The sequence below is a fragment of the Bidens hawaiensis genome, unplaced genomic scaffold (genome assembly GCF_021521415.1).
Source record: "Bidens hawaiensis isolate Kalapana, Puna unplaced genomic scaffold, B.hawaiensis_p1.1 tig00001960_1, whole genome shotgun sequence".
NCBI classification, from domain to species: Eukaryota; Viridiplantae; Streptophyta; class Magnoliopsida; order Asterales; family Asteraceae; genus Bidens; species Bidens hawaiensis.
Window position 1 is genome coordinate 938,755 of NW_027491108.1, and position 59,408 is coordinate 998,162.

The 59,408-nt window shown below is 37.4% G+C and overlaps 4 protein-coding genes and 1 pseudogene across 5 annotated transcripts; 3 read left to right on the forward strand and 2 right to left on the reverse strand.

Moving 5' to 3' along the window:
* Window positions 1-2,879: 2,879 nt before the first annotated feature.
* Window positions 2,880-6,654, reverse strand: LOC143601816 (uncharacterized). The gene is made up of 10 exons (XM_077079123.1): window positions 6,557-6,654; window positions 5,917-6,078; window positions 5,701-5,817; window positions 5,525-5,609; window positions 5,324-5,432; window positions 5,109-5,176; window positions 4,590-4,715; window positions 3,358-4,049; window positions 3,074-3,271; window positions 2,880-3,001 (listed from the first exon to the last, which is right to left on the reverse strand). Exons 1-10 carry the CDS (start codon window positions 6,652-6,654, stop codon window positions 2,896-2,898), a joined length of 1,761 nt encoding a protein of 586 aa, XP_076935238.1. The 3' UTR covers window positions 2,880-2,895.
* Window positions 6,655-7,464: 810 nt separating this feature from the next.
* On the forward strand, window positions 7,465-38,757 carry LOC143601826 (myosin-6-like; annotated as a pseudogene). The gene is made up of 37 exons (XR_013147726.1): window positions 7,465-7,614; window positions 13,003-13,260; window positions 13,338-13,483; window positions 13,567-13,723; window positions 13,800-13,858; window positions 13,946-14,105; window positions 14,172-14,321; window positions 14,390-14,526; window positions 14,722-14,868; window positions 15,051-15,152; window positions 15,321-15,378; window positions 15,475-15,576; window positions 15,710-15,747; window positions 15,824-15,950; window positions 16,024-16,194; window positions 16,273-16,404; window positions 16,512-16,621; window positions 22,393-22,453; window positions 22,553-22,730; window positions 22,832-23,037; window positions 23,545-23,664; window positions 24,027-24,125; window positions 24,289-24,492; window positions 25,257-25,396; window positions 25,480-25,591; window positions 26,010-26,039; window positions 36,163-36,240; window positions 36,312-36,482; window positions 36,557-36,703; window positions 36,802-36,983; window positions 37,113-37,238; window positions 37,691-37,761; window positions 37,847-37,946; window positions 38,011-38,124; window positions 38,197-38,277; window positions 38,361-38,443; window positions 38,591-38,757. The product of XR_013147726.1 is annotated as a myosin-6-like (transcript).
* Window positions 38,758-44,110: 5,353 nt separating this feature from the next.
* LOC143600292 (putative indole-3-pyruvate monooxygenase YUCCA5) lies at window positions 44,111-45,922 on the forward strand. Its single transcript, XM_077078025.1, has 3 exons — window positions 44,111-44,773; window positions 44,859-45,230; window positions 45,698-45,922. The coding sequence occupies exons 1-3, from the start codon at window positions 44,111-44,113 to the stop codon at window positions 45,920-45,922; spliced, it is 1,260 nt and encodes a 419-aa protein (XP_076934140.1).
* A 3,642-nt stretch (window positions 45,923-49,564) lies between these two features.
* LOC143600301 (putative indole-3-pyruvate monooxygenase YUCCA5) lies at window positions 49,565-51,351 on the forward strand. Its single transcript, XM_077078031.1, has 3 exons — window positions 49,565-50,227; window positions 50,322-50,693; window positions 51,127-51,351. The coding sequence occupies exons 1-3, from the start codon at window positions 49,565-49,567 to the stop codon at window positions 51,349-51,351; spliced, it is 1,260 nt and encodes a 419-aa protein (XP_076934146.1).
* A 3,015-nt stretch (window positions 51,352-54,366) lies between these two features.
* LOC143600330 (carbamoyl phosphate synthase small chain, chloroplastic-like) lies at window positions 54,367-58,232 on the reverse strand. The gene is made up of 10 exons (XM_077078055.1): window positions 58,094-58,232; window positions 57,851-57,971; window positions 57,671-57,759; window positions 57,530-57,590; window positions 56,751-56,818; window positions 56,542-56,670; window positions 56,347-56,456; window positions 55,398-55,745; window positions 54,509-54,674; window positions 54,367-54,428 (listed from the first exon to the last, which is right to left on the reverse strand). Exons 1-10 carry the CDS (start codon window positions 58,230-58,232, stop codon window positions 54,367-54,369), a joined length of 1,293 nt encoding a protein of 430 aa, XP_076934170.1.
* Window positions 58,233-59,408: the final 1,176 nt, after the last annotated feature.

Consider the following 59,408-nt stretch of genomic DNA (forward strand, 5'->3'; position numbering starts at 1 on the left):
AGTTGCACGAAGAGATGCAGCTAGGGCTGCACAAACAGTTGCGGTTCCACAAACAAATGCGGCTAGGGCTGCAAGAACAGTTGCGGTTGCTCGAAGAGATGCAGCTAGGGCTGCACGAACAGTTGCAGTTCCCCAAACAAATGCAGCTAGGGTTGCACAAACAAATGTGGCTAGGGTTGCGCAAGCAGTTGCGGTTGCACGAACAGATGCGGTTAGGGATACACCAACAGCCAGTCAAAACCCAATTAGGGGCAGTTTTGGAAATGTTAATAGATCTTTAGGTACTGTACAACCAAACGCATTTGTTAATCATCAACAACCTCAAGTCTTCAATCACTCAAACCTTAACCTGTTTTTGGGAGCCACGCGTGACCAACCGGCCCCACCAATTCCTTCGATACCCCAACCAGTGCCACCTCAGCCAAGTTATCATGCTCCTGGTAAAACTGTTTCAGATTTGGCCCGTAATGAAGCTCAGGGTTTGAAAGATGGCTGTGTGGGCCAAGGTTCAACAGACAACTCATCATTGGCGGGTTGGTTAGCCAACCATCAGTATCGTTGGCTTTTTGATGACCCGCCTATTGACCTGTTCGGTGACTACTCATTTGATTCTGGTATTATAGAGACGGGCCCGATTTTCGACTTTTTTGATTCCTAATGCTTTTTTGCTTGGCAGAGTATGGTGAAGCACTCAGTATTCAACAAATGCTTTGTTTGAGGAATCTCTTTCTATGATGTTTTGTTTTTGCCCTTTTTGGGTATGTAACTTGTGGCTCACTTGGCATGCTAAGCAAATATTAGGAAAGATAATTCTTGACATGGTTAAAGTTAATTATTTGATTTTTAGTTTTTTTATAACAATGAATTCTAAATGCTAAATTAATTTCTTTTTAAATCTCTTTATATACTCCTTACTTCTAACTATTTTATTTTATTAGTTCACCTATTCTTCAATTATCCCCATTTGCTTAATTCTATAAAAACTATTGAAGTTGTCTTAAATCACTAAATTCAAGTAATAATTATAAATAAATATAAATTGGGATGACCTAAAACACAACATGAATCATAGGTTCATGCAACCATACTTGAAAGATCAATCTTTTTCATTTCATTGATGTGTCTTTAACACAAACTCAAAAGTTGGATGCTCTTGACTTAAGCATTGACCAAGACCAAGAAATGTTTACAACCGCAAGTATTGTCGATGATATACACACTTTAGCCGATAGAAATGACTACCTTATAGGTATACAACAAGTTGATTATTGTTTACTGTATAGTGCACAGAATGTGTGAGGTGTAAAAACGAAAATAACAAAAGTGGTGAACCTGACTTCATCTGCATTGCTTTCAGATACTAGGCGCTGATTCCTCAAATATAAAACTTGAAAGTGCTCACTTTGACCTACAAGGTCAATCGTTTCATCGTCATTAAGAGGGGCATTTTGAGTTTTAACTAATAGTCTAACCACATCTTTATGCTAGGAGTGTGAATCTTGTAACACAACATGAAATTCGTTGGTTTGAATTTAGTCTAAAAAACAAGCCAAGCCCGTTTATTTTAATAATTTTGAAAGAAATTCCTTTTTGTCATAACTTAAAAGAGAAATGAGCACCATGTTTTATAGTTTAAGCGTAATAATTTTATACATATTTGTGTTTTTGGTTGAATATTTTAACTACCGAATTATGCAAAGTAAAAAATAATATTCGGTTGTAATGATATACCTCAGATGTGAAATCTCACTGTGGGTGTTTTTAACATTCTAAAGCATATGCCTGAGCCTGCAGCATAATCAAATACAAAACCGTATCACCAAAAGATTCAATCATTAGCACCTACAGAATAAAAAAATTGTAATTGCTAAACTTAAACAGAGAACGTGAAGAAAAACTGTTGATTTTACTATAATACCCTCAATATATCAAACAGGTACAAAGTTAGACATCAATAAAAAATGCCCAATATTCCCTCCATGTTAACAGTAAATAAAATAAGCATAAAAAGTCATCATTATGTGGAAACTAATGATATAACTTTTACTTTCTTTAGAAAAACAAAAACTAATTTCAGACTTCCAGTAACAGGACCAAAACTGAAGAAAAAAATGAGTTTTAAAAACAAAAAACTTATAACTGAAGTATTAAAAATTTCAGACAACCTGTATTACGGTTCTACCTCAACTGCTTGCAGTTGCGCTTCAGAAAAGTGATCAGGCCCAATAGCACGAGCACCGTCATACTTAAGAATTCTAAGCCTGCCTTCCTACAAACATCATTTAAAACAAATCATATTTAGCACGGGTCAAAACAGGAGTCGACTTCAAACGCTTTTTAAATGAGGTGGGCCCACATACAGACCTTGGTTCCATAAACAAGACCACCACCAGCAAGAGGATGAAAGCAAGCTACATTGACCTCGTCTTCGGCACTTGGAAGCACACTCACAAGTTCCATATTTGAGACCCTATAGACCTAAAACCCAAATTTCAAAGTGTCAATAACCATATAACTTATAAAGAACATGCACAATAGATCTTCAATTTAGCATGATAATGATAATATTGATCTCAAGAGATAATATGTGCAAAGTTAAATACTGAACTTACCTCTAGAACGGTGTAAATAGATAATGAGGAGTCCCCATTAATAACAATGCTTTTAAGAAGAGAACTGTGGCGTCGACCGTAAGCAAGCAATATGTGCTCAGAAGTGGGCGAAAACTGCAAAAACACAATGATTTTTTATAGTTATATTTTCTCGTAAAAGTCCCTTAATGATTTTTTGCACATAAAAAACCAATATGTTGAATATTTTAGGGGACTTCTATGAGAAAAATACAGAAAGTATATGAATTGTAATATAGTATTTGCCCTAAAAGTTATTATAAGATTATCTGACTAATGACAGTGATTCAAATATAAACTTGTAACTTGCCTGAATGGATGTTAAACAATGAGCAGCTCTAATCGGCCTTGATATAAGCACCGAACCAAAACTACATGAGATGATAATAATTTTTCAGATTACAATTAAAAAAATACTAAATACTTAGAAATTTAATTCTTACGTTGCTTCCTCAAGTGAATATATCCTAAGTTCATACATAACTTGGCGAGCAGAAATCGGATGCCTTGTTGGTGAACTTGCAGCCCGTTCTTGATGAAGTTGGGTTGGCAATCCAGGGTCAGATTCAAACTGAGGAAGCACACATGCCACACAAGCAGCTAAATATCTCCCACAAGGTGAAAAGTGGGCCCCCATTTCACTGTTCAAACACTTCGCAACATAAACAACCAACATCTCACCATACAATAGTTCAGTTCATACACTTCAACTGCCTGTAAACCTTACCTACAAAGAACTGCATGTGATATTATTAACCGACAACTTTCAGCTTTAAGAGATGCACACGGGTTTTTAAAATCATGAGGCCAAATTCTTAGCTTTACAGTACAAGGTAATTCAGCAGCGGCAGTTGCGGTCAATGATGCAGAAAGTTGAGACTGTATTCGACTCATTATCGGGAATGAATCACCATCATATTGTGATGCAGATGTCGATGCACCATTTGAACCATATGGCACCTCGGCTGACTCAGACGACAATGTGGTTGATGAAGTGCCAGCCTGGCTTTGACCAACTAACCATCTTTGCATAAAAGGTAACTCCAAACACACACGGTCTGTAAAAGTTACTTGCCTAGTCTCGTCTGTGGGCCCACCACCAGAAGGATCCATGCTAGAGGCCATCATTTGTTCATACAGTTCGCTTGCGATTGCAAGAACTTGAAGTCGATCAGAGGATTCTAATTGTGTGTTGACCGGGTCAACGGGTCTACTGGCAATTTGTAGGTGGAGCGTTGAATCAGGATTTGGATGAGGAGAGCAGAAGAGAGGTACGGGCATTAATGGTAACTCTCCAGCTAAAGTAAAACGATCAATGGAATGCATGTTTCCCATATATACAGATGGAGGGGGATAATGCAAATAACCCAAAGATGTTGCATGTTCCATTGTAGAATCCGAAGAGTCAAGATCATTAACCTGTTAAAATACAAGTCAAATAATTAAATCAGTTTATCAATATATTGTGAAAATATAGTTTTTGTGATCTTGGTTTTAATATGCGTGCATCAGGAGCGCATGATGCGATGCGCTCCAATTCCATGATGCGAGGATGATGCGCTCTAAAACACATAAGGCATGATGCAGTCTGATGCGCACATTTCTGAGTTAAAGTGAGTTCATGCATAGATTACTTGTACCTTAGACACAGACTACTTGTACACATAAAGCCTTTTTGGTAAACAAACTTATTTTGGTTATACATAGAACTTCTTTAAACGGATCGTATATGTGATGCATGCGCATCACGCATTGGCTTTTTGGATCAAAACGCATTGGAGCGCATCACGCATTTTAAAACGAAGTTTTTGATCATATATAATGAACTTTTATTTATAAACAGTTTTGAGAAATGGACAAAGAAAGTGTTATGTGTCAACCTGAGCCGTTTTGAGTGATCCAAAAAACTGCATGTTTTGACCCATTATGTTACATGAACCTTCGTGAAAAGAATCTTACCTCTGCAGTTAACAAAAATGGAGCAGAATGTGGATGGAAGTGCACAGCACGAAGAGAATGCCTTGTCCTCAATACAATAGCAGGTGAGGTAGCCTCTCCTCTATTATCGTAATGCCAAAAATACAGCTGAAAAAAAAAGAAAGAAATAAAACTAATGTCAATCTAATCAAATGTAAATGAGTCGAATTGAATTAAAAAGAAAGGATCAAACAGGTCACCCCTAGCGTATTATTAATGCATAAAGCCTCTTTTAAATCATTTTTTCTCAAGAGTGTAATTATTATTAAAATAACAAACTTCTTGTACCATATATACCATACTAATTATTTATATAAAATTCAATAATTTTGAACCCATTCTAACATGTCTATAAAATTTAATAATTTAAACTTCAATAATTTATATAATTATTTATATAAAATTCAATAATTATGAACCCATTCTAACATGTCTATAAAATTCAATAATATATATAATTAAACTTCAATAATTTATTATTTATATAAAATTCAGTAACACCTTATGCCCTGCAGCAACTGCAAGAAGTTCTCCTTCAGCATGAAAAGCTATAGAAGCAATAGGGCGGTCTGCAACAAAGCAAGAACACATATATAAGAATATGTACATAAGCATATCTAAAACTGTGCTACACAAATGACAATTAAAAAGGATTTTCTTTAACAAAATATAACTTGTTCTCGAAAGAGAAGAGAGAAAATATGGTTAATGATTACAAAAATCACGAGACCCGATGCATTCTGATGTACTTGCATTCCAAAGTCGAACTTCATGATCCAAACTTCCACTTGCAAGTATTTCTGAACGCGATGGATGAAATCTAACCTATAAAAGCATAATTAGCACATAAATAGAAAAAAAGACCATCACAAATTCTAACAATAACATAAATAGTGACTAATGAAATAATGTCTTACCACCCAAGGAGTTCTATGATGCCCAGTCAGCACTTTTTCACATTCTCCAGTTTGGCAGTTGATTATTTTAACAGTATGATCCCCACTAACAAATTAAAAAACAATTGACTTCAGTAAGTATAACAACTACAAGTTGCAAAGAAGAAAAGAAAGACTACTAATAAGCAATAACATACTGAGTAGAAGCAAGAATTTTGCCATCTGCACTAAATGCTACTGCGATTGTTGACCTTGGAGAAGAAGCTAATGGACAATATTCGGCTGATAAACACTTCAATGACTCAGCCTCCACCCTGAAACCATACAAACATGTACTTTAAAAACTTAATAATAACTAAGCTTCAGTTTTTAGTTCAAAGGATCAAACTGTTACAAAAGAATAAGTTAAGTACCATGAAAGAAGTTCACTTTTGGGATTCCTCACTCCAGTTTCAGGTTTAACAGATGACTGACGCTTGTGACTAGAAGCTTCTCCCCACCGCCTTTTTGGAAACCACTTTGCTGATGTTGGAGCTATCTCTCTTTGTGCTAGCAGATGAACCACACTCGTGCCACTGATAACAATAAACAGTTACATGTGAGATGGCGAGTATTAAGTGCATCAATAACTAAGAATGCATGTGGATGACTCTTTTGATTAAGCATTACATGTGTACCAAAATGGAAGCCTATAAGAAAGTAATCATCAATATCCAACTATTGACTTCAAAGTTCAAGTAGAAAGTCATCTTAAACCAATAACATGTTAAGAACTGCATAATGTATTTGTAGTTATGGCTTTAAATGCGATACACAAGACGGTTATTTAGTTGCCTCTTGTGATTATCAACATTTTTATGAAGTAGCAAAATAAAAATTGTAAGGAGATGAGATCACTAAATAGCATGCCCTAACCGATACAAACACCTATATACAACATTGATGAACACATAAAGGATGAAATTAAACAGACAAGATCAATCAATTAAGAATTCTATAATTGAAATTATAAACAAGTGAGAAGGAAGAGAGTATTTAATGAATCTGACTGACTTTTGATGGAAGAATTGAGATGAAGATGAGGGCGTGTTAACATCATTGAAGAAGAAGTTGTAGTGGTTGTTGTATCCATTCAATTCGAATTCATTCATGTAAATCATCAATATGTATACAAAAAAGCAGGCAGGCAGGCAGAACTGAGACTATATATTCTAGTTGTAACCGTCTTCTTCGATTGGATTGAGAAACCCTTGCAATCAAGAAAGTAAAATGTAATTTGGATAAGCTTACTTTCATGTTAATCATTTTTACAAGTATAACTCTGAGTGAAATCAGGTTCGAACCCGAGTCCATGGTAGACCAAGCAATGACCCAATGTGCACCAGCCAACTGGGCTAGTGACTTTTACATGTTCATAGCTTGGAAACATATTATCTTATGCATGAAGGTCAATTATTCCCGATTCACATAAACTTTAGATTCATATAATCCCTAAATTGAATGATATTAGACCTTTGGCTTTGATTCCCAATACAAAAACGATCAATAAGCGTATCTTAATTACCCGAAAGATGATGATTTGAAGGTGCTCAGCTTGTCTGAGTTCCAAAAGTTGTGTTCGTTCATTACAAATTGTGATTAGAAACTTAGAGCTTTTGTTTAGTGGATCAAAATGAGTAGATTGATAATGAAATTGATTGTGAAGCTACTAGAATTGATTTGTCATCGGAAAAACAAACCAGTAGCCGGAAAGATTGAGCATAGATATCGCATCTTATATCCTCAAATCATTCTTGTTGTGAGTCGCCGGAGACAATGGCTGCTGGATTCATGGAGCGTGGTCTCCAAAGACGGTGGTTGAGTCCATAGAGCGTTGGATTTCATCGACGGCTTGCAAGCAAGAAACGATCTCTCAACGATTAGCTTCGAAGATCATGTGTGGTTTGGCGTCGTCGAAAACGATGGAGTCCCAACAGTCGTGGAATGATTTGCGTTCCAATGGCTTTTCGGGGTGGTGCGATTGGGCTGAGGGGGCGATGGTCATAAGTGGTGATGGCTTGCATGGTGGCGGCGGCGGCGGCGCAATTGGGTGTACGGAGCCCGTCCACGAAGTACAGGGGTGCAAATTGATTAGTTTGAGAATTAGACCTGCAAAGCACGCCCGTCCACAAAGTATAGGGGTGCAAATCATATTTTCTCCAAAATTTATGAGTAAAAATTCATTTTTAGCTTATACAAGTTATATTTTAATAATTAAAATTATAACTTATCTATTGATAAATAACAAATTGTTGGATTGTCTTTTAACATAAAAAATAAATACAAAACTTGAGTAAAATTGATGATGAAATTGTGTAAGTGTATTTTAAAGACTCAGTAATGACTATAAGATAATAATGCTCTTTTAAGTTTTAACTACTTTAAAACATACATTAAGTATTGTAGTGTAAACCTATGAATTACAATTTTTATTACTAAACTTTTAAGAGATCTATCCTGTATGTATTATACATTTATTGATAAAAAAAATTTAATTAAGCACAATAAAAAAACAAATAACTTAACATATATTGTTAGGAGATAGTCCACGCATAATATTGTTTTAAAACAATTTAAAAAGAAACTACACTAGTAAATTACTATATTTGTCGTTTTTTGGTTAGTGTAGTACTACACAGGTTTCAATAATAAAGATAATATAACTCGACAACACAATTATTATGTATTATTTATTAAGTTGAAAATTTGCATTACAATTACAAAAGTTTAAAAAAAAAAAAAGAAAAGAGCATACACTAATGTGATAAGCCACAAATTAATAACAAATCTTACTGCTCTAATAAAATGCGACTTCATTATGACACTTGTTAAACTCTCATTACTTCTCACTTTTTTAACCCATATTCAATAAATAGTTTTTATTTCGGGTCAAACCATCCAAATAATAGTTTCTGGATCTTTTTATTATTTTGTCAATTTTTTTTCATAACACACAACCCAAATAACAAACCCTAATCTTACTGCTCTAATAAAATGCAACTTCATTGTGACACTTGTTAAACTCTCATTACTTCTCACTTTTTTTAACCCATATTCAATAAATGGTTTTTATTTCGGGTCAACCCGTCCAACTAATAGTTTCTGGATCATTTTATTATTCTGTCCATTTCTTTTCATAACACACAACCAACCCAAATAATAAACCCTAATTCCTACCGCCGTCACTAATAAAACACTACATATTTTTGTCACTTGTCAATCTCATAACCATCCTCATGTTTTTTTCAACCCATTTCAATATACAGTCCTAATTCTTTAAGTCATTTCAATATATGAATTCAATATTTTTATTAAATGTAAATCATAACCGATTCATTCACTAGCAGATGATCTCAAATGACATCATATTAATTAATTAAAATGTATGATATTTTATGTACATTGATATTATTTTTTGTTGATTTCATGGATGCAATATCATTTATTAGGGTTGGAATGCACTTGAAGAACCTTATTTGTCACACATAAGAGGTATAATTACAGACCTATTTGTTACCTTATCAAGAGTTACAAGCACAATGGACTAAATATTTTGATTTTTGATAAACAGTGTATACCGACAAATACAGTCACAAATGTAGTATACAATGAACGTTTTACTTATTTGCAACATATTTGTGTAATTTCTGTTATTTGCAACATTTTCACTTAATGGTTAAAGTTTAAATTTTTTTAGCAATTAACCGTGTAATACACGGGTCTCAAACTAGTTATTTATATATTAAACACTGTGTTAAGCATTTGACGTTGTCTCGGTTAGTTTATGTCAGTGTTTTAAATACCGATTCATACCGGCCGGTTGAACCGGTAATACCGGGTTTCACATATAAGGCCGGTATTTTGAACCCGTATTTTTGGGCGGCTTGCCAGAACATCGAACTGGCGGTTTTTTCTAAAGTATCGATTTAAACCGACAAACCGGTTTATTGACGAGGAGATTTTTGATATTTTGTGGCATGTATTTTTAAAATTACTTTTAACCTAGCAATTAACATTGAAACGAGTATACTTTTGGATTACTTTTTAAAAAACGAGTAGTGTTATATTATTTTTTTAATTATGGATTAACTTTTGGATTATATTTTATTATGGAATCATATGATTTTGGATTATTTTTTCAATTAAAGTTGCAACTATATCAAATTATAAGGTAAAATATATAAGGCGGTTGAACCTTCCGATACAACCCGATTTGCACCATTTTTTAACTCAATCCGGCATGAGTAAAAAACCGGTTTTTAAAACACTGGTTTATGTTGTTTGTCATAAACCCCTGCAAATATTGAGATTTGAAAATCAAATAGTTGTGAAATTGATTAGCATAACTTTGGAAACTTTTATCAAAAATAAGTTTTATAATTTAAGAATTCAATTTATAAGTTTTAGTAGCTTTTGAACCCGTGTATTATACGGGATTTGTTAAATAATAAAAATAAATAAGGTACGTTTTTTTGAAAGAAATGATCAAAATTAAATGTAAGAAGAAAATAAAATATATACTACAAATGGTAAGAAGTGTATAATCCCAAATTTAGAAATTAGAATGAGATGAACCACTACAAGTTTACAACAATATATAGTGTTAAAATTGTTTTGACTCATTACCCATAGATATAATGAATGAGATGAGAGATTAAAAAATTAGAAGGGAAATTATAACATATTTGTCAAAATTGTTTTGACCCATGACATATGGATATCTAGGATAAATAAGATGAGGAATTATAAAATTATAAAGGAAATTATAACCCTTTTGCCAAAATTATTTTGACCCATGACCCATGGATAGATATGAATAAGATGAAAGATTAGAAAGGAAATTATTATAACTCATTTAATAAAATAGTTTTGCTCATAATCCATGAATAGGTGGAATGAATGAGAAGAAAGATTAGACCAAGAGTGAATGTGGGATTGCCAGATCATCCTCATTATTTTCTTTTATTAGTAAAGTTAGATCAAAAACAAGTTATCTTTAATACAATTTAAGTATTTGTTCAGCTTTTTTTTCTATGTATTTAATATTTAATATGCCAATGAGCTTTAGTTCAACTGACAATAGAGAGAAAGTAAGGATTTAAACGGGAGAATATAAAATTTTAAGTTCAAATCTGATCCCAACCAGCTTTTACCACAATGGGCCTTTGACGGCGGGTTTTGTGGGCTTGGCTACCCAGCGCTCTCTGCAGCGAGCGTATGAGGTTGCCTTTTGCCATTAGGTTGCCCAAGTAGTCGGGCTTTATTCGTTGGTCGTTAGAAAAGGTATTTAATACTTGTCAATTAACAAAATAAATGGTAATTAATGGTCTTAGGGATTTAGTTAGGTTTAAACTTTGATGATTAATAGAGGAGTGATAGGTGGCAAAGCACTACAAGTTTTAATAAAAAGTGTATAAATAAAGATCATGGGATGTTATATACACACACCACCCCTCGTGATGTATGTACAAGCCTATACGACTCGTATGGACCTATACTGGCCACATAGACATTGTGTGTCTGACATATGTACGAAGAAATCAAAGTCATAGTATTTGCAGCCTATACGACTCATATAGGTCTACACGAGTCGTATAGGTAATGATGTCTCATATAGTTTTTCGTGGCCCCATATGCTTTGTATAGGCCCTACATGCTTCATATAGTTCTTCGTGGACGAACTATGTGCTTTGTATAAGCTGTATAACTCTTTGACATGCCTCGTATTGGGCGGTACACCTCGTATAGGCCATAATACGTCGTTCTTGTTCATTTTTTTTGTTTTCATATTTTCACCTTCCACTTGTATACATGCTATACGACTCGTGTAGGTTTTTAACGTCATACATTGGGGTTAACGGGGTCCGTGAGATTTAATTGTATGTGGTGCGTGAAGAATGAACATCGGCTACCGGAAAAGATCACATGCAGACTTTTAGAAGACCAGTAACCAAAACTCTCCTGTTTTTTTATAGGTTGTTCAATTAGTATGGAACAAAAATATATACTTTTAATTACGTGTTTTTAATTTATAACTATTTTGGCTGTTATTCTAATTTATAAATTTTATACTTTTTAATTTACAAGTGTTAATTAATAAAAAAGTTAAAAATTAAAATAAAAAAGAAAAGCTGTCTATACGAGCAGGGTAGATACATGAGTTGTATAGACCTTCTAGGCTGGCTTAATGTTTGGGGAGGCCTAAAGTGAACATTAAAATTAGGGCTGTCAATTAATGACATGGACCTGTTAACACGACACGGGTTTTAACATGTTTGGGTTTAAGCTTAACATGTTTCGTGTCTTAAACAGGTCAAACTGATTAAGACATGTTAAAATTCGTGTCTTAACAGGTTAAAACCTGTTAACCTGTTAGTAACATGCGTAGATTTTTAATTTAAAAAAATAAATAAATATGCACTCATAAAGTCCTAAACCTAAAGTAATACTTATATTCAACATTTCACTAATTCCCATAGGACCCGCTATTATATTTTTAATGGATGTTATGATTTGTTTTTATGATTTTTGTTTCAAGTATGTTATCGATTTGTGGTTTTTTGTTTCATATATGTTAAGGATTGTGGTTTTTCGGTTCAGATATGTTATGGATTATGTGTTAACTAAGACTTTTATGCTTGCTTTGAAAATTTTTGTTTCATTACACATGTATTATTCATTGTATGGTTAAACAGATCCCTTAACAGGATTTAACATGTTCGCATTCGTGTTTGGAAAAAAATGACACGATTAGTTATCGTGTCGTGTTTAGTACAACAGGTCAACGTGTCATATCGTGTCTTGTCTGACATGTTATGACAGCCCTAATTAAAATGGAAACCTAGTTTCTGATGACCTGCCTCACTTAGCTTATGCTAGAGCCGGCCCTGACTAGGCACGTAAACACACAAACAGACAAAAACAGTCCCTATACGAGCATGGTGTCCTGTCCAGAGACATATCGCATGCCATAAATAAAACTTATATATTTTAGTATATATATATGGTCTTTAATTACAATATATATTCCATGAAAAATAGAATCCAGAGCAATTAATTCTCAAGGAAAGGAAGAAGAAACAGTGAGTCGTCGTCGTCACCAAAAATCAAGGTTTTCATTCCAAATCAAATGGTACGATTGCTTGTTTGTTTGATATGAATTGTTAAAGATGATGCTGATCGATCATAAATGTCCAATCCACGTTATTCATCATTTGCATTGATTAATTTGTATTAAAAGAGTCTAATTTCATAACATACTAGTCAAGCATGCATGTTGTTATCATTATGCCAACTCACTTTATTACAGCTTCTTTCATCTATTCAATAGGTGTAGATATATTATTATGTTTTGAACATGCACTCATTAGTTAATAAGGATCTGCTTATTGTTATTAATCATTTTGCTTCCTGGATAATTGTTTTGAATTCAATTTGCTAATTATACACGCACAACGTAGGTGGTAGTCGGGTCGGTTGCCTGGGTGGAGGATCCAGAAGAGGCTTGGATAGATGGAGAGGTTATCGAGGTTACCGGTGAACACATCAAGGTTGCTTCTAGTTCAGGCAAGACGGTAATTGCCAAGTCATCAAATGTATATCCCAAAGACGCTGAAGCACCACTGTGTGGAGTTGATGACATGACAAAGCTGGCTTATTTGCATGAACCTGGAGTCTTAAATAACTTGAGATCTAGATATGATATTAATGAGATATATGTGAGTTCATTCTTTTATTTTTCTACAAACTTGTTATATAGTTAACTGAACCTAATGAACTTAAATTGTGGTACCAGACTTATACGGGGAGCATATTATTAGCTGTAAATCCTTTCACAAGATTGCCACATTTATATGATAGCCATATGATGGCACAGTACAAAGGGGCTGCATTTGGAGAATTGAGCCCCCACCCGTTTGCAGTTGCAGATGCAGCATACCGGTACTGTTTTATTGCAGACATGTTCTAACTTTTTATTAACCTAGTATTTGCCAAAAAAGTGAATATATGTTATTATGGTGCAGAGTTATGAAGAATGAGGGGATAAGTCAGTCAATTTTGGTTAGTGGAGAGAGTGGAGCTGGTAAAACCGAGAGTACAAAACATCTGATGCGGTATCTTGCTTACATAGGAGGTAGAGCTTCTACAGATGAAAGGAGTGTGGAACAGAAAGTGCTAGAGGTTTTTTTTTATTAAAACTAAATATTAACTATTAATCAAACTATTGCCATGCTTTACTGCTTGCTCTATTTTATAGTCCAACCCTGTTTTGGAAGCTTTTGGTAATGCTAAAACTGTCAGAAACAACAACTCAAGGTGGGAATAAAGTTCTTTTGCTATTACCTTGAATTTATATCATTTTGTACAATCACTGTTGACATTTGCTTGTTGCTATTGCTTCAGTCGTTTTGGCAAGTTTGTTGAAATTCAGTTTGATCAGAAGGGACAAATCTCAGGGGCAGCCATTAGAACTTATTTACTGGAAAGATCTCGTGTATGCCAACTATCAGATCCCGAGAGGAATTATCATTGCTTCTACATGCTTTGTGCTGCACCGCCAGAAGTAACGAGCCTTTCCTCATTACTCTTGGTGTCCTTTTCATATTAATCTCATCTTTTATTCTTCCAGGATCTAAAAAGATACAAAGTGGGAGATCCGAAGACATTCCATTATCTTAACCAATCAAACTGCTACCAGATACACGGGGTAGATGAAAGCAAAGAATACATTGCTACAAGGAAAGCAATGGATGTTGTTGGGACCAACTTTGAGGAACAGGTACATTTAAAGAGACAAAAACTCAAAATGAAAAGTTTGAACTACCACATCTTAGTTTATCTTTGCAGGATGCAATTTTTAAAACCGTCGCTGCAATTCTTCATTTGGGTAACATAGAATTTGCAAAAGGAAAGGAAATTGACTCTTCTACCCCCAAAGATGAGAAATCTTTGTTCCACCTAAAAACTGCTGCAGAGCTTTTCATGTGAGTGATCAAAGTCATTAAAAATAATATTACCGCGGATCATCTACCCCGAAAGATGAAAAATATTGGGTCCGAAACCGATTTTGCACACCCTAATTACACATGCATAGATTAGAATCTCACTGTTAGATACTGAGCCATTTATTATGAGCAAGATGAAGGGTTAAATGTTCTAATGATGTAAGATTTGTTCAGGTGTGATGTGAAAGCTTTAGAGAATTCTCTTTGCAAACGTGTAATTGTAACACGAGATGAGACCATCATCAAATGGCTTGATCCAGAGTCGGCTGCTGTCAGTAGAGAAGCATTAGCAAAAGTTGTTTACTCAAGGTTATTTGACTGGTAAGCTGACTCAACTAGTTTTTCAAGTGCTTAAAGGAGTGTTTGATTTTGCATTTTGATGAAAAATGAGGCATGTAGATAGTTGGCATAGAAATAATTTGACCCATTAATAACTTGATAATCAAAAGATAAAGCTGTTCATCTAAACATTAAAAACTGATTATTGGGACTTTGTATTGTAGGCTTGTTGACAGGATTAACAGCTCAATTGGTCAAGACTTAAACTCAAAATACATAATTGGAGTGCTTGACATATACGGATTTTAGAGCTTCAAGACAAACAGGTGCTTCACTGGTATGCCTTTTATTGTCATTGTTGACCAACTATGCCACGTGGCATAACTTTTTTAGGTGTTTCCCATAATGCCACGCAAGATGGGAAAAAAATCCAGCTTTTAACCAGAAAGTTACCTAAAACATGATATCTTATACAAAGTGTGGATTTTTTGCAGCTTTGAGCAATTCTGCATCAATTTGACAAACGAGAAACTTCAACAACATTTCAATCAGGTTGCATGGGTGGATTTAAATTTTTTAAGACCATTCCTGAAAAATGTAAAAGACAGTATACACACACTTATCGGTCAACCTATTTTTGTTTTGCAGCATGTCTTCAAAATGGAGCAAGAAGAATATACAAAAGAAGAAGTTAACTGGAGCTACATCGAGTTTATTGACAATCAAGATATCTTGGATCTCATTGAGAAGGTATAATGTTTATATGTTTCACGTATCTAATAAAAACACTTAATTAACATCTTATCTGTATTTTAGTTATATAAATTATGTACAAATGTTTCATATGGTTTCACTTCTGACATATTGTCTTTATGCTGCATAGAAACCTGGTGGCATCATAGCTCTTCTTGATGAAGCTTGGTAAGTTGATCATGTAGTTTCATATATAATAACGTAAAGTTACCATATTCTGTATGCGTTTACTTCTGTTGTGCAGTATGTTTCCCAGATCAACACATGAAACATTTTCACAAAAGTTGTACCAAACCTTTAAGAATCACAAGCGTTTCGCCAAGCCAAAACTGGCTCGTTCTGACTTCACAATCTGTCATTATGCTGGAGATGTAAGTTTTGCATAATAATGCATATTTCTTAAGTTTGAGAATGATAACTTAAAGCAGTTTCTATTAACATTAGGTCACATATCAAACTGAGTTGTTTCTGGACAAAAACAAAGATTATGTTGTTGCTGAACATCAAGCACTCTTGAGTGCTTCTAAATGTTCCTTTGTTGCAAGTTTGTTTCCTACTTCATCTGGTGAACCCTCCAAATCATCAAAGTTTTCTTCAATTGGTACACAATTTAAGGTATGCTCTCTCTCTCAGACACACACACATGCACAGAGACACTCACACTTCAAGTAATCTTTTCTTATTTGGTTTCAGCAACAACTGCAGCAACTTCTTGAAACTTTGAGTTCAACCGAGCCTCATTACATACGTTGTGTAAAGCCTAACAATCTTCTCAAGCCTGCTATGTTTGAAAATCATAATGTTCTGCAACAACTTCGATGTGGGGTAAGGATATATCAGTCTTGAGGCTAAGCATACCAGTCCATTTTCTTCCACTCTTTTTACTGTTGCTGCATATATATTGTTGACACGTGTCATGTGCTATAATTCAGGGAGTTTTGGAAGCAATCAGGATAAGTTGTGCTGGATATCCTACCAGAAAACCGTTTGCTGAATTTGTGGATCGATTTGGCATCTTGGCTCCTGAAGTTTTGGATGAAACGTAAGTGGAACGGTCTTGTTATAGGCGGCAATTTTGACCCGTTTACTTATGAATGGGTCGGTCCAGGTTATGTTACTTTGAAGGGTCAAAGGGGTTAAATAAAAATAGCTGAAAAGAACACAAATATAAGTCAAATGGCAGGGGTGTGCATGGGACGGTTTTGGGCTCAAAGCGAACCAAAATTTCGGTTTTTAAGCTTTTTAAAAAATGAATTTTTGGCCTACATCTTTTGTTAGATTATAATTAGTTGATTATTATACATCTGTGCTAAAATATTTGGGTTACACTATTTATAGATTCTTATAAATTACTTCAAACTGAAAACTAAAAGTTGAAAATACATAAATTTGGTTCGGTTATAGTTATGTGCGAGACCGAAACCAAACCGAAAGTGTTAGGTTCGGAGTCACACACAAACACGAATACAATAGTAAAACCGAAAGAATAAACGAAAGAGACACAAGGATTTAAGTGGTTCGGTCACGGTGTATGACCTACGTCCACTGTCGATAACTAGGGTTTTCTTATTATTGAGTGATACCAACTTACAAGTACAGGAGAGAATATATAGACTATACAATTAGGGTTTAACCCTTTAACTAAACTGGGCCTGATTAGAGCTTTTGGGCTTGGCCAAAACTCAAACAGCTTAATCTCCTAATTCTGTCTATTCGTCTAAACCGGACCCGACCCATGATGGATCGGAGACCACAACATAACAATCTCCCACTTGGGCTTCGAGACATCTTCTCTAAACCACCACTTGGATGCGTCAAACATTTCAACCTGCTCCCATTTGGAGACGTAAAATGTCTTCACCTGCATTGCCTTGTACATGTAAAATAAAACCCATCTGGTTTTGCACCTCCTAGTTACCCTTCGCCTTCTCAACATTATTCCTGAAGGCCTGCTGAAGCTCTGCACAGCTTCAGCTTATCCAGCATCACCGGCTTGGTGAACATATCTGCTGGATTCTTAGCACCTGAGATATTTTTCAAACTGAAAACACCATCACTGATCAAATCTCTGACAAAGTGATATCTCCTCCCGATGTGCTTAGTCTTCGAATGATAGACTGGATTCTTCGCAAGTTTCACTGCACTCTCATTGTCACAATATAAGAAGAACTCTGCCTGTTTCTTTCCCAACTCTTCAAGAAAAGTTCTCAACCATACTAATTCTTTACTTGCTTCGGCTGCTGCCATATATTCTGCCTCAGTGGTTGATAAAGCAACACTTTTCTGAAGTCTGGACATCCAACATACTGCTGTTCCCTCAACTGTGAAAACATAACCAGTAGTGCTTTTAAACGTCTTCTTACATCCACCCAGATCAGCATCTGAATAACCCCTGAGAATTGTATCCTTCCCCTTAAAACATAACCCCAAACTGGAAGTACCCTTTAAGTATCTGAGTAACCATTTCACCGCTTCCCAATGTTCCTTTCCCGGATCCGACATAAAACGACTAACTACCCCGACAGCATGAGCAATGTCTGGCCGTGTACAAACCATGGCGTACATGAGACTGCCAACAGCAGATGCATACGGAACTTTAGCCATCTCTGTTCTTTCTTCCTCTGTTCTGGGAGACTGGTCTTTGGTAAGTTTGAAATGACTTCCCAGAGGTGTGTTTCTCGGTTTAGTCTTCTCATCATTCATCCTGAATCTTTCTAACACTTTCCCTATGTATTTCTCTTGGGATAGTGTTATGGAGCCATCTTTCTTTCTGGATATACTCATCCCCAAAATCTGTTTGGCTGGACCAAGATCTTTCATCTCAAATTCATCAGACAACTGTTTCTTCAACTTGCGAATCTCCTTCATATCAGATCCTGCAATTAACATATCATCTACATAAAGAAGTAGAATGATATATGAGCCTTTAAACTTCTTTAAGTAGCAGCAATGGTCGGCCTCGCATTTCTTGTACCCAGTTCTCACCATAAAATCATCAAACTTTAGGTACCATTGCCTAGGTGCCTGCTTCAGACCATACAAGCTTTTCTTCAATTTGCAGACCCATTTTTCTTTCCCGGCAACCTGAAATCCCTCAGGTTGTGCCATATAGATCTCCTCGTCAAGATCACCATGTAAAAATGCTGTCTTAACATCTAATTGCTCTAGATGTAAATTTTCTGCAGCAACAATACTTAAGATCAATTTGATGGTGGTCATCTTCACAACTGGAGAGAATATTTCATTATAATCAATTCCCTTCTTTTGCTGGAAACCCTTGACCACTAAACGAGCTTTGTATCGTTTAGACCCATCATGTTCTTCCTTGACTCTATAGACCCATTTATTCTGTAGAACTCTTTTATCTGGTGGAAACTTGGTTAAAACCCATGTCTGGTTTTTACTCAAAGAGTTCATCTCCTCCTTCATAGCATGCTCCCACTGGAGCGAATCTTTCAACTTAAGTGCTTCATAATAACTCTCTGGCTCACCATTTTCAGTTAAAAGGAGATAATTAACTGAAGGTTTGTAACGTACCGGCTGTTTAGAAACTCTGGTGGACCTCCTAACCCAGTGCTGAGGCGGGTCAGGTTCTTGTGGAGACTGTTCATCCTCAGACTCTGAACTCCCACTGTCAGAGACTCCCTCTGACTCTTCATTTCCACCAATATCATCATCTTCAAATTCAGGAACTGCGGTTTCTTCAGTTTCTGTCTCGGGTTCGGTAGCTGACTCAACTGTCTTTTTCTGAGCATCAATTTCATATTCAACCTGCTCTTTCTGAACCCTTGATTTTGAAGTGTTTCTATCTTTGTATAACTCAGCCTCATTAAAAGTTGCATGCTTGCTTCTGACTACTTTTCTGCTTTCTAAATCCCAAAGCCTGTAGCCCATTTCGTTTGACCCATATCCAATGAAAACATATTTTTTAGCTTTAGCATCAAGCTTGTCATTTTTCACTAGGTCATAAGCGCTACACCCAAAGACTTTCAAATGCTTATAATCTGCAGCTTTACCTTTCCACTCTTCTTCTGGTGTCTTGAAACCCAACGGTACTGACAATCCCCGGTTAATTAAATAAGCTGCAGTGTTAACTGCATCTGCCCAGAACGTCTTTGGAAGCCCGGCATTAAGTCTCATACTTGCCCTTTCATTTAACGTCCTGTTCGTTCGTTCTGCCACTCCATTTTGTTGAGGAGTGCCAGGGACTGTAAAGATCATCCGAATACCGTACTCTTCACAATAATCACGGAATTCTTTGCTAACGTATTCACCACCGTTATCCGACTTCAAGCATTTCACCTTCAAATCAGTTTCCAATTCAACAGCAGTTTTCCATTTCTTAAAAGTATCAAAAACATCAGATTTATTTTTAAGAAAGTAAACCCATACCTTGCGTGTCGAATCATCAATGAAGGTGACATAATAGTGCGATCCTCCCAAAGAAGAGACTGAAGTTGGTCCATAGACATCAGAGTGAATAAGCTCCAATTTCTGAGCTTTCGGTTGTTTTCCGGTCTTCACAAAAGATACTTTCTTCTTTTTACCGAAAACACATGGTTCACAAAATTCAGATTCAACCTTCTTCAGTTCTGGAATTTTTCCTCTAGCAACGAGCATTTTCATCCCTTTTTCACTCATGTGGCCGAGTCGTTGGTGCCACAAACTAGACTGACTCGGTCCACTGGTCACTGCATTTACCCCATCAGCTGGAATTTCAACCATGTATAAAGTGCCCTTCTTTTTACCTCTGGCGATCACAAGATTCCCTTTCACAACTTTCCATTTACCCCCACCAAACATAACATCATATCCTTGGTCATCTAACTGCCCAACAGAAATTAGCTTTCTTCTAAGGCTAGGAACGACCCGAACATCCTTTAGAGTCCATGAGGTGCCCAATGAAGTTTTTAGTTCAATATCCCCCATCCCCGTGATATCAACAGCATGATTATTAGCCAAACGAACTTTACCAAAATTACCTGTTCGGAGATTCTTCATCTTCTTCGTGCTATAAGTGGCATGAAAAGATGCACCAGAATCCATAATCCATGAATCTGTTGATTCTTCAACACAGCAGATAAGAGTCTCTTCTGAACCTTCTGAATCATCTGAACCGGTGGCCAGATTAACTTCCTTCTTAGATTCTTTCTTTTCTTTTGAAATTGAGGGGTTAGGGCATTGGTTTCTGAAATGCCCCATTTCTTTGCAATTCCAACACTCAATGTCTTTTCTGGGCTTTAACTGACTTCTTCTTCTAGACTTTGACCTACCCCTGCCATTACCTTTCTCTCTTCTCCTACCTCTCCCTTCGGTGCTCAATATAGAACTAGATGTCTCACCAGAATTCCTTCTTCTTATGTCCTCCCCTAAAATCAAATCCCGGACTCCTTCAAAAGTAAGCTTAGTATTCCCAGAAGAACTACTAACTGCAGTAACAGTCCCTGACCAACTTTCGGGTAACGAGGATAACAAGAGTAACGCTTGAACTTCATCATCAAACTTGATATCAACAGAAGACAAACGAGAAATAATAGTGTTGAAGTCATTAACATGAGAGGTAACAGATGCCCCTTCCTTCATTCTGGTGTTAACTAGCTGTCTAATCAGAAATACCTTGTTTGATGCAGAAGGCTTTTCATACATATTTGACAAGGCTTTCATAAGACCATACGTGGTAGTTTCATTTACAATATTGAATGCCACATTCTTAGCTAGTGAGAGTCTAATAACAGCTATGGCTTTTCTGTCAAGTACCTTCCACTCATCATCTTTCATACTTTCCGGTTTCCTCTCTTCTAGTGCTTCCATTAAGTCTTTCTGACATAGCAAATCCTCAATTTGCATTTTCCACCATCCAAAATCCTGACCATCAAACTTCTCAATCTTGATCTTTCCGTCCTCAGCCATTATCCAAACTGAGTTTTGATTACAGCAAACAACCAAACTACCCAAGGAATAAAAGGACTGGAAACTGATCAGAAAAAACGAACCAGCAGCTGCGGAACCCTAATCAGCGGCGGCGGACTGTAGCGGCGGCGGTACTGTAGCGGCGGCGGTACTGTAGCAGCGGCAGCGGTACTGTAGCAGCGGCGGTGGAACTGTAGCAGCGGAGCAGCGGCGGCGGAACTGTGTGTATAATCGAGAACCAGGCTCTGATGCCAATTGTTAGGTTCGGAGTCACACACAAACACGAATACAATAGTAAAACCGAAAGAATAAACGAAAGAGACACAAGGATTTAAGTGGTTCGGTCACGGTGTATGACCTACGTCCACTGTCGATAACTAGGGTTTTCTTATTATTGAGTGATACCAACTTACAAGTACAGGAGAGAATATATAGACTAGACAATTAGGGTTTAACCCTTTAACTAAACTGGGCCTGATTAGAGCTTTTGGGCTTGGCCAAAACTCAAACAGCTTAATCTCCTAATTCTGTCTATTCGTCTAAACCGGACCCGACCCATGATGGATCGGAGACCACAACATAACAGAATGCTCAGTTTTTACAGAAACATAAAATCAAATCATCAGTTTTTGTTTGGCTTCACTGCTTCAGTTTTTCGGCTCAGTTTTCTTTTGGTTTTTTGGATCGGTTTCATGCACACGGCTATCCAGCGGATCAAAAGTCTCCCAAAGTATACCTTGATTGCTTACACCTCCTGATTTATTATTTCAAAACCGTGGACGATTTTCGAAAAGTGTTTTAGGTAATTTTGACCTGAACCATTTTGACCACTTACAACCTCTGGTCTTGTTTACTATTCTATGAATACTTGAGCTTAGGCCTTTTTTAACTAACTTATAATAGTAGTGATGAAATTCGTGCTTGCAAGAGGCTTCTAAAGAAGGCTGGACTTGAAGGCTATCAGGTTAGATGGATTTATATACCATTTGTTGAAAGCTTTCATATATAGAATATGTCATTTAACAGTTACATATTTGCATGTTTGTTATTATGTTACACACAGATTGGCAAAACAAAGCTTTTTCTAAGGGCCGGGCAGATGGCAGAGCTTGATGCACGCCGGACAGAGGTGTTAGGTAGATCAGCTAGCATTATTCAAAGAAAAGTGCGCTCGTTTATCGCTAGGAAACATTTTATATTGTTAAAACGTGCTGCTTTGCAAATTCAATCTGTTTGCCGAGGTATTGTTTTGTTTATGAATATGTTAAGTTAATTTGTTCTTTTAGATAGTTCAAACTATGTTGATATTTGGTCACTTTTTTATTTTTTATTTTGTGAATAGGAGAACTGGCTCGTGAAGTTTATGAAAGCATGAGGAGAGAAGCTTCTAGTTTAAGGATTCAGAGTAATTTGCGAATGCATCTTGCAAGGAAAGCTTATAAAGAGCTTCAGTTTTCAGCTGTTTTAATCCAAACAGCTTTACGGGGAATGGCTGCACGTAATGAACTTTGTTTTAAAAGGCAGACAAAAGCATCAATCCTCATTCAGGTCTTGTAACTCTTTCCCAAATGTTTATGATTGCTATAAATCTAATATGATGGCTAATGTTGCATATGTAAATATTAACCATGTACTTATAACGGGTCAAATGGGTATAATGGTAAATTAAAAGAAATTAGCTTTAAATGATGGGTTGAAAGTTTCCAAAAGTGTATTCCTGGTGCATAAAGCAGTGAAATCCTTTTTTTTTATAAAAGTATTACAATTTTACTAGTTAATTTGAGACACTGATCATCTATAGAAAGTTTACAACTTTTGGACATAACTGTTTTAGCTTAACTGTTTTACCCAACCTACACAACCTCATCTTATCACCTCTATTTTTTTAACCGGATGTTCAAAAATCTTATTTTCTCTCATAGTTCTGTATGTTGGGTTTATTTAAACTTTTTATATTAGCATTTTAGAACCACAAAATTGGAAATTTGAGGTGGCATTTATTTAACCTGAATCTGACATTTGTATAAATAATTCACTCATTTTTTTTTACCTCAGAGCCATTGTCGCAAGTTCTTGGCCCGTTTGCACTTCATCAAGTCAAAGAAGGAAGCGATTACTATACAATGTGCATGGAGGGGAAAGGTTGCTCGTAAAGAGCTTCGAAGACTTAAGAGGGTAAATAAAAAAATTATCTTAACAAGAAACAGACTGAACGAGATAAAAGCCATCTAGAGTGTATTCTTAATCCAGAAAATCTTCTATATCCATTTTTCATACTATTATTTTTGTAATCATATTTGATTTCCTAGTTATTTATAAAGCAGTTAAAATATTGGGCAAAGATTGTATCGGTTCAACTGAACCTGTTTCAATCCTGGCCAAAATTACCCGTTTTATCAAGATCGGTTACCCAAACCACTCATTTTGCCACCACTACTTCCTTCTAAACAGTTTATACAATATAGTTCTAGTCATTTATATGGTATACATATATTAGTATTTTGTATTTACTCCTGCATCCTGATATTTGGATGTAGGCTGCAAATGAAAATGATGCTCTACATGCTGCTAAGAATAAACTAGAAAAGCAAGTTGAGGATCTGACTTGGAGACTGCAGCTTGAGAAGCGTTTAAGGGTAAGATTAATTAATGAGCTTTGTGTTGTAAGTAAACTCTATAATTAAGCGTTTAAGGGTAGCTTGACTCTTAGATGATACATATTATGAGCTTAAGTTAAATCAAATTGAAGTTCTTTTGGATAGGTTTCCCTACAATGTAACAATGACTGTTATTTTGCAGTCTGACATGGAAGAAGCCAAAACACAAGAAAACACAAAACTACAATCTGCTTTGCAGGATATGCAACTTCAATTCAAAGAAACTAAAATGTTGCTCATGAAGGAACGTGAAATTGCCAAAACGGCAGTCCCAGTCATCCACAAGGTCTCAGTTGTTGACCATGAGTTCACAAATAAGCTTGCTTCTGAAAATCAGAAACTCAAGGTAAGTTGGCTCCAGTTTACCGACTAATTTTCAAAATTCACTTTTAATGAGCTGGAGTTTTATGTATAGGTGATAATTTTGATTCATTTACTTGTAAATTGGTTTTATTTAAGTTGTAGGTTATCTAAAACAGGTTAAATACAAATAACAAGCTCAAAGGGGAACCAATCAAATTAAATGGGCCAAACTGTCACAAAGACTCTTTTAACGCATTCAAACTTCTAAATTGTTTATTCAAAGTTTAAACTTCTAAATTATTATTATGCGCCTGCCTTATGTCCAAGGCTTGATGCAAAACTACTATCGAGCCGGGGGTCTCACCGGAAGCAGCCTCTCTATTCCTACGGGGTAGAGGTAAGGCTGTCTATATCTTACCCTCCTCAGACCCTACCATAGCTTTGCTATTGGTGGGATATACTGAGTACGATGATGATGATAATATTGTTTTTCCAAGCATAAGTATTCCATCAGGTTTATAATTTGACCACCTCTAAATTGTCAAGATTCACTTTTGATTCATTTACATCTAAAGTGGTTGATTTGAGGTGTATTTGTTCTAAAACTAAAACAAGTTATATAAAAAAACTAGCTAAAAGGGGAATGGATCAAATGAGTTCAAATCATATTTATCCAATCAATATTTTATAATTTGACTACATGGACAGAATGTTTGCAGGTCAACTTTACTCGTTTTAAATTGTTTCTCTGCGTTATGTGGCTGTTTTTTATACTTGAAGCAATAATTTGTTTGATAAACAATCCAGGCTTTAGTTAGTTCTCTAGAGAAGAAAATAGACGACACAGAGAAAAAATATGAAGAATCAAACAAACTCAGTGAGGAGAGGTTGAACCAAGCTCTGGAGTTTGAGACAAAAATTATTGAGCTAAAAACTGCTATGCAAAGGTTTGCCCGATCATTTTAAGTTTATATTCTTGCTCATTGTTTAACTTTTCATTTTTAAATACTCACTGTGTCTCCTCATTCAGTCTACAAGAAAAGGTTTCTGACATGGCATATGAGAATCAAGCTCTTCGACAGAAGGCACTTTCTGTAACTGCTGCACCTGTGGCAGAATATCCACAGACTCCTGAAACTAAGGTGTACTCCCATTGGATTGTTATTATCGATAGGGGCAATTTCATCTATGCCTCTAAAAACTTGGAAAATATCATATATGCCCATGCAAAACTAATAATATCATATATGTCCTTACAAAGTAGTTAAAATCTCAAATATACCCAAACAATTTAGTAAAATGACCATTTTACCCTTATTTTTCTAAAACTTAAAAATTTCACATGCGCTCATTTTTAATTTATATTTCTTTATTTACCCATTTTATATATGTGATATTTTTAGTTTTGGTTGGGTGTATATGAAAATTTTCAAATTTGCAAGGGTATATATGAAATTAATCCTTCTTTCAACTGGATTTGGAGTTTCTATGCATTAAAAAAATTACTTTGAGTGACTTTCAACACGTTTACTAAACTAATGATGTAACTTCTTCCTGCAGAGCATGACAAACAGTCACTTTGGAAACGAGGTACATAAACCAATGTTATATTAACCGAACAACTCAATAACAATTGAATATTCTTTCCCTCCACTTAATTGTATTTGAATTTGTATTTTGAACTGCAGTTAGTTTTAGATTAGTTCCTAGTCAATAGCTAAGATCCTGAAATTGTGGATCACCTCTGTATATATATACACGTATCATCTTGTTAATAAAATTAACTTTTCTTCTTTCTTATATTGAAGAAACACCAGTCGAACCCTGACAGATTACGAGTAACCTGAGGGTTAGATAGACGTTTCCCACGAGGGGTTAATTCCGGCAAGATGGTTCTTCCGATAACCTGCAAAACAGACACCGTGAGCTCGTCACTAAGAAAGGGGGGGGGGGGGGTTCCTCCTTGTGACCACCCTCCGGCGTGAGAATCAGTCTATATTACTCTTTTGAATATAAAGTATGTTATTAATACTAGAGCAGTTATCAGGTAAATTATACAAGATATTAGATGATGAAATGATATTACCATTTGATGTCTTTTATAGCCGAAGGTGGGTTTCCAAGGAGGTTTAGCCGGCCTATTACTCTGCCAACTGTGGCCTACGCACGTGCTCTGCTGGTAATTGGTGGATAGGTAGCGGCTGACAGTGACCAGGCGTGCTGTTCACTTTTCCTTTTCCACCAACTACAGGCTAGGCACGTGATATGGCAGGAGTTGGTGAGCAGGCGGCGGCTATTGGTCACAGTGCTGTGGCGTGTTGTCTGCCATGCTGCTGTCAGTGAGCTGTCGTATCGTTGGTCAGATCTTTTGTCCATACCTCGTCAGGTATCACACAAAAGATCCTCCATTATTATACGGACTGGCTCATTTAGGCGGGAGTTTTCCCCCTCCCGCCTTTATGCGGGAATGTTCCCGGCTTTGCTCATTCCTTCTTCAGGTGACCACTGAATTATTATGAGTCTGAGCCTTATGCGTGTAGCCATGCTGCGCGGGTGGCCAGTCCCTAATGGCGGGTATCCGCACCTGCGGGAACAGGGGATACTTGGAAACCATAGGGAGGCATTTCCTGCGGGACCAGCTTGCGTACCGCATGTGAGGTCGTCACAACTCTGAGCGTGGTGGGTCCTGCAGGTTTGGTAGGTCGCGGCGCAGACGTCCCTATGGTGAAGTCTGCGGGTTCAACTGCGCAGACGTCCGTTTAAGGAGTCTTGCGTGTTCAACTGCGCAGACGTCTCCTTTTAAGGAAGTCTTGCGGGTCCTAACCGCCTCTGCTGGGACCTACCTCTTCAAGTCCCCCCAGTCCAATGTTCTTCTCATGAATGTTTAATAAAGTGAGGTGAACTTTTGGACTTAAGCAAGGGGTTTTTGAAAAGGGTTTAGTTTTATGGGTTTTCCGCGGGAAGTCTTACCCACGGGTTTCCCAATGTCACGCAGAATTTCCCAATGTTCTGCTTGATCTCTGGGATGATGCGGATAGGTCTGTAACCTCCCCGCAAGTCAGGAGCGTTTAGAACCTTTTGTGTAGATTCTCCATGAGGTCTTGGTGGTTTTGAACATAGTGATCAATCATGTTATAACCACCAATTCCATCCTGAAGTTTCAAACAATCTAGTTCTTGACGTTCCCGCTATGCGGGGATGTTTAATCCCGTTTCTGCAAGCATGGCCCAGAAGATCCTTCTTGGTTTCAATTCCCATGGAGTGCTCGGTATGCGAAGGGTTTTGCCTTGACGCTGTACCCGCACTTCGTCTTATTAGTTACTTTACTCCCAAGGTATCCCTGGCGTTAAATCCCTGCAGGGCTAGGTGCGTGAAGGGTTTTGCCTTAACACTTTACCCGCACCTGACTTATGGTTGCCGAGGTGTTCCTGGCGTTTAATCCCCTGCGGGTGCTAGGTATGTGAAAGGTTTTGCCTTAACACTGTACCCGCGCCCGACTTACAATTGGGTGCCGAGGTATGACTTTTTACGGGTGTTAGGTATGTGGAGGGTTTTGCCTTAACACTGTACCTGTGCCCGTTTTGTAGTTGGGTGGAATGCCAAGATTTTCTAGGCTTCACTTCCCTGTGGGTGCTAGGTATTTGAAGGGTTTTGCCTTAACACTGTACCTGTGCCTATTTTGTAGTTGGGTGGAATGCCAAGATTTTTTCGGCTTCACTTCCCTGTGGGTGCTAGGTATGTGAAGGGTTTTGCCTTAACACTGTACCTGTGCCCATTTTGTAGTTGGGTGGAATGCCAAGATTTTCTCGGCTTCACTTCCCTGCGGGTGCTAGGTATGTGAAGGGTTTTGCCTTAACACTGTACCCGCACCCGGCTTTATAGTCGGGTTTTTTCCGGTTTCCGTTCCCTGCGGGTGCTAGGTATGTGAAGGGTTTTGCCTTAACACTGTACCCGCACCCGGCTTCATAATTGGGTATTTCCGGTTTCCGTTCCCTGCGGGTGCTAGGTATGTGAAGGGTTTTGCCTTAACACTGTACCCGGACCCGGCTTTATAATTGGGTTTTTTCCGGTTTCCGTTCCCTGCGGGTGCTAGGTATGTGAAGGGTTTTGCCTTAACACTGTACCCGCACCCGGCTTCATAATTGGGTATTTCCGGTTTCCGTTCCCTGCGGGTGCTAGGTATGTGAAGGGTTTTGCCTTAACACTGTACCCGCACCCGGCTTTATAATTGGGTTTTTTCCGGTTTCCGTTCCCTGCGGGTGCTAGGTATGTGAAGGGTTTTGCCTTAACACTGTACCCGCACCCGGCTTCATAATTGGGTATTTCCGGTTTCCGTTCCCTGCGGGTGCTAGGTATGTGAAGGGTTTTGCCTTAACACTGTACCCGCACCCGGCTTTATAATTGGGTTTTTCCGGTTTCCGTTCCCTGCGGGTGCAAGGTATGTGAAGGGTTTTGCCTTAACACTGTACCCGCAGCCGTCTTATGGACAACTGGATAGCCAGGGTGAGGGGTTTTTCCCGCTTACTTTTCGAATCTTTTTTGAATATTTGAAATTTGAAGAGTTGGTGAAAGGATAAGAACAGTCGTCGTGCGACGGTTTCTTCTGACTGTGTCAGGACGTGTCAGGACGTGCTGGAAGTTATGGCGACGTGACATTATATGGTCATTCCAGACGCTTTTTACGGCGCGTGGGCGCGATTTTCCGGGCGCGTGGCCGCTAAATTAAATTCAGTCGTCCTTTCAACAGCTGTTGCCAGCTTGCCTGGTGCCACATGTCACGGTTTCATTGCACCTTCAATTTCTCTCTCCTCCGTATTAAATTCATCGCATTAATTGCGATCCCTATATAAAGGGGGAGAGGATCCTTTGTAATTCACATCTTCACTTCTCTTCATTTCTAAGGCGATTTCTGGTGAATACTCTCTTATTTAATTGAGCATTCCTCCGAAATCGTTTCTTCTTCCTCTGCAATATGTCTTCTCATGATGCTGAAGCTGTAGCCGACGATAGGAGTACTGCTGGCGAGTGCCAGTGTGCTCTACCTATCGATCTGTACCAGTATGTTGTCAGGAAATTCATGCTTGAGTCTCTTGAGCCTGAGTTTCCTGAACCTCAGCAGACTGTGTACGATGCCCCCAGTGGCAAGATCGGGGTATATGCTGCATTCTTTGTTTATGGGAACCTTAGGTTCCCATTGACAAAGTTTGTGTACCGTGTCCTGGAGAGGCACGGTGTGCACCTGACCGAGGTGCATCCGATGGCGATTGCCAAGGTTCGGCACTTCGAGTGGGTGTGCCGAATTCTGGACATTGAGCCCTATGTGGACCGCCTGATGACCTTCTATACTTGGAGGTGCATCCAGGGGTGGTACACCCTGACAACCCGGATCAAGGGTTTGAAGATTTGCGCGACCGAGCGCAGTCTCCGATCGTGGAAGCGGGAGTTCTTCTACATTTCTGCCCGCGCCATCCCCATTGCCATGAAGTTTAAGAAGGGGCAAGCGCTTCCGAGCCTTCACGCTTCCAACTACCAGGAGGCGGAATGGTTCGCGAAGATATCTCGGGTCCAGTCTCCGGTTTACCGGTTTCCGGAGTCCGGGATGGTGATGCTGGGGATGAGCCGGGTATGGAAGGAGGCGTCTCGGTTTCCCATCCTTCTCGAATACGGTTTGAATTCTATTCCTTATGGTATGTCTTTTCTTTCTTGCTGATATGAGTTTGTCTTCTAACTGTTTCTTTTCTTTCAGAGGGGAACGATTTGGAGTCGCTCCTGTACCCGCGGGAAGCTGACGGTCCCGTGCGGGTGGGTACTCGTGCTCTAGACGAGCACGAGTTGCCCATCCTGGAACAAACAGCGGATCGGTTTGTGGAGGTCTATCCGCTGGGCCACGAGATCCTGAGCCACCGGCGGCCAGGTAAGGCGTTATTCTCTCCTCCACCCCTCAATGCTGTACCCGCTGCTGGAATTCCTGACATCCTGTCTTCTTCTGAGGAATCCGCAGATGGTCCTCCGCTGGTGCGGAAGAAGAGGGCTGCCGGTGGGAAAGGGAAGGAGAAGGCGGCCTCCACAGCCGACCCAGTGCTCCTATCTGACACTGAGTCAGATAACGAAGAGGTGGCGGGGAACCCCGGTGGTGAGAAGACCACTACTCCGGAGGCTACGACTGTTCCCTCCGGAGAGCCAATGACGACGACGGTGACCGGCATCAAGAGACCGGCTCCATCGGGTTCGTCCCCGCCCGTCCGTACGTTCAAGCTCAAGAGAACCCGTAAGTACAAACATCCTTCTTATCTTTGTAGATTTATCACTTTATAAATTTATTGAAACACTTATCTTCTTGTGCAGGCGTGGATGTTGACGCATTCCAGGGTGGAGCGCAGAGGAGTACCTCTCCGCCGATGACGGTAGGCTCGGTCAGCCTACCTGAGGCGACGACCCAGGCGTCCGCGCCTGCTTCCGCTGGGTCAGTTGCTCACTCTGAGCCGACTGTTCCAGCCGAGATGACGTCACCGCCGGTGGTAAGTGCGATTTTTACAGCATCTTTCACCGAGCCGGCGGTTACGATTGCTGCAGATTCTGCGGCGGCAATGGCGACCACGGCGGCCGCTACTATGCCTCCGCCACCGGCAACGACGGCCGGCCCATCAGGTACGCGCAGGGCTTATCGCCAATCTTTGTCACCTTCCCATCTGCCCGACCTTTTGGATGGATTTCCCTTAGGTTCAGGCGATGGGTTCGGTGGCTATCGGCCTGTGATCGACCCTACAGGTGCGTAGGGTTCTTTTAGCCTTTATATTTTTTCTTCATCTTTTCCTAACTGCTTTGTTTCTTTTGCAGTGTCGGATTCCAATGAAGTGTATGTTCCGCGATGGAACATCCGCCGAGGAACAACCCTTCGTACCCCTGTGGAGTGCGTGGAATGGGCTCGCCACGCTGCTCCCCATGGTGCGTTGGGGGAAGCCATGGCTAGCTACCAGGAGGGTAGGCTAACCAATGAGCTTCGGGTTCTCCTGGCCCGGATGCAGCCACGCGTCGAGCTGCTTTGTCGTGAAAACGACAAGTTGAAAGCAGCTCGCGCCAAGGAAGTATCTCAAGCGCGGGCTCTGCGGGAGGAGAACCAACAGTTGGCCGCAGCTGCGGCGGAGAAGGAGAAGGCCTTCAAGGCCCTCGAGGTTGAGGTTCAAGCGCGACTCGAGGCCCGCTCCAAGGCTGCCCAAGCTGTTAACGAACAGCTTCGGCTGGCTAAGGAGACTGCGAGGAACGCAACCGAGAGGGCCACCAAGGCTGAAGCCGTTGCTGAGCCTTTACGCGTGGAGAACGAGGAGCTCAAGGCCAAATTAGAGGCTCTCCAACGTGCTCATGATGCCTTGGCGATGGAAGATGCCAAGAAGCTCCAGGAGATCTTGGACCAGAGGGGCGTGCTTGACCATACCGAGCGGAAGCTTAAGGGCGTCGAAGAGGCTGCCGCAAAGGAAGTGCTACTTGCCAACCTTAACAAAAGCGAAGCCGAACGCGCCTGCACCCAAGCTCAAGCCGCCCTCCAAGAAGCTCTGGTTGCCAAGGAGTGGCTTCTTCGAGAAGCGTTGTCTCAGGTATGTTTAGCTTTACGTCTTCACGCTTTCCTTTGTTCATAGAAAAGGTGTTTGACACTTGTATTTTCTTTGTAGGTTGTGCATCGGGTCTTCTCAGAGACTACTTACGATGATGCCATGAGCGCAGCCCTCAACGCTTCTCATGAGGATGGGGAAAAGGCCGGCTTCCTGCTTGGCCTAGGGTTCGTTGAGAAAGGCGTCCCGCCTTCCAACTTCCCTTTGTTCGATGCGGACACCGAAGCCGCATATGACCAAGCGGTGAACCAATATGCCGCCTTCCCGCATCCGGTAGTGGAGAAGGTGAAGGAAGTCGCTGCTGCTGATGATGGACTTGCTATCCTCAAGGCTTTCCTTGAACCGCCACGCTCCACTGATGGGGCGGGTCCAAGTGGAAGTGGTCCTGAAGCTTGATTCTGAAGATCCCTTCCCGCTGCTAGGATAGACTAGATTTTGTTTTGTAGGCGGGTAGTTACCCAGCCATTCTTTGTAATATATCTTTGTGAAATACAAATCTTTTTATGGATAAGACTGTTATTTCCTTTGGGTTCATTGCTTTATAAACCTTATATGACTTGCATACTTAGTTTAAATTAGCGATTTCCCAAGTGTTTAGAATAAGTTAACCTTGAATTTGGTTGACAGTAGGTTGAAGTTTTGCTTCCCCCTTTGTGCGTGTGCGGATAGGACTGGCACTTGCACTTGGTAGGATGGCTAAACTTTACCTATGTCTGACCTGCGCGTAGGTTTTTCCTTATCCTTTCAGAATGACTTTTAACCGTTCGACGCGCGGTTGTTAATGAGTTAGTGTTCAGCCTCCGCTACCAGGATTCATGCGGGTATACCGGCACTTTCACATAGTGGGATGGCTGAACTCTTCCCCTTTAACTGTCTTGCATGAAGGCCTTGTCATTCCCTGGGTTTATGCGGGTTTTGCCGCCATCCCCACGCAACGATTCTTCACTTGATGCGGTGAATACCGGCATTAGTGTTCGAATCGACCGTTCAACGCGTGGTTGTTAATAGGTTAGTGTTCAGCTTCCTCTACCAGGATTCATGCGGATATACCGGCACTTTCACATAGTGGGATGACTGAACCTTTCCCCTTTAACTGACCTGCGTGAAGGTTCTGTCGTTTTTTGGGTTTGTGTGGGTTTTGCCGCTTTCCCCACGCAACGATTCTTCACTTGATGCAGCGGGTACCGGCATCTTCATGTGCAAAGTTCATAAAATACAAATATAAAATCATCAGCTTCAATTTGAAGGAGAATCGTCTCCATTAGAAGTGGCTCTAGGCCTTTTCTTTACAAATTTGGAATTGATCTACATACAAACTGTGTAATTGAGCTCCCATTAGGCGTGGCTTGGATGGGAGCACCATCGAGCCGACATGTATCTTGTTCGGGATCTCGTTGTTTACGCAGTATGTAGTCTCTGTTGAAGCTGCGATTTTTATTCGTGCGTTTCCCCATGTGGGGTTCACGCATCAGCCTGCTCGACGCTCACTTCGCCACAAGGTGCGCGAGTGTCCCATCCTTGACAAATGCTTCGACCAAGTCCTTTACGTCTAAGCATTCTTCAGTGTTGTGGCCTTTGACTTTGTGAAAATCACAATACTTTCTCCGATCGGCGTTGTGGCGATGCCGGATAAACGGAGCCTTTGGCCACGGGAGCTCCTCCGTGGCGAATATCTCGGTCACACTCTTTGTGAGTGGCGTACACCTGGAGTTCTTCTCTGGTTTCATGTTGTCTCTTCCGCCCAACCGGTGTTGGAAACCGGACGGGGTGTCAAAGTTTACCCTTGACTGCCAAATGCCCAACTTCCGCTTTTTGTTTAATCGGGCGGTAAGGACGTTGTTTTCCCTCGTCTTCTGGGTGTAGAGGTTCGTGCTCTGTGGAAGATCTCTACCCGGTTGCCTCTCGGTTTCCGCAAAGCGTTTAGCTGCGGTCATGATGGCATCCCATGTGGATGGCATGCCATCTTTGCCCGTCAGGGTGCGGATGAGTTCCGGGTCGTTTGCGCCCTGGATGAAAGCGGCTGCGAACGAGATCTTCGCTAACGTTGCCCAGGCTTAGCTTCTTCGAGTTGAAGCGAGTGATGTAGTCAGGCAAAGATTCTTCGTCCTCTCGGACGCACTTGAGGATTGTCCACTGCTCCTCAGTGTACTTTCTTTGCTGACTAAAGTGTTGGCTGAACTTCTGTTGGAAGTCTGCCCAATCGTAGATGTGGTGGACCGGCAGACGGTCGAACCACGCTCTAGCTGCCCCGACCAGCGTCATTTGGAACATATAACATCACGTGGGTTCCGTCCAGTTACTGACGGTCGCCCCCGCGATGAATCTGTTCAAGTGATCGTCAGGGTCAGAAATACCATCGTACGTGCCTATGTTAGACATTTGTTTGGCACTTCTTGGGGCGATTGCTTCCGCAATGTCCCTTGCGAATTTGGACGTTCCCGCCCTTGCCGCAGTTGGCGTGAATGTTTTGGAGAAGTCCCGTGGGCTGTTGCCCACGTTTATTGGACTGAATGCTTCTCCAAAACGCCTTCTCGGTTGGGAATCCGTTTCTTTACGCTTCCCTTTCGCCCTATGACGAGGGTTCGCATCTTCCTCGGATTCCTCCGAATCATCATCGTACTCGAATTCTTCCACTTGTTGGATTGAACGTAAACGTTCATCCAACTCAACTTGGAACTCTTTTTGACGTGCTTCGGCCCACGCTTTAACCTCATCGAGTGTTTGGCAGGGGAGCCTCGTCTGTTGATTTTCTAACTGGGTATCGGTGAATCCCAGTGTCTGATTATTTACTTCACTTGCCCCGGCTTGGGTAGCTGGGGTAGTGTTCGTAAAGTTTGTGTACTTGGTATTCCCCCTTATAGCTGGGGTCATAATTACCGGAGTCTCTTGGTTACTCGGTTTTGGGGCCGGAGTATCCTTAACCATCTTTCCAGAAGTTTTGAAAAAACTGGAGAAAAATAAAGTTCTAGCTTTATGCACAGATGGCGCCAATGAAGAAACACCAGTCGAACCCTGACAGATTACGAGTAACCTGAGGGTTAGATAGACGTTTCCCACGAGGGGTTAATTCCGGCAAGATGGTTCTTCCGATAACCTGCAAAACAGACACCGTGAGCTCGTCACTAAGAAAGGGGGGGGGGGTTCCTCCTTGTGACCACCCTCCGGCGTGAGAATCAGTCTATATTACTCTTTTGAATATAAAGTATGTTATTAATACTAGAGCAGTTATCAGGTAAATTATACAAGATATTAGATGATGAAATGATATTACCATTTGATGTCTTTTATAGCCGAAGGTGGGTTTCCAAGGAGGTTTAGCCGGCCTATTACTCTGCCAACTGTGGCCTACGCACGTGCTCTGCTGGTAATTGGTGGATAGGTAGCGGCTGACAGTGACCAGGCGTGCTGTTCACTTTTCCTTTTCCACCAACTACAGGCTAGGCACGTGATATGGCAGGAGTTGGTGAGCAGGCGGCGGCTATTGGTCACAGTGCTGTGGCGTGTTGTCTGCCATGCTGCTGTCAGTGAGCTGTCGTATCGTTGGTCAGATCTTTTGTCCATACCTCGTCAGGTATCACACAAAAGATCCTCCATTATTATACGGACTGGCTCATTTAGGCGGGAGTTTTCCCCCTCCCGCCTTTATGCGGGAATGTTCCCGGCTTTGCTCATTCCTTCTTCAGGTGACCACAGAATTATTATGAGTCTGAGCCTTATGCGTGTAGCCATGTTGCGCGGGTGGCCAGTCCCTAATGGCGGGTATCCGCACCTGCGGGAACAGGGGATACTTGGAAACCATAGGGAGGCATTTCCTGCGGGACCAGCTTGCGTACCGCATGTGAGGTCGTCACAACTCTGAGCGTGGTGGGTCCTGCAGGTTTGGTAGGTCGCGGCGCAGACGTCCCTATGGTGAAGTCTGCGGGTTCAACTGCGCAGACGTCCGTTTAAGGAGTCTTGCGTGTTCAACTGCGCAGACGTCTCCTTTTAAGGAAGTCTTGCGGGTCCTAACCGCCTCTGCTGGGACCTACCTCTTCATATATGTTATACGTTATTTTTATATCAATATATGTAAAGCTTGGACATTTACTTATCATGTATATTTGCAGGAGCCACAAACACCTGCTAGAAATTTTACTACTGAATTTGACAGCAATGCTAAAAGACCATCAATAGATCATCAGCATGTATGTCCTTTCTTTTTGCTACTTAATTTGATCATAATATTATGCTTGTTTAAACTTGAATGTTGTTGTAGGAGAATGTTAATGTTCTTATGGAATGTGTAATCAAAGACATTGGATTTAGTGAAGGCAAACCTGTTGCAGCTTTTACTATATACAAATGCATTTTACAATGGAAATCTTTTGAAGCTGAAAGAGCTGGTCTCTTTGATCGTGTTATTCAGATGATTGGTTCAGCAATTGAGGTATTTTTCCTCAAAGCACAACGCTGTAAATTGAGATTTATCCAATTTATAATAAATGCATATTCCTATTTCAGTATCAAGATAATAATGAACACATGGAGTATTGGTTATCAAATGCATCTACTTTGTTGTTCTTACTCCAAAGGAGTATTAAACCAGATGGTTCAAGTTCGGTTCGTAAACCTTCACCTTCAACTTCACTATTTGGAAGAATGACTATGGTATTATTCGTTACTTAATCTTATTATTGAAAATATGTGGATAGTATTGAAGTTACACTTTGTGCCACCTCGGCATTGTAACTTGCTACCTTTTTCAGGGATTTCGGTCATCCCCGTCTTCTGCGCACCTTGCTGCAGTTGAGGTAGTACGTGAAGTGGAAGCCAAATATCCTGCCTTGCTTTTCAAACAACAATTAATGGCGTATGTAGAGAAAATGTACGGTATTATCCGTGACAACTTGAAAAAGAGCTGGCGTTATTCCTCACTTTATGTATTCAGGTAGTTGAACTTCATTTCATCTTCCTGTGAGCTCCTTTTATAAATAAATATGTTACAATATGGGTGACTTTTATTAGTAAATTGGTGGAAATCAAATGTCAACATGCATGAGTTTCTTTTTCTATTCAGGCACCACGGGCATCAAAGGGAGTGGTACGATCTGGGCGGTTGATCAGCAAAGATTCACAATCAAATCACTGGCAAGGCATTATTGACTGCCTAAACACTCTCCTTAATACACTAAAAGAAAATTTTGTAAGTACCTTATCCATTGCTTCTTTTTTGCTCTGTCTCTACACACACACACATATGTGTGTGTTTATATAATTGTACAGTATATATATGCAGGGTGAGGTTCATTAATGAACACCAATGACCAATTATTGTGAGAACAAAAGCAGCAATCTAAATCATCTAGGTTTTTTTAAATCAATGTTCAGACATGTTAAAAAATTTACTTCTTACATACAAATGCATATCATAAAAACGATCAAACTATTTCTTTCATATGCTTTTTTAATTCTGTTTACCTACACATCTGTAGCCGTGCAGGTAACATAAACAAAATTTGTTCGTTTGTTTGTTTGTTTGTTTGTTTTTTTCAATTTTCATAAGAGATGAAGAAACATTACATTTCAATCATCTCGCAATTTGAATAAATATATGTGTGCGTGTATGTTAGATTACTTATGGCAGTTACATTTCAGGTGCCACCGATAATTGTTGAGAAGATATTTACTCAAATTTTCTCATATATTAATGTACAACTATTTAACAGGTGAGCTCACTCCACTTTGCTTTGTCTTCCCCAGCATGTTTCATGATTTAAAGTTTAACTTTGCATTTAATCACTGTGCTTGCAGTCTTCTTCTTCGCCGTGAGTGTTGTACCTTCAGCAATGGAGAATATGTTAAAGCCGGGTTAGCAGAGTTGGAGCTGTGGTGTTGTCAGGAAAAACAAGAGGTATATATAATATTATTTTGTAAGTCATGCATATAATGAGGTGAAGAGTTTTCTTGTATTGCAGTATTTGGGCTCAGCTTGGGATGAAGTTAAGCATATTAGACAAGCTGTTGGCTTCTTGGTTATACATCAGAAATACAGAATATCATGTGATGAAATCATTAACGATCTATGCCCCGTACGTCTCCCTCTCTCTCTGTCTCTCCCACACACATTTGTATTTCTTTCTGATACGGACTTGATGATGTAGATACTAAGCGTCCAGCAACTGTATAGAATATGCACACTATATCAGGATGACAACTATGACACCCGGACTGTATCTCCAGATGTAAGTTCCAATTCAAAGTTATAATTATGATTAATCAGATTACGTTTTTGTATATTAATTACGGGCCTGTTTCATTTAACCAGGTGATTTCAAGCATGAGGATATTAATGACTGAGGAATCCAACAATGCAGCCAATAATTCCTTTTTACTGGATGACAGTTCCAGGTAATGTGGCAAAATGGACCCAAACACCTTTTGTCTAGTTTTTTAATAAATGAAAACAATCCAGTTTATTGAATAAAATGATTTTGGAGGTCCTATTTAGCCAACCTTCTGATTTTAACTGAAATTAACTGGATTTTGTGTTTGCAGCATCCCTTTCTCTGTTGATGATCTCTCTAGTTCTATGCAAGTAAAAGATTTTACAGACGTGAAACCTGCAGTAGAGCTTGCCAAGAATCCGGCTTTCCAGTTTTTGCTCGAGTAAACTCATGATGGAACTCGAGCAAACAGTTTGCTTATTGTAAAAAGGTTCGTTTCTTTTTGTTGAAGTGTTTTATCTTTTTTTTCTCAAGGCTTGAATTTTGAGTTGCTTGAATTCCCTATTAAATTATAGTTCGTAAAGATTAACTCTTTGGCGATCCAATCAATTAATCTTTGCAACTACTATATGGACTTTGTGGAAGACGAGGAATGAAGCAACTTTGCCCCTTTGATTGCTAAGGTAATTGGGGACATCAAGTCTTGTGCTTTCTTATGGATTAACAACCGGGCCAAGTTGAAAGATCAGAAATGACTTCACTTCAATTACCATAACTTCCCTTTGTAATTGGCTTTGTTGTGTTTTCTTACCTTTTGACCGGTTTTGGATCTTTGTGTAATCTTTGTCAAAGTTTTTGCTAGTTGGTTTTTTAAATATCTGCCGTTGAAAAACTAATAAGTAATAATCTTGAAATGACTCTTGACACTTCAAAATTGTGATCCCTACAACAGATATTGACACAGATTTTAAGTCACATCTTTTTTTTTTAGCATTTCATGTGAAATTTTAAACTAGTTGATGATTAAGAAACTTAATCAAAGCCCAGAAATATGTGAATTAGCGCATGCTTAACGAGCCAAGCAGCTAAATTACTCTGCATCTTTTTTTTTCTCTCACGCATTTTCTTGTTAAGTATTTCAGATTACTCTTTCTTTTTGAATGGCGAGTATTTCAGATGAGTAATAACATTTCTATGATCATTGAAGCCCTTATTTTCATGCATGTATCAACTTTATTAAATAAATTTAATATTAAATATTAAATTCAAGAAAATAAAACCAATTATTAGCTTTAATCTACCATTGGCCAAGATTTCATTTGATTTGTTTGTTAATCATTCAAATCAAATTTATATACATGTTAGAAAATGCTAAATTATTTTGAGAAAATAAAAAAAGAATTATTGTTTTTTATAAATAGTTCATATATTTTCTTACAATTTTATGCTTTTTACATACAAATGCGTATGCCGGCCGCATATATACATAAAAAACCATCAAACTAATATCTTTATATGTTTTAAAATTTTTAACCATGTACCCACGCATGTATTGGTTATGAGAGAAATAAATATTGTATTCCATCTTTTTATTTATTTTGAAAACTATTAAGATTAAAATAATGAATAATTTATTTTGCTATATGTATTCTCGTAATATTTAGTGTTATACGTAATTAATTTGGTCAAACTAAGATATGGTTATGAAGATTTAATACTAATATAGTTGGGATTATTAGCTATTGTGAATTGTGATGATGAGGAAGTAATCATCATATATATCATTAAGATATAAGAATAGACTAATCATTTATTTTTTATGCTAATGAAGATGCACATGATAGTTTGATACTGGTCAAAAGGAAAGGGAATATTTTGTTGAGTTTAAACAATTTAATTTTAATATGAACTTAGTTTGTTGTAATTTAGGTTGTGTTAAAACTTTTTTATAAAAATAAGATTAAATATGTCTCTAATAAAACTAGAACCCATAACATTTAGGTTGGGAGTAATCTCCTTTTGCCACTAGACCAAGCTAGCTAGTGGTTATTTAATTGAGTTTAAACACTAAATATACATATTGTTTTAATAAAAATACGTATAATTTAAAAAAAATTCGGGCCTAGTAGGGTGTCGGTCTGTGACCGTCGACCACCAGCCACACCTTATGGCCGACCCTGACCGTCAGGCAGCAATGGCGTGATGATGGAGGCCATGATCACAAAACTTTGCTTATCACTTATCTTGAGTTGTGTCTAGAGCATTTGTCGATCGATATATGGTAGAATCGTGTTATATTTTGCAATCGTCTTGTGCAGTGGCGTAGCTACATTAGTGAGAAAAAAAAATTTAGCAGTACATATGTGTTAAAAAATTCCGGTTGACCCCTATAAAAATTTGATGCCGACCTCTATGGATTTGAGAAAGACCACCAACAGCGAGAACTTGAGATGAATAGAAAGGAGTAAACCAACCATATTTTCCGACAGCCAACGCAAAAAAGTATTCTTATGTTGCAGTTAAAGAAGAAAAGAAAGAAAATGACCTAATTTAACATTTTAAGGATGTAATTGGCCTTTACTAACTTTCTTTCACAGCCTATTATTTTACCAAAATTTAATAGGACACGTGAATATAAAGATAATGTTAACAAAACATTTATTTATTTCTAAGTTAGTTTACTTATAAGTTATAACCTAATATATAATAAAAGTCAGCATATTTTTTTGCCCAAAATTACTTGCCAATTTATTTCGTATATGATTAATTAACTTTTAATAAGCATTTGTTTTGCTTTTATATTTTTTTAATATATGAATATCGAACGAATGATGTTATGATTAGATACCAAAAAATAAAAACTCATAGAAAACAACTATAAATATATTGTATTTTAATTATGAATAACTAATGACGTATCCTATATTTTTTTAGTTATATGGTAATATGATATGTTGTTTGATTATCTTTTTTTATACGACCCGACCATATTTAACCCGACTTAAACGACCAAAGCGGATCGAAAATGAAATTATATACCGATTTGACCCGACCCGTACAACTGAACCGGAATGAAGAAAAATTTATATAGCGATAAGCAGCTGAGTACTGACACAAAAGTTTTCCGACCTCTGCAAGAAAATTTTCTGGATCCGTCACTGGTCTTGTGCAAGATTTAATTGGTTACTTTCAAAAATATTTGTGTGATCAGTGATGACAGCCAAGCCAAAAAAAATTGGTTCAACATCTATGAAAAATAGGTTGATTCATTTTCAAAATCCAATCGAAGACTAGCTCCACCATTCTGACCAACTTTTCATGGTGTCATGTGTTTCGACTTTCTTAATTATGGTCAAATGTTGTCTACATAGAGGATTCTTAAGAATCTCAACTATGTCATGTTCTTAATATTCTTGCACCTCTAGCTCTCTTCATATAATTAGATTAGCACTATCATTATTTTGACAGTTAATATGGTTGATTAGGTGGTTGTTTTATTACCTTAACTAATATATAATTTTTAGAATAAAATCTGTTATATAACAAATAAAAGATGTTTGAAAGATTTAAAGCATAACTTGCTACAATTCTTTAGTCAATTAATTTACAGGGTTTTCTCACCTGTTTATAGATACATTTTTATAAGGAAATTTTAAAGTTACTATAAATAAATAAATACATAAATAAATAAATAAAATTCTAGCCAATAAGAGAGTTTTACATATCTGGGTCAAGTTATTTTATAAAGGGAGACAAAAATAAGAAGGATGAGAAAGATTTATAGCCAGACAAAAGAAACCCTTAAAAAATAAATAAAAATAAAATCATAACTCAAAATTTAATAAAAAATCAAAAAAAGTAAAAACACAAAAATGTTTTCACCGTCTTTCTTGTTCTAAAAAAAACAATGTTAAGGGAAAAAGATCATTGTGTCTTTTTGTTTATCATTGTGTTTTGTGTTTTTTTTCGTCATTGATTGTGTCTTTTTTACTTGACACTGTGTCTTTTTTTTTCTTGATATTGTGTTATATTAGTTAACATTGTGTCATATATATTTTGTTCGGCATTGTGTTATATTTTGTGATTTATTATGTCTTTTTTTAGTTATAATTGTGTCTTTTGTTCGTTTTCGTCATTGTGTCTTTTGTCCCTGCATTGTGTCTTTTAGGGTTTTTTTTTCTTTTTTCTTTTTGGAACGAGAATGACGAGGGAAACGTTTATGTTTTTTAATTTTTTTCATTCTTTATTTATATTTTGAGTTGTGATTTTTATAATTAATTTTTTGGAATTTTTTAAAGGATTTTTTGTGTGGCCACAAGTCCTTCTTATTTTTGTCTCCCTTTGTATTTTAACTTTTCTCTTACATATCTATTATTTTTATTTATTATTCCGGGCGTTTTAACTTAATTATTCATTCACTATACCAGGTAGCTTTTTTTTAACTACTTTGGTGCAATTTGTTACCGGGAGACTCTGAAAGATTTATCGCCTACATACAACACACCTTACTCAAGTTCGAATCCTATAACACTATACTTGGTAGCTATAATATTTAATTCAGATCTCACAATTTTCTTCAATATAATCGATTTTTATTTCGAGCATATCCATGTAAGAGATTGAAGATAATAATATACATTATGATGTATGATGATTCATCCCAACACTCTAATCAACCGGGATTGCTGTATTTGATGTATTTCAAAAGATTTCAGGTTGATGTACCTAATTAAGCAAATGGAGTTGAATTAGCTGAAATTATTTGATACAATAATATTGATATTCTATTTTATCTAATTAGAAATTCATATGTGGAGTTTCATCATGAAGAAATTAATAATGAAATATGATTGAAGTGATATTAAAAAATTAGTGTGTGTAAAACGAAAAATATATTATATGAACCAATCAATTTTACTTCAAAAGACATGCATCACTAAAAAATGTGTGTATCAAGTAGAATCGTTTACGATAACTAAAAATACTTCGTTCTAGATACAGCCTCATTTACAATTAAATTTATGTTGGATGGTATAAAAACTTATGTCTCATTAGAGTTGGCTCACATGATGTGGCGGAAAATTTGTACATGTACATTTACAATTGAACATATCAAAGCACATGCGATAGTTGTTTACAATACCAATAAATTAAGCACCGTTAGAGTTGGCTCACGTGATCCTTTGACGTGTCCTACAATATTGTTTCAGACACGTGCTGCGATCGATTTGTTCTGTTCTGTATTCGCCGCCAAGTTCTAGCATTTTAGTGAACCGCAAGGAGATAATATTAGACCATAGGTGCCCCGTTTCATTTTAAACCTCCATCGCCCATCTTCCCCAACTACAACAAACACACCTTTCGTCTACTGTCGATGTAGGATTTGCGTATGTTATTACAATGTGTCATGTTGACCTTCCATTACAAATTTAATAGAGTTATATATAGTCATGTTATTTTATATTATTCGTATGCTTTGACTTTCAATTTTAGACTCAAAACATCATTATAGGGATTTAATAAAGTAAAGATTAAAGGTATCCGATGAGATTCATGTTAAATTATTGAGTATATACAATACATAACAATAATTGCTTGCATTATGATTTACTACTATTCTTCTAAATAAAGCATTTAAAATGTTGGTTTGTCTTATGATGTATATTGACCCTTCAACCAAGCATTAATTACCCCCACCACCCATGTCACATGCCACCCTCACTAATAACCCTATATATACACCTCTCCATTCTCTATTTCTTCTCATTCAAACTCATTCATTAATCTCTCTAAGAAACATACAAAATTTGTAGCAGTTTTGGCACATTTTCATACATATTTGTTAAAAAAGATGTTTAGCTTTTCAGAGCGAAATAGCTCGTTTGGCCGCCGATGTGTGTGGGTGAACGGGCCAGTCATAGTGGGAGCTGGCCCGTCTGGGCTAGCCATCTCAGCTAGCCTCAAGGCCCAAGGGATCCCATTTGTAGTTATCGAAAGATCAGACTGCATCGCTTCTCTATGGCAAAAACGCACCTATGATCGCCTCAAACTCCACCTCCCCAAGAAATTTTGTCAGCTTCCAAAAATACCATTCCCTGATGACTACCCGGAATACCCTACAAAGAAACAATTTGTGTCTTACCTTGAAAACTATGCTAAACACTTTGACATCAAGCCAGAATTCAACGAGTGTGTTCAGTCAGCTAAATATGACGAGCCATGTAAGCTCTGGCGGATCAAAACGGTCTCAACAACCGGGTCAATCCGGTCAGAGACGGAGTATATCTGCCAGATGCTTGTGGTGGCCACCGGGGAAAACGCCGAGGGGGTAATACCCGAAATAGAAGGCTTAAAAGACTTCCCCGGTGAAGTAATCCATGCAAAAGATTACAAGTCGGGTGCGAAATACACCGGAAAGAAAGTTTTGGTGGTCGGTTGTGGGAATTCGGGCATGGAAGTGTCTCTTGACCTTTCGAACCATAACGCAAAGCCATCGATGGTGGTTCGAAGCTCAGTAAGTAGTTAACTAACATTCGAAAGCCCAAACAACTTCAAAAAATCAAGATTCTAATTTCTAAACAATTATTTTTCCTTTTCAGGTTCATGTTTTACCAAGAGAAATATTGGGTAAATCCACATTCGATTTAGCCATGATGCTAATGAAATGGCTGCCTGTATGGATCGTTGACAAGATTCTATTAATCTTTGCATGGTTCTTGATAGGAAACATCGAACGTTACGGTATAAAACGACCATCTTTAGGTCCATTAACACTCAAAAACAACCATGGGAAAACCCCGGTTCTTGACATTGGAACACTTGAGAAAATCCGGTCAGGCGACATCTCAGTGGTTCCAGGAATCAAAAGATTTGCTGGAAAAACAGTCGAACTAGTAAACGGTGTCATACTCACAATCGATTCGGTCATCTTAGCAACAGGGTATTTTAGCAACGTCCCATTTTGGCTTCATGTAAGAATCAAAGCTTTTCATTCTTTTATTGATTTTGTATCATCATTTTCATTGCTAGAGAATAGAGATGCTAAACGGGTCTTGTTTGTGGGCTGGCGGGTCCAACTCACAAGAGCCCGAAAATTTGTCTATATTCCGAAATAAAAAAAAAATTGCGGGTTGACACGAACATAACGTTAACATTTTAAACCAATTCTGATGCTTATATAACAGTTACATTTTAATTATGTGATATTAGTACGCCATTTTATGTTTTAAATTTTAAGTTTTGGCATAAAACACGTTTTCTTAAAAAAATAAAAAGTTATGTGTGACACGGGTTAACCCGCTAGCTAGTTGACATAAGCACGAACCGTTTAGCTGAACGTGTTCGTTGGGTACGACCAGAAACTGGTGGAATCCATTTATATTTAACTCAAACCTAATTTTGAATCGACTTACTTAAATTTAAACTTTTCTTTGAACAGGAGAAAGAATTCTTCGCTGAAAACGGATTCCCGAAAACGCCATTTCCAAACAGTTGGAAGGGAAAAGGAGGGCTGTATGCGTCAGGGTTTACAAGGAGAGGGCTGGCTGGTGCTACTGCTGATGCAATGAAAATATCAAGAGACATTAGTAAAGAATGGAAAAAAGAATGGAACCAGAAAAAACAGAAGGTTCCTACACACAGAAGATGCATTTCAACTTTCTAAATGTGTATTACTTTATCAATATATTTACTTGCATATTAACAAATATATATACATAAGAATAAAAATAAAGAGTAGAAATTAGTAACACAAAAGAAGACCAGCCCTCTCCAGAAAGCCCTGGCATGAGTTTTTGAAGACTGCTTGGTGTTTTGCATACTGAGGATGAAGAGGCTTCCTTTCATATATACTTTTATTTATTATTACACTTTGGAATATAAAATGACCAGTTTAATCATTTTTTAAAGTAATTTTGTACTTTTACTTGATATAAATTGTTTAATTTAATTTTTTTAATCATCTTCTGAAGTAAATCTATAAACTGTGGTCCACATTAATTAGGGAAACAAAACATGTTCCCCTTCAAACCAAAATTACACTACATGTTTTAACAGCAATTCATCCGTTGTCGCATTATTGTTCTTGTATGCATGTGCCTTCACAAATTGTTTCATAAAAAAAGCTATTAATAGTTACCCAATACTTTTGCGAAACTTGTGGATTGATATTTAATTATTTATATAGTCTGTTTTACTTTAAGAAAAAAATTATAAGTTCCTTAAAAGAGTGAAAGTCGATTCAAGGGTGGCTTGTATATTAAAGGTTGTATTAAATGTGTTAAAAACAAGTACAAATTTGGGAACCACCAAATATAACCCGACGAATCGTTATGTAGGGTAAACGCGGCTAATGTGCCACTAAAGAATGACGATGTATATGTATTATATGTATTATTGAGGGTTCAAACTGGGGGTGTGCTTCGGTTTACGAGTTCTTTGAATCAACTTAATCGGGTTTCAGAATTTTTAAACCGTATTTGAAATTGGACCCTAATCTATATCAATTTTTCAAGGTTGAGTTAATCGGTTATTCGGGTTTCTGAACGAGAATACGAGTAAGAAAAAAATTACAATGCCAAAAATAAAGCAACATAAGCGTCATCACTCGTAACGTAAACGACCAAAAAATAAAGCGACATAATCGCCTTCACATGTATTCAATTAATGCTTGATCTTTCGATGTGTTAAGCGGGAATTTGAGATTATGTAAAAGGAGATGTCGATTTTGGAATGGGAGAAGCCAGTTATAAAGCTGCTGAATGGGAAGATAATCACTTACAAGGAAGATCAGAAGACATCGCTAATTTCAAAACTTATAAAAGATCATAAATTTTACAAAATGATCCAATTACAATAGTGAGTCAAGTAAGCGGGCAAAAAGTTGCACCGCAACCCCTTTTGAATGACAAATCCCATCCTATTGAAAAACAAAAGTTATAGTTCTTCGGTGTCAATATGTTACTGTGCACGACCCGCTGAACTCTTTTCAGAAGCGTAACAGCATTTGGGGCAAGGGACCCAAATTAAGACCCAAAAAAAAACCGTAATTGGGTTTTGCAGGTTAACTCGAATCTCCCTAACCTCTATTGGAAACCCGAACCACTTAAATTAGGCTTGGTTCGAGTTAATCAAGTAACTATCTAATCGGATTCGGGGTGTGGTTTGTACCGGTCAGGCTTCATGTTACAATTAAGATTTAAGAGCCCCACCCCTAGCTCAAACACTTTAAAAATTCTAGTACAGTGATAATAGATTTAAAGAGAAATAAATGGATTTTTGAGGGTATAAGATGTTGATCCTTCATTCTTCTAATGCCGTGTTGGCACCAGCCACACCTTTTGCGCTCTTCTAATGTGCCTAGCTCTAGGGGCTTGCCATAGAATAGCGAAGAACCGAACGCCACGAATGCGTTCACGCCTACCTTAAATTGTAAACCGAACGATCAACATCTTCAACCTTCAAAAATCGAACAAACACAAAAACACTTACCAAATTTGACACTTTATGAGCCATGTAGACGTCAACGACCCTCCCCCACTCTTCGCAACGCTTCCATATGTTCTTACATTAGGATTTACGCGATTAAACCCCGATATATCCTTTGCAGCCCCCTCTATCTCGAAGTCCCTAGCTAACTTAAGACCCTTATTGTCCTTTGCAATATTGTTTGAGACATGCTACAATCGATTTGTTCTGTATCTAGACAAGTTCTAGCATTTGAGTGAATTGCAGAGATAATATGAGACCGTATACCTTGAAATTAAAGGCAATTAGTTAATTTCTGGGACCGTTACTCTCAAATCTTAATTCACATCTTCCATTATTGTTAGCCATTAACCATTGTTTCTTCAATTATACGTTTATTTGCTTCTTAAGGGTAGTACCACCCATGCACCACCCAATTACCTTATTTATATCCTAAAGTACCCGTAAAGCACAAAATCACTAATAATACTTATCCACAAGTACCCTATAATTTTTTGTTTGTTTTTAGTTCTCCAACTACAATAAATGTAAAAAATGAATTAATCTTATGTGGCAAACCTTTACCATAAAATAAAGCCATGCAACTACTTACATGGGATGACGACGGAGTTATCATGTGATTGAAAATACACCCTACTCATATTAGTGTCCTCTCATATGGTTGCCTGTGGATTTACTTCATTAGCATGTATATCCTCCGATTTACTTTGTCACTTGCAACATATTTTACAATTGAAAGGGTCTAATTATTCTTCTCATTTTTATTTTATTGTTGAATTCGTCCAGTTTAGTGTTTGTAAATCCATTTTAGTTGTTACTAAATTAGCAATATATTTTACTAATTAGACTCGCATATCATTTATTTAGAAAGGAAAAGTTAAAATGTGAATGGAGACAAAATAAGAATTACGAGAAGGATTTGTAGTCACACAAAAAACTTTTAAATAAAATTCAAAAAAAATATTAAAAAAATCATAACTCAAAATATAAATTTTAAAAACGAAACAATTTAGAAAACCAAAATGTTTCTCCCATCATTCCCATCCCAAAAAAAAAGAAAAAAAAGGACAAGGAAAATATGTTGCAAAATAAAAAAAGACACAATATGTCTCAAAATATAACACAATGTTGAGTAATATAATACAATATCAAGAAAAAAAGACACAATGACAAGGAAAAAAGACAAGCAATGATGAAAATAAACAAAAAATACAATAATAAATAAAAAGACACGGTAATCTTTTTTCCTCAGCATTGTGTCTTTTGCGATTTTTTTTTTCTTTCTTTTTTTTTTTTGAACAAGGAAGACGGTGAAAACATTTTTGTGTATTTACATTTTTTGTTTTTTTTATTAGATTTTGAGTTAGAATTTTTTTTTATTAATTTTTCATTATTTTTTAAAAAAAAATTTTAGCTACAAATCATTCTTATGCTACTCATTTTTTTTTCTCAATTTTTAGAATAACATGACCTTTATTTTAAGAAAAAGGTAATTTGATAAGGTTATATATCAAATTACTCATATCTTTATAAATGCTAAGCTAGTTATATATTTTCAAGAAGTGACCTTTCCTTTTTTCTGAACGACGAAATGCCATAATAGGGAATCTAATTGTATCCAAGAAATTTATGCTAAATTATTAAGTATATATAATACATGAACATAATTGCTTGCATTATGATTTACTATTTTACTAAAGAGAACCATGCACTAATTGCCCCCGTTACCATCCCTAACCCTATATATGCATCACCTCTTTGGTTTCCTTTTCATCATTCAAACTCATTACTCAATCTTTTAGCAAACCTAGAAAAAAAAATGTTTAGCTTTTCAGAGCAAAATAAAATGTCTGGCCGTCAAAGTGTGTGGGTGAACGGGCCAGTCATAATAGGAGCTGGTCCGTCTGGGCTAGCAATCTCAGCTAGCCTTAGGGACCAAACCATCCCATTTGTGGTCATCGAAAGATCAGACTGCATTGCTTCTCTATGGCAAAAACGCACCTATGATCGCCTCAAACTCCACCTCCCTAAGAAATTTTGTCAGCTTCCAAAAATACCATTCCCTGATGACTACCCGGAATACCCTACAAAGAAACAATTTGTGTCTTACCTTGAAAACTATGCTAAACACTTTGACATCAAGCCACAATTCAACGAGTGTGTTCAGTCAGCTAAATATGACGAACCTTATAACCTATGGAGGGTTACAACCGTCTCGACAGTCGGGTTAATCCGGTCTGAGACGGAGTATACCTGCCAGATGCTTGTCGTGGCCACCGGAGAAAATGCCGAGGGTATAATACCGGATATAGAAGGCTTAAAAGACTTCTCTGGTGAAGTAATCCATGCAAAAGATTACAAGTCCGGTGCGAAATACACAGGAAAGAAAGTTTTGGTGGTCGGTTGTGGGAATTCGGGTATGGAAGTGTCTCTTGACCTCTCGAACCATAACGCAAAGCCATCGATGGTGGTTCGAAGCTCGGTAAGTAGTTTGTAACCTTCAAAAACCCTAAAGAACCAAAAATTAAGAATATTCTATCTATCTAATTCATTGTTTTACATATAATAATTTTCAGTTTCATGTGTTACCAAGAGAGATATTTGGTAAATCCACATTTGATTTAGCCATGATCCTGATGAAATGGCTGCCTCTATTGATCGTTGACAAAATAATATTAATCTTCGCTTGGTTCATGTTCGGAAGCATGAAACGTTACGGTATAACACGACCAGCCTTAGGTCCATTAACACTCAAAAACAACCATGGAAAAACCCCGGTTCTTGACATTGGAGCACTCGAGAAAATCCGGTCGGGTGGCATTGCGGTGGTGCCTGGAATCAAAAGATTCACAGGAAAAACAGTCGAACTAGTCGATGGTGTCGTCCTCAAGATTGACTCCGTCATCTTAGCCACTGGCTACTTCAGCAACGTCCCATTTTGGCTTCATGTAAGAATTAATTACATATCCATCGTTTGGTATTTTGTGTCATCATTTTTATTCTGGGTACGTTGACTGGTATAACTTGACAAGAACCTGAAAATTGGACAAGAATATAAATTGGTTGACTTGATCACGGCCTATTTAACCTGAATTTTTTTATTTATTAACATTTTGCATAGATTATTATTTTAAAACTTACGATACAAATGTATGTGAAACAATTATATTTTAACTATATAATGGTATGTCAACTTTTGTATTTTAAAACTTACAATACAAATGTATGAACACGACACGTTTATGTTTCCGCCTGAAATTGACCTGTACCATTTATTCTAAACCTAAACTCGCTAATGTTGTATTAGGTTAATATCGTGTCAGATTTCCACACCCTTATTTTCGCAACAACTAATTTAAACTTAAGCTTTTTCTTGAACAGGAGAACGAATTCTTCGCTGAAAACGGATTCCCGAAAGCGCCATTTCCAAACAACTGGAAGGGAAAAGGAGGGTTATATGCATCAGGGTTTACAAGGAGAGGGCTAGCTGGTGCTAGTGCTGATGCAGTGAAAATATCAAAAGATATAGGAATAGAATGGAATAAAGAATGGAACATGAAAAAAAAGAAGGTTCTCACACACAGAAGATGCATTTCAGATTTCTAAATTTAGAAGTTGCATGCATTTCCCTATATTACTATTTATTTGCTTTCATAAGAATATAAATAAAAATAAGTACATAAGTTTATGAAGCATGTTTTAAGTGTTTTTCATGTATAGTTTGTATGAAATTTGTTCCTTTTACTTTTACTTGATATAAGTTATTGAGCTTGTTTTCTTAATCATGCATCCACATTAGTTAATAACATCAAATGTGAACGACAAATAAAAATAATCTTCCATCCTATATTAATTAGGGGCACAATTGCACAAAAAAAAAAATACCTGTCGGTAATTTTCAACGAACCTGAAAAGAAAAACAAAAACAGTGAACAGAATGATTATGTATTTATATGTTGATAGTTACGGAAGGATATCTTACCTAGAAAAAAGAAACTTTCACGGATAGATTACTAATGTAAGCACAAAATTTTCCGTTATTGCTAGAAAAATAATAAGTATACAAACTACAAAGTTAATATTATCTAAAACATTATTACAATAAGTATGCTTATGAGTAACCTAATTATCTGCAACAATAATATCAACAATCTAACTGAACTAAATATAAAACAAAAAAAAATGTTGACATCATGCACTAATTAATTCTTCAGAATATTTGATCAAGCTATACAAATCGTGTACATGATATCCCAATCTCCTATAAAAATCTGTAATGGTACGTTTAGGATCTCAAATTTCATGGAAGCAAAACTAATTGGAACAAACAGTAAGGGAATTAGCACGTTTAATCATCATAAGAAAGATAAATCTCCGTTTGTAAGCCTCATTCTCTAATCTGTCATGCATTAGACGATATGAAATATTGGATTCTGAATAAAAAATGGTACTGATATCAAATCGGTTAAAGATTTTTTAACCAAACTGCATTTCAGAAACCACTTACAATTGACAAATTTAGAAACCTGATTAAACGACATGAATCAAAAGGTGATGTTGCACTACAGTTCTTACAATGGCGAAGATGGTCACCACGGTTAAAACAGGTTCATTGATGATCAATTTGGAATCAAGGATTATGGCGCTTAACAATTTCACAGGGATTTGGATGCGACGTTTAGGGTTCATGATCGATTTGGATGCGACGGCTAGTAAAAGAAAAGGGGAGAAAAAAATTACAAACATATAGCGTTGAGGTGGAAGAATAATTACCCTAGTTATATGTACGTTTCTCACGTTAAGAGTTATTTTTATTTGATCCCAACACAATATACAAGTATGCAAATTTATAAAATGTTAACCAACCAGCTATACAATTTATAACCCGGCCGGCTATCCTTGAATAATAATTACTATTGTGTTGGAAAAAAATGATGTGGCTCGTGTCATTGTAAAACATTTGCACTGTTTTTGACAGGGTAAAATGGACTGGATCCAGATCAAAGTAAGCAAAGTAACAAGGAAACAAAGGCGTCCGGTTCAAACCCAATATAATTCTTTGGTCTAGACCAAACTAATGTCGATCCAAGCAAGACTAGAGGTGTAGACGACACAATTTATTTACAAGTTATTCAAAGATACATTAAAAGCCCAAAAGCAATCAAACTAAAACAAGCTGAGCCAAGCTTCATTTATCAATCTCGACCAGTCTCACAAGTCTAAACAAGCCTACACTTAATTCATTGTTATTTGATATATTAAATGTTTATTATTATATATTAAAGTATGATAAAATAACTAAATAATAGAGTAAATTGTCAAAATCGTGCTTGAGGTTTGGTCAATTATGTGATTTTTGTCCAATTTTATTTTTTTTATTTTTTATTTATTTATTTATTTTTACAACTAGACCATTGAGGTTTTTCAATTCTTGTCAATTACATCCAACTCGTTAAATTAAATTTGATCGTTAACTCAAAGGTAAAATTGTCTTTTCATTATGTATGAATGAGCACATTGGTCTTTTTAACATCTTCATCTTCAAATTCAAACCCTACTTCTGCTTTTACTTTACCAAATTACCACCACACACAATCCACCACTCGACTGATTTTAGGGCTCGTTACACTCAACTTCTAGGGTTTTAGAAAGATGCAGCTACATCCATCTTTCTTCCCCATCAATGGCGTGCACCATTGATTTTAGATGCCTTGATGAAGGCTTAAGCGACAAATTCCACAAGAAAAAGAGAGCCGAAAAGCAGGAGGAGATCAATGCATCCATTGATGTCGACACAAACAGAACTCCAACCTCAAAGCGCTAGTCGTTTCCTCTTCCGATCAATAACTCTTAAGTCTTAACAAACCGATCTTCGGTTAAAAATCCGAGATACGACAGAGTGATTGCCGAAAAAGTGTTTGGAAGGAAATTGAAAATGGAAGAAGGTGTTTAACTTAGGGAGGTGGGAGTTTGTTACAGGTGTGACAAAGAAGAAAAATGAGAGAGATGTTAATGAAAAGAATTTAGAAAACATTAAATAATCTAAAAGGACACTTCTGCCCTTGAGTTAACTATTAAATTTAACACGGATAACGATTTGAACGAATTGCAAAAATTTGAAAATCTCAACGGTTCAGTTGCATAAAAATGTTTTTTTGGATGAAACATAATTGACTAAACCTCAGAGACGATTTCGTCACTTTACACCTAAATAATACATATACTATTTGATTTAACAATTATAATATGTAAACTAACAAATTAATACACAAATAATAAACAAACCGAGCATAATCTTAGAAAGACAGCTCGAAAAGAGCCAAGAGCTTAAGATGAGCACAAGCTTAACTCCACTCCACACCAATACTAGCCACTGGTCAAGAAGCATAAAAACATCAGTCAAAGCCAGACCCGGCTGGGTCAGCCTTGGCAAATCTAAGGCCATCCGGGTCCAGAGGCGTCTTGCTGTCTTGGCAAGGTGGTCAAGATATACTCATAAAAACATGTAATGCATACAGGTCTCAGAAAAAAACATAACATTATTAAAGCACTCCATGTTCCTACGACAACTAATAGTTAGCCAAGGACACACAAGTACACTCTTAACATACAGGCTGTTTATCAAGATTTCCAACATGAGCTTTGCTTTTCTTTTCTCATTAGCTCCACAAACTGATCAAACACTGCACATGAATATATAGTATGTTAATAATAATTTGATATTGAGATTATAAAAAATCATAAAGAATTAAAGGTGGCGCACCAAGGTCTGAATCATGGGGCCCAGGAGACGCTTCAGGATGGTACTGAAGAGACATGAGCTTTTGTTGAGGGAAAGCAAGACCCGCACAGCTTCCGTCATTAAGATTCACATGTGTTACTTCCACCCCGCTCGGAAGTGACTCTGGGTCAACTGCATAATTGTGATTCTGCAACCCATTTGCCCACATCAAAACCAAATATATTATAAAATAACAATATATAGTAGAAGTACCATAAAAATCAGCATACTTTCTGTTTTTTCTTATTAACAATTTTTTGTGCATATAAAACCAACGTATTTTCTATTTCTTTAATCATAAAAGTCACTTAACAAGTTAAACTTGGCAAAAAAATTCTTTCATTTATTTGACAAATGACAACATAATAGCAATACAAATCATTTGTTGATAACTTTGTAATGATTTTAAATTTATACAAAAAATTTATATGTTTTTAGTTATTGTTATATATTTTTAGTTGGTCATCCACGCTCATGTACTTTAAATATATTGTTTTTGAAAGATTATTCTGTTATTATCAACTTATTGAATATAAAATGGAAAAGAAAAGATGAACATTGAACCAGCCTTGCCACGTGTCAACTTATAACATTAATTCACCTCAATTCTTTCCTCATGTAATATTAACAAGTAAAAAAAAATCACAAATCTGTATAATTGTAGCATCAGAAGACACTTTTATGTGCTAAATACTGTTAAAGGACCTTTATGAGAAAAAACATAAAATATGCTGGTTTTACACGTGCAAAAAAAATGTTACTTTTACAAGGAAAAACAGAAAAGAAAATTTTTTTGTAGTATTTGCCATAATGATATGTTAGAAACTTGAAACTATTAAAAAGTTATTACTATTCTTAAATAGTTAAATACCTGTGCGCTAATCTCAACACTTCCGTTCCTAATGTTACGAACGGGGTGATTTCCACCATGATGACCAAACTTCATTTTATAAGTTTTCCCACCCAAGGCTTGACCAAGCAACTGATGCCCCATGCAAATTCCAAAAACAGGAACCTTTCCAATAATCTCCTTCACTGTCTCCACAGCATAAGGAACCGCAGACGGGTCACCTGGCCCATTGCTGAAAAGAACCCCATCTGGGTTCATTTTAAGGGTCTCAGATGCTGGCCACGTTGAGGGTACAACAGTAATCTTACACCCGTAACACGCCAACCGCCTCAATATGTTGTGCTTGATACCAAAATCATATGCCACCACCTTCATTCAAAAAAAAAAACTTATTTAAAATTAACAAAAGTTGCACAAATGGTCTGATGCAATACCAAGGAAATCTCAGGCAATAAAGATGTATTCTAGAAGGAAAAAGAAGAAAATCGGGACAACTGTTACTAACCAGCAATTCAATGCTATTTTTGGCAGCTTGTTTAACCCATTCGGGTATATTTAGCAATGATCAGCTGGAAATCAATTATCATAATTCTAGAGGCAATTGTGCCACAATTCTAGGATCTGCTACTTTACAATTCTTATTATAAATAGGCAGACTAGTTAGGTGTTTTATCATCTTATTATTGTTTTTCACTATCATTATTGTAATTGGAGTCCTTGCCCCTCTCGAATCGGGCCTTATCTTTTCTATTGGAATAAAAACTAGTCTGCAATCGTTTCTTATTTCTTTGTTCCTATCACGGTCCCTGTAGTTTGACTATATTGCAAGTTTGGTCTCTGGGTTTTAAAATTGCAAACTTAGTCCACACAAAGTTTGAAATTTTTAAAATTTTAGAACCATTTTTGCAATTTTCTCTTGAATTTAGACTACAATGGTCTCTTTCATAAATAATAATAGAAAAAGACTAACACGGAAAGTCTCCTCGCATCTTCGATTGGCATTAAAATCCCAATCCAAGCCCGTCTTTTCAACCCATTCATATGGTTTCTTGCAGGACACGCTAGAAATTAAATCCACACCTGACCAACATGTCAAAAAAGTCAAACGGTCAATTTCGATCTGCTTAAATTAGTCAACAGGTCAACACAGGTAATTATAAATTACCAACAATGTTCCAAGTGCGGGACATTTCCAGAAGTTGTTCATCAGTTTTGGATTGTTCTGTGCTCAAGACACCAATCAGGCTTCCATCTTCTCGTAACCGACGGGTGATTGCGCGAGTGTCAACATCATCTGTACAATACAAGGAATAACCATGAAATCAAATGCTAGGGTCGGTAGACGGGTTATGTACTATAACATGGAGAGCTTACATATTCCCATGATGTTTCGTTTTGATAAATAGTCCGAAAGTGATTCCGTGCATCTGTAGTTTGAAGTGCTGAAAATGAAAATATTTAGTCAACCAGAGTTAGATTGGGTTGACTTTGAAGCAAGATCATAAATCATGGATGTAAGTAGGCATGTGCATGGGTCAGTTTGAAGCCAAACCAAACCAAAAACCGTAAAGTCAGTTTGACTTTAATGTTTCGGTTTTCACTTTTCACAATGAGTTCGATTTTTTCGGTCTTACCAATTGGGCTTTAAAACTTTAGCCCAGAAAAAAATAGATAATGAATTTGGGTTCGAAGCTTTGAAGCTAGATTTTTTTATTAATCAATGATTAATTGATTATTAGTCTATCACACATTTGAACCTAAAACTTTTGGGCTACACCATTTGCCAATTTCTTATAAATAACTTCAAAATTGTTTTCTTCGGTTTTATCATCTGGGTCTCAAAGTATTCGGCAGAAAAACTACCCGAAACTATGAGCCTGGGCCTAAAACTTTGGGACTAATATACTTTTTTAAGGTAATAGATAAATAATTGATTATTACACAATTGGACCTAAAATTTTTGGCCCATGGCATTTACTACTTCCTTATAACATACATAAAACCAGTTTTTTCAGTCCAGTTCGGTTTTCAAAACCGAAAAATCAGTATCTTTAAAACTTAAAACCAAACCATTTGTTTTTCAGTAGGTATGGTTATCCTAAATACGGTTTGGTCATATTCGGTTTTGTGCACATCCCTAGATGTAAGCATACCTGATACTCAAGCTTCTAATAATCAAACCAGCAAGAAAGCATTGTATTGACTCTTCATCATCTACAAGCACGAATATGTTTCAATAATGACAAGAAATTTATAATACCAAGTACTAAGTTAATATCCTACATCTTACTCACCTATATTTACCCCTGTGTTGCCTATGTGCGGGTTTGTCATCAACACAAACTGGCCTGCATAGCTAGGGTCCGTAAGAATTTCTTGATACCTGTAGATCCACATACAAATACACATCATCAAGAAAATAAACACAACATACAATTAATCTTTTTAAGTTAAAAAGTGTAACTCAATCTCACCCTGTTAACGAAGTGTTAAATACAACTTCACCAACTTGAGTCCCCAAAGCACCAAATGACTTGGCTCTCCAAATGGATCCATCTTCAAGCACAAGTCTAGCATCCGCTAGCTTCCAAGGAGCTACATACATGATCCATATTTATTCATTTATATAAACATTAAACAAAGATTTAAAGGCATCACAATTCACAAATGTCTAGAATCATAAACATGAAATGAAACTTGAATTTTGTGAAGAGTACCAGAAACTGTAGCACCCGTGGAAGCAGAACCGGTGGAGCATCTGACAGTAAATGATCTAACTTGTAGTGACTTTAATAAAGCCGGGCTCGAAAGTAAAGGCTGGTTAGTTACGGAAAGATACATTGCATTGACAGCCATTTTTGCTGTAAAGTGAAAAATTCAAAAAGATCGAAATATTATTATTATATTATACATTGATCGTTAGACGTATAAACTTGAAGTGTGAATTTAACAAAAATCAAACCGAATTCAGTTCGGTTTCAAACCGAAAAATCCCAATTTAACAGGACAGCGGCAGCACGTTTCAAAGAGCTAATTAATACAGAGCTAATTAATATAACGATTAATTCAATTAATTAGCATCACAATTGAATCAACTAACTAACTAACATGATGATTGATTATTGAAAATGAGTGAATGAAATGAAACATCAGAAACGATTTGAATCGAACAGATTACTGAAGCTGAGTGACCTTCTACCGAATCAAATTTTGAAGTGACGAAGAGAATCGCAGGCTTCGGTGAAGTGATTGAGTAGGGTTTAGGGTTTCGGTGTAAGTGGATGTGTGAGTAACAGCCGAAATAAAGTTGTAATGGGTTTCGGACACTTCCCTACACCTTTTAATGGGCTAAGTTGTGGTGAGCATTTGGGGTGCTACATGTTTTAATGGGCTAACTAGTAGGAATATACTATTCATATGATATGATAATCAATATATAATATATATATATATGTGTGTGTATATGTGTGTGTGGAAGTTAGGAGTAAAGGTGCACAAATCGGGTTTTTTAAATACCCGGGTTCGAGTATGACCGGGTATTAGAAAATCGGGTTTTGTCTCTAAAAATCATTCCCTATGCATCGGGTTCGAGTCGGGTAAATAACCAGGTATTTGAATACCCTATTTCCGAGTATTGAACAAACTCTATTTTCAGGTTTTTTTTGGATTTTTTCGGGCTTTTCCCCGGGAATTTTTCAGATATAGATTGGATTTTTTAAGAGGTTTCACTTTTTAGGGGTATTTTCGGGTATTTTTCATGTATTTTTTGGGTAATTTCGAATATAAATCGTGTATTTGAAAAACCCGGTTTCGATTATTGGAGAAACTCGGTTCCGGTTTTCGGGTATTACTGGTATAAATCGGGTCCGGTTCCGGGTATGGGTCTTGGTACTAAAATTGTGACATTCGTCAATTTCGGGTCTTGTTTGTATTCGTTTTTGTATTTGTTTATTATGTAAACCGACCCGATTTGTAAACCGAAGCTTATGTTATAATCAAAATGATGGATTTATGTTACAATATTGTTTCACA

Bases quoted from the DNA above. Each gene is read 5' to 3' on its own strand.
- LOC143600330 (XM_077078055.1), bottom strand. From the start codon at position 58,232: ATGGCTGTCAATGCAATGTATCTTTCCGTAACTAACCAGCCTTTACTT. The intron at 57,972-58,093 runs GTACTCTTCACA...TCATGTATGTAG, and splicing joins CACGGGTGCTACAGTTTCTG to CTCCTTGGAAGCTAGCGGAT. The intron at 56,819-57,529 runs GTATGCTTACAT...TTTCATTTTCAG, and splicing joins ATTAGAAGCTTGAGTATCAG to CACTTCAAACTACAGATGCA.
- LOC143600301 (XM_077078031.1), top strand. From the start codon at position 49,565: ATGTTTAGCTTTTCAGAGCAAAATAAAATGTCTGGCCGTCAAAGTGTG. The intron at 50,228-50,321 runs GTAAGTAGTTTG...AATAATTTTCAG, and splicing joins CGATGGTGGTTCGAAGCTCG to TTTCATGTGTTACCAAGAGA. The intron at 50,694-51,126 runs GTAAGAATTAAT...TTTCTTGAACAG, and splicing joins ACGTCCCATTTTGGCTTCAT to GAGAACGAATTCTTCGCTGA.
- LOC143601816 (XM_077079123.1), bottom strand. From the start codon at position 6,654: ATGAATGAATTCGAATTGAATGGATACAACAACCACTACAACTTCTTC. The intron at 6,079-6,556 runs GTCAGTCAGATT...TATTGTTATCAG, and splicing joins TCTCAATTCTTCCATCAAAA to TGGCACGAGTGTGGTTCATC. The intron at 4,716-5,108 runs GTGTTACTGAAT...TTTTTTTTTCAG, and splicing joins CAGTTGCTGCAGGGCATAAG to CTGTATTTTTGGCATTACGA.
- LOC143600292 (XM_077078025.1), top strand. From the start codon at position 44,111: ATGTTTAGCTTTTCAGAGCGAAATAGCTCGTTTGGCCGCCGATGTGTG. The intron at 44,774-44,858 runs GTAAGTAGTTAA...TTTCCTTTTCAG, and splicing joins CGATGGTGGTTCGAAGCTCA to GTTCATGTTTTACCAAGAGA. The intron at 45,231-45,697 runs GTAAGAATCAAA...TTCTTTGAACAG, and splicing joins ACGTCCCATTTTGGCTTCAT to GAGAAAGAATTCTTCGCTGA.